This window comes from Zingiber officinale, chromosome 3A (genome assembly GCF_018446385.1).
Source record: "Zingiber officinale cultivar Zhangliang chromosome 3A, Zo_v1.1, whole genome shotgun sequence".
NCBI lineage: Eukaryota > Viridiplantae > Streptophyta > Magnoliopsida > Zingiberales > Zingiberaceae > Zingiber > Zingiber officinale.
The window spans coordinates 96,916,539-96,988,627 of record NC_055990.1 but is presented as its reverse complement, the minus strand read 5'-3'; positions in this window follow the sequence as shown (position 1 = coordinate 96,988,627).

Below are 72,089 nucleotides of genomic sequence, written 5' to 3'. Positions count from 1 at the left end.
CTCAGACAGATGGACAGACGGAGCGGGTAAATCAGGTACTCGAAGATATGCTTCGAGCATGTGCCCTAGATTTCAAGGGAAGCTGGTGCAAATATCTGAGTCTAGCAGAATTTGCATACAACAACAGCTATCAGGCCATTATCGGCATGGCACCTTACGAGGCTCTCTATGGGCGGAGGTGTAGATCTCCAATCTGCTGGTATGAGAGTGGTGAACAGAAAGAACTAGAACTTTAGACAGATCTAGTGGCAGATACCACAGCAGCTATACAGCAGATCCGCCAGAGGATAGAGATAGCTCAGAGCCACCAGAAAAGCTATGCTGATACACGGCGCAGACCTTTAGAGTTTTCAGTTGGGGATTCAGTGTTCCTCAGAGTAGCTCCCATGAAGGGAGTAATGTATTTCGGGAAGAAGGGCAAGCTAAGTCCCAGATATGTGGGACCATACCTTATCAGCAGAAGAGTGAGCAAGGTAGCATATGAGCTAGAGCTACCCCAGGAAATGTCAGCTGTCCACAATGTATTTCATGTCTCTATGCTGAAGAAGCATACCCCAGATGTCACCCAGGTGATTGAGCCCCAGTCGGTACAAATCCGCGAAGACCTCAGCTATGACAGTCGGCCTATTCAGATAATAGACCGAGCAGTTAAGAAATTGCGGAACAAGGAAGTACCATTAGTCAAAGTCATTTGGCACAGTCACACAGCAGAAGAGGCAACATGGGAGACAGAAGCCATCATAAGACAGAAGTACCCAGAATTATTCTAAGTTCGAGGACGAACTTTTTATAAGGTATGGGGGATTGTAACGCCCGAAAATTCCCAAAACTATATTAGAAATATTCTATAACTATTCTGGAATTTTTAGATATTTTTCCGGAATTTTTAGAGCAGCAGAAGTAGCAAAAATAAATAGAAAACGAAAATGGCCTAAGCAGGGATTGAACCCGAGACCTATGGTTTACGGATAATACTAGTAACCAGTTGAACCCAGCAGGGCCGTGCTGAAAGGAAAGGGAGGCAATTAAATTTATATTAGAGTTAGGCCGGAATTATCACTTAATATAAATAGAAAATAATTAAGTGAGGGTGATATTTTTGGTTTCCACCGTGAACTTCCTCTCCTTACCCTAACCTCACGCCGCCCCTCTCCTTTCCTCCTCCTTCTCTCGGCGCACCAAGCCAAGGGCCCTAGGAGCACCTCCCGGCAACATCAAAGGCACGAGGACGCTCCCCTCCGCGAGAGGAACGTATAGACGCGAGAAGATTGTTGAAGAGATCTCTCCTCCGTGAAACCTAGCGATTATAATCGTAAGAAATTACGAACAGGAGGTAAGAAACCCCTCACCTACAGTATAAGTAGCTTTCGTTTGATTGCATGCCTTTAGTTTAGCTATATGCAGATTTTTCGGCGCCCAGGGTGTGTTTAAACCCTCCTCGCAGACTAGGGATCTAGTTGAGCACCTCTAGATGGGCCAGACACGTTATTCTCCTTCGGTTGGAGGCTCTAGACGTTGTCGGGTGCCTAGAAGTGGTCTCCCTATTAGAGGGGAGAGTTGGGGCACACCAAGTGTTCGACAAAATGATTAGTGTAGCTAAATACCACCTCAGATATTTTTAACAGCTCAGTTAAATGCATTTGTAGCATTTAAATCAGTATATTAGTCTAGTTTCAGTTTACATGGGATTACAGTCCAATGGGTGGGCTCCCACAGTCGCCTCTAGGTTCAGATAACCTAGCTCTAGGTTCAGATAACCTAGAAACAGTAAAATAAGCAACTAGTAGCTATATTCAGTATTTTATTTTCAGTGGCACTGTACTGGATTAGATATCCATTGGGTTGGGCTCCCACAGTCGTCCCTAGGTTCAGACAACCTAGTAACCCTACTAAATTCGGGACTTGCAAACCCGGGTCTAGTTAGGGATGCTCGCACAGCAAAGTACAGTTGCCGGGCCCACTAGAAACATGATTATGTATTTTTACTTATTACGATAATAGCTTTCAAACTCATAATCTAGTTATGTGATCATAGTTTAAGATCAACACTAGCGCAGTTTTAGCTCAGTTTCAGTTACAGTTTCAGCTTATTTTCTCCTAGTTGATATCATGAGATAGCTCCACGCTTAGATTTTATTATGCATGCCATATTTCAGTGTTTATGCCATGTAACTCCAGTATGCCATGCTTTAACAAATTCAGTGCATGTTTTCAAATAGCATTCTTTAAAAGCATGTTTGCATCGTTGCATGTTTTAGTGAGGTAGATGGTTTCTTACTAAGCTTAAAGCTTACAGATACTATTTTTCCTTATACTGCAGATAAGGGTAAAGGAAAGATGGACTAGCAGAGGAAGTTGGAGGTCAATGCAGTGATGGTGTGTGTGGCAGGAACCTGGAATGAAGATCCTTAGGGAGTTTAGCAAATTGAGAACTTAGTTTCTTTTCTCAAGTACCTTTATGCACTTTCAGACCTTAGAATGTTTAAACCATGGAAGATTTGTTTAAGTTGTTAGTAATTATGTTGGAATGCTAGTTAATAGATGTTAGAACTTATTTCAATTACTTTTAGAACTCTTATATGAGATTTTGGCACGAACTAGTGCTGAAATCAGGGTTCTGATTCGAAATTAGAAACCCAGATCGATCTACAGATCGATTAGAGTTGGGTTGTGCCGCTGGATCGGTCAGCTGACCGATCCAGTCGCGAACAGAAAGTTTATGGATCGGTCAACCGACCGATCCAGATGCAGAAGCTCACTGATCGGTCAGCCGACCGATCAGTGAGCCACTGGATCGGTCTACCGACCGATCAGTGTGCTCCTGGATCGGTCGGTAGACCGATCCAGCCGCATACAGAAACAATGTAGCTATGGATCGGTCAGCCGATCGATTCAGGATTTTTCTCCGTGCCAGTATCAAGCTGGATCGATCACTAGATCAATCCGACAACCCAATCGATTCATGGATCGATTGAAATGCATAGATTATCTTCCCTAGCATGTGTACAACTCCTAGGTACACCTAGAGTATTAAGTTCATATTTTACAGTAATCAGTTTAGTAAAATTTTAATCAATCCAGATTTCTGCAATAGTAATTTAGCACAGCATTACGTAACGATCGGCCTCACAGCCTAGTCAGTAGGAGGTGGGACGTTACATGAAGTGTCCAAACAAGTGGTATCAAAGCAAAGTCACTCTTCACCAGACTCATCGCTAGAAGGACAATGAGCTAGAGGAAAAAGAAGTTGAAGCCAAATTTCAACAAGTCAAAGACTTCATCAAGAGGAGCTCAACTTCAAAATGGAATTATGAGATGGACTCGGATTTGACACAAGGGTGCCTTTACTATTCAGATCAACATGCTTCGATTCTTGAAAATCAAGAATTGAAAACTTCTTCATGATAGAGATAGAGAAATGGTTATCTCTAACGGAAGGATTTCAAACTCCAACAAATGACAAGGGCAAGAGCATCAAAAGGAGTAAATGAAGTCAAAAGCAAATCCAAATATGTAAGGATAATGATAAATTGACCATGCTTTTGGTCAATTTATTGCCTAGTAATATCTTGAACAAGATAGGAGAATTTGAAGATGCCAAGAAGCTTTGGAGCAAGTTGGCAAAAAATAATGAGGCCCCCTCCACTATACCAAATCAAGATAAATCAAAAGAGGGAAACTCTTTAGATCAAGAAGAAGGGGAGTCCGAAGTTGAAAGATGTTCAACATCGGAAGAATATCAAGAAGCTTCATCCTCAATGGAGTGCAACGAAGATGGTAAATATGGAGCATACTCTTTGTTTCATGTGCAAGAGGATGAAAATAAAGAGGCCTCCACCTCTAGGATTGAGGGGGAGCGTCATTCATTGACACCGGAGCAAGAAGAAGTTTCTATTTCTAGGTCAAATGGAGAAGAAGATTGTGCCAACTTCACAAGTCAAGAAAAATCAAATGAAGGAACATGTGCCACCCCTACACGAAAAGGTATAGAAATTTTAATTAGTAATAATAAAAATTATATCATTTGCTTTGAGTGTAGGGAATATGGGCACTATAAGAGCAAGTGTCCTAAATTGGCCAAGAAGAAGGGCCAAGTGGCACCAAAGGGAAAGGAGAAGCCCAAGAATGTCGACCCCATAGTATGCAAGGGCAAGGAGCACATTATGTGCTTTTTATGCAAACAAAATGGACATTACCGGAGCCAATGTCTAAAGAGGTAGAATCCAGCCAAAGTCAAAAGAGGAAGCTCAAGTCAAGGGGAAACTTCTAAGGAGAAACTCAAGGTATCATTTATTGAACCAATTCCTTTGACTCATGATAAAAAGCATGCTAGGTCTAGTTTATATCATTTTAATGCCATGTATCATTAGGAAACACAATAGAATTAAGGAAAAACACATAGCGTATCATGCTGAGACTGTCTTACCTAAGTCTAGGAAGGTAGATAAAAAATTAAGCAATAACTCTAAGGATCTTAGATACATGCCTAAGAAAAATAAAACCCAATGATTTAAAAACAATCAAAATTTGAGGACTTATGGAATAAAAATCAAGTCTTGAGGTCAAGACTTGATAAATTAGAGAGGATCCTTAGAAAAATCACAAATGAAGAATAAGGGTCCAAGAACAAAATCCTATGTTTAGGAATGCAAGAGTCATCCAATGGCTATAGAGGTTTGGGATACAAACCCAAAACCAAGAAGGATGTCCCTTCCTATCATAGGATTCCATATAGCTATAGATCTAACCCTAGGTCTAGGGGTCAATCTAAGGTTACAAGGGAGACCATCTGTAACGACCCGCCTTCTAATGACTAAGCTGTGAGGCCGATCGCTACATTATGCTGTGCTAAATTACTATTACGGAAATCTGGATTGATTAAAATTTTGCTAAACTGATTACTGTAAAATCTGAACTTAATATTCTAAGGAGTACCTAGGAGTTGTACACATGCTAGGGAAGATAATCTATGCCTCTCGGATGTCCCGCTAGCTGTAACCAGGCATTTCAATCGATCCATGAATCAATTGGGCTGTCGGATCGACCCAGTGATCGATCCAGCTTGATACTGGCACGGAGAAAACTCTGGATCGGTCGGCTGACCGATCCATAAACTATCTTGCTTCTGTATGCGGCTGGATCGGTCTACCGACCGATCCAGGAGTACACTGATCGGTCGGTAGACCAATCCAGTGGCTCACTGATCGGTTGGCTAACCGATCAGTGAGCTTTATACTTTCCTGATCGCATCTGGATCGGTCGGCTGACCGATCCATAAACTCTCTGTTCACGACTGGATCGATCAGCTGACCGATCCAGTGGCACAACCCACTTCTGATCGATCTGTAGATCGATCAGGTTTCTGATTTCGAATCAGAACCCTGGATTTCAGCACTTGTTCGTGCCAAAATCTCACACAACAATTATATAATGCATGGAAAACATTCTAATATCTATCAGCTAGCATTCTAACATGATATAGTGCGAGGTTTATTAATTTATAACATTTAAGCCACTAGAAATGCATAAAGGTATCTTAAGAAAAGAAACTAAGTTCTTAATTTGCTAAACTCCCTAAGGATCTTCGTTTCAGGTTCCTGCCACACACACCATCCCTGCATTGACCTCAAGCTTCCTCTGCTAGTCCATCTTCCCTTTACCTTTATCTGCAGTATAAGGGAAAATAGTATCTGTAAGCTTTAAGCTTAGTAAGAAACCAACTACCTCACTAAAACATGCAACGATGCAAACATGTTTTTAAAGAATGCTATTTAAAAACATGCACTGAATTTGTTAAAGCATGGCATACTGAAGTTACATGGCATAAATACTGAAACATGGCATGCATAATAAAATCTAAGCATGGAGCTATTTCATGGTATCAACTAGGAGAACTAAACTGAAACTGAAACTAAAACTGAGCTAACACTATATTCACATAACTAGATTATGAGTTTGAAAGCTATTATCATAATAAGTGAAAATAGTAATCATACTGCTGTTTGGGCCCGGCAATTGTACTTGCTGTGCGCGCATCCCTAGCTAGACCCGGGTTTGCAAGTCCTGCATTTAGTAGGGTTTACTAGGTTATCTAAACCTAGGGACGACTGTGGGAGCCCAACCCAATGGATATCGAATCCAGTACAGTGCCACTGAGAAAGTAAAATACTGAACATAAGATAATAAATTCCTGTCTTGCTTTTACTAGGTTGTCTAAACCCAGAACTAGGTTATCTAAACCTAGAGGCGACTGTGGGAGCCCACCCATTGGACATCTAGTCCTGTAAAAGCTGTAGCAAGACTACATGAGCTCTGAAATAACTAAGCTATTAAAATGCCTAAGTTGCATTTTAACTGTGCTAGTAATTTAATCGAACACGTGGTATGTGCTAATTCGCATCCTTCGTGCCGAAAAGCTATATACTACTAACTAAAACATGGAATTCACACAGAAGCTACTTATACTGCAGGTGAGGGGTTTCTTACCTCCTGTTCGTAATTTCTTACGATTCTAATCGCTAGGTTTCACGGAGGAGAGATCTCTTCGACGATCTTCTCGCGTCTATGCGTTCCTCTCGCGGAGGGGAGCGTCCTCGTGCCCTTGGAACCCTTGGGACAGAACCCTTGCTTGTTCTTGTTGTTGGTGCCGAGAGGAAGAGAGGAGAAGGGAGGGTTGCGGCGTGGCTAGGGTGAGGAAAAGAGAGGTTGCCGATTAAAAATAAAACCCTCACTTAATAATTTCTTATTTATATTAAGTGGTAATTCTGGCCCAACCTGAATATAAACTTAATTGTTTCGCTTTCCTTTCAGCACAGCCCTGCTGGGTTCACCTGGTTACTAAGGTTCACCATAAGTCAAAGAACCCAATAGGTCCCAGGTTCCATTCCCGCGTAGGCCGTTTTCGTTTTCTATTTGTTTTTGTTACTTCCGTTACTCTAAAAATTCTATAAAAATATCCTAAAATTTCAGAAAAATCATAGAATATTTCTAAAATAACTTTGAAAATTTTCAGGCGTTACAATCCCCCATACCTTATAAAAAGTTTGTCCTCGAACTTAGAATAATTTTGGGTATTTCTGTCTCATGCTGGCTTCTGTCTCCCATGTCGCCTCTTCTGCTGTGTGACTGTGCCAAATAACTTTGACTAATGGTACTTCCTTATTCCGTAATTTCTTAACTGCTCGGTCTATTATCTGAATAGGCCGACTGTCATAGCTGAGGTCGTCGCGGATCTGTACCGACTGGGGCTCAATCACCTGGGTGGCATCTGGGGTATGCTTCTTCAGCATAGAGACATGAAATACATTGTGGACAACTGACATTTCCTGGGGTAGCTCTAGCTCATATGCTACCTTACCCACTCTTCTGCTGATAAGGTATGGTCCCACATATCTGGGACTCAGCTTGCCCTTCTTCCCAAAATGCATTACTCCCTTCATGGGGGCTACTCTGAGGAATACTGAATCCCCAACTGAAAACTCTAAAGGTCTGCGCCGTGTATCAGCATAGCTTTTCTGGCGGCTCTGAGCTGTCTCTATCCTCTGGCGGATCTGCTGTATAGCTGCTGTGGTATCTGCCACTAGATCTGTCTGAAGTTCTAGTTCTTTATGTTCACCACTCTCATACCAGCAGATTGGAGATCTACACCTCCGCCCATAGAGAGCCTCATAAGGTGCCATATCGATAGTGACCTGATAGCTGTTGTTGTATGCAAATTCTACTAAACTCAGATATTTGCACCAACTTCCCTTGAAATCTAGGGCACATGCTCGGAGCATATCCTCGAGTACCTGATTTACTCGCTCCGTCTGCCCATCTGTCAGAGGGTGGAAGGTTGTGCTAAACTTTAACTTCGTGCCCAAAGCTGTCTGTACACACTCCCAGAAGTGTGACGTGAACCTACTATCTCTGTCTGAAATAATGGTTCGTGGGACTCCATGTAATCTAATGATCTCCTTGAGATACAACTGTGCTAGCTGTTCCATAGAGTAGGATATCCTGATAGCTAAGAAGTGGGCTGATTTGGTCAATCTGTCGACTATTACCCAGATGGTATCAAAACCATTCGTGGTTCTGGGTAATCCCACTATGAAATCCTTGGAAATATCCTCCCACTTCCATTCTGGTATCTGTATGGGTTGCAAAACTCCCCCTGGTCTCTGATGTTCTGCCTTAACCCTCTGACAGGTTAGGCAGGTGCTGACGTATCGAGCGATGTCTCTCTTTATCCCAAGCCATCAAAAACGTTTCTTCAAGTCCTGATACATTTTGGTGGAGCCAGGATGCATCGCATAGTGAGTCTTGTGAGACTCATCTAAAATCTTTCTTCGTAGTTCCTCCTGATCTGGGACGCATAATCTGTCACCAAAATATAATACCCCGCTATCTGATATTTTGAACTCTCCACCTTCTGATTCTGCTAAACCTTCCTTGATTCTCTGAATTTCAGGATCCTGCTCCTGAGCTGTCTGGATGTCAACGAGCAAGGTAGACTCTAATGTCATAGTAGAGAGCTGTCCGACTATGAGCTCGAGACCGAAATATGAGATCTCCTTCTGTAGGGGCGGTGACATGGCTGCTAGAGATAATAGGGTAGCGCTGGACTTTCTGCTGAGGGCGTCTGCTACCCTATTCACTTTTCCTGGGTGGTAGAGGATATCTATGTCGTAGTCTTTGACCAGTTCTAGCCATCTGCGCTGTCGCATATTCAGATCCTTCTGAGTGAAGAAGTACTTCAGACTCTGATGATCTGTATACACTCTGCACTGAGCTCCATACAAGTAATGTCTCCAAATCTTGAGAGCGAACACCACTGCTGCAAGCTCAAGGTCATGAGTAGGATAGTTCTTCTCATAATCCTTAAGTTGTCTGGAGGCATAGGCAATCACCTTGCCATCTTGCATCAGCACTGCTCCTAGTCCCAACTTCGAGGCATCACTATATATGTCAAAGCTATCTGCGTTCTCTGGTAGAGTCAGAATAGGTGCACTGGTCAATCTCCTTTTTAGCTCGTTGAAACTATTCTCACAGTCCTTTCTCCACTGAAATTTTCTGTTCTTTCTGGTAAGAGCTGTCAGTGGGGAGGCTATCCTGGAGAAGTCCTCTACGAATTTTCTGTAGTAACCTGCTAATCCCAGGAAGCTTCTGATCTCACTGGCGTTCTTGGGTCTTTTCTGTTGGAGTGTATACTGAAAGCCTAAGCTTTTGTAAACATTTGTCTTGAATAAAGAATCACATTTGGTCAAATTATCTACATTTGTTTGTAGTTGTTCAATTAATTTATATTGTAGATAACATAGCATGTGGTGTCATATGCAGAAGATAATGTTATCAATACCTTATAAATTATAAACAGTAGCTCACGACCAAAATGGAAAGGAACAAACCATTAGAAGGTCGTAGTGTAATTAGGTATCAGTTTATCTTGACTGTATAATTACACTAGTACACTTAGAGTGTATTGAGTAGGACCATTTGAGGTCGTTTCTTTTATACTGATTTTATAAAGAAACAAAAACCTCGGTTATTATGGAAGTGTGTGCTCTTAATCCTAATATAATAACAAGCACATATATTTGATATTTATTTCTTTAATTTATCAATGGGTGAGATTTAGTTCGATGAATCAATAAGCCCGATAAGTTGGGAAATGATATCACTTATAGTGTGTGTTGTTGATTATAGAAGGAAACTGTGTCCTAGAGATACTAGGTTGATAATGTCCCCAAGAGGAGCTCATAAGGATTGTCATGTTAAACCCTGCAGGTGGACTTAGTCTGACATGACGATAAGGTTGAGTGGTACTACTCTTGGACTAAGATATTAATTAAATGAGTTGTTAGTAACTCACTTAATTAGTGGACATTCGATATCTTAAACACAGGGAGACTAACACACTTATAATAAGAAGGAGCCCAAAAATGTAATTTGGGATTGGTGCGGTAGTTCAATGATAGGTCTCTAGTGGAATGAATTATCATTGATAAAAATAAGTTGTGTGTTCGGGGCGAACACGGGGTGCATAATTTTATCAGGAGACCAAAACCAATTCCTCCTCTCGGTCCCTATCGTAGCCTCTTATTTATAGAGTTCTATACCCACCTATACCCACCTTCTATACCCACCCAATAGGGGCCGACCAAGCTAGCTTGGGAACAAGCTAGGGCCGGCCTAGGTATAAGATTGGGTGGCCGACCCTAGCTTGAACCCAAGCTAGTGGGGGCCGGCCAAAATAAATTTAAAAGAATTTTAATTTTTATTTTTATTATGTGGAAGAAATAATTTATTAAAGAGAATTTAAATTAAATTATCTCTCTTGTAAAATTTACAAAAGATTAAAGAAAGAGATTAGATCTCTTTCCTTATTTGTAGATTGGTGAGATATTTTATTTTCTCTTTAAAAATTATTCACATGTTGTAAAATTAAAATTATAGAAATTTTTTTTTATTAACCATGTAGAGATTTTTAAAGAGAAATTTTAATTTTAAAATTTCCGGAAACAAATTAGGAAGTTTTAATTGTTGATTGAAACTTGTCCAATTTGTTCTCCAATGATGTGGCCGGCCAATGTAGATTTAATTGGGAAATTTTATTTTATTTTTCTCAATTAAATCATGTCAAGGAAATTGAGGAAATTTTATTGCAATTAAATTTCCTAATTTGCCTAGGCCAAGGAATATAAAAGAAGGGGTGAGGGTGCCTTCATGAGATACAACATCTATTATTTCTCTCCCTCTTTTGTTCCTTGGTGTGGCCGGCTATCCACTCCCTCTCTTCCTCTTGTGGTGGCCGAACCTCTCTCTTCCCCTTGGAGCTCTTGTGGTGGCCGGATACTACTTGGAGAAGAAGAAGAAGAAGGAGAGAAAGCTAGCATCTCTTGGAGCTTGGTTAGTATTTTGGTTTTTCTCCTTGGTGAAGTTTTTCCTTTGTGGCCGAACCTTGCTTGGAGGAGAAGAAGGTGGTTGGTGGTTTCTCATCTCGGTAGATCGTTGCCCACACAACGTCCGAGGTTAGAAGAGGAATACGGTAGAAGATCAAGAGGTTTTTCTACAAGGTATAACTAGTAATTTTTATTTCCGCATCATGCTAGTTATTTATGGAAATAATACCAAATACAAGAGGCTTACGTTCTAGAATTTCGAATATGTTTTTTCGATGTTGTGTTCTTTTGTTTTTTCTTTTCCTTGTGATTTGATTGTTCTCTTTGGTTAACCTAAAGTTATTTTAGGAAATTAAATATTAGCTTTCTATAAAAGGATTTGTCTAGTCGGTGGTGGTTGCTCCCATATCCAAGAAGGCCATGTGCCTCGCCACGTCAGTACTGGGAACCAATTATGGAAATTAATATTTAATGGAATTAATAACTTAAGGAGACTTGGGTCGAACGTGTAAAGTTCCGCAGGAGATCCAAGTCAAAACCTAAAAGAACAAATAGATTAAGTTTTGGATCAAACGTGTTAAGTTCCGTAGGCGATCCAAAATTTAATTTAAAAGAACACATGGTAGCTAGGAAAAGGTTCAGACCTTTGTACAAAATTTTTGTACAGTGAAACCTATAGGTTTTCCGAGTAGCAACCAACATTTTCCAGTTGCTCACAGCTTCTATCTTACTGGGGTCTACCATGATACCATCCTTTGAGATGATGTGACCCAGGAAGGACACCTGATCTAGCCAAAATTCACATTTGGTGAACTTGGCGTACAGCTGATTCTGCTGAAGGGTCTGCAATACTGTTTTCAGGTGCTCTGCGTGTTCTTCCTGAGTTCTGGAATAGATAAGAATGTCATCGATGAACACGATAACGAACTTATCTAAATATTCCCTGAATACCCTGTTCATGAGGTCCATGAAAGTAGCTGGAGCATTTGTCACGCCAAAGGGCATGACTACGAACTCATAATGTCCGTATCTAGTCCTGAATGTTGTCTTGGGTATGTCCCCTTCTTTAACCTTCACCTGATGATAACCTGATCTGAGGTCTATTTTAGAGAACACTGCTGCTCCCTTTAGCTGATCAAACAGGTCATCTATTCTGGGAAGAGGATACCTGTTCTTGATTGTGACTTGGTTCAGTGCCCGGTAGTCTATACACAGGCGCATGCTCCCGTCTTTCTTCTTCACGAACAATACAGGTACTCCCCATGGTGAGTGACTAGGATGTATGAAGCCCTTGTCAAGCAGCTCCTGTAATTGCTCATGAAGTTCCTTCAGTTTTGCTGGAGCCATGCGATAAGGCGCTTTGGAAATAGGATTTGTACCGGGAATGAGCTCTATCTCAAATTCTATCTCCCTGTTTGGTGCTAAGCCTGGTAACTCTTCAGGGAAGACTGCTGGGTAGTCACATACGACTCGGACCTCTGCTAGCTGTCGGTCCTTGTCCTGACCGGTACTGACTACGTGTGCTAAAAACCCCGTACATCCTGAATCCATCAACCTCTGTGCCTTCATAGCTGAGAGAAACTTCTTGGCCTTTCTCCTTCTCGAACTGTGCTTCCGTTTCAGGTTGGAATATGACTTTCTGTTTACGGCACTCGATGGAGGCACCGTATTTGATTAAGAAGTCCATCCCGAAGATGACGTCGTAGTCGGTCATATTAATCACTATCAGATCGCAAAAGAGCTCTCTGTCTGCTATAGTGACCGGCACTGCCCTGAGCCAGTGCGTAGATGCCATAACTTCTCCTGAAGGTAAGGTCGTCAGGAACTGACTACTGAGTACCTCTGGAGGTACTGCTAACTTCTCAGCAAATGCCCTGGATATATATGAATGGGTTGCCCCTGTATCGAATAAGACAGTTGTACTTTGCTGTAAAATACTAATATGACCTGTAACAACTGTCGAGGCATTTGCTACGTCCTCTCGGGTGAGTGAGTAGATCCTCGCATTGGTCGTAGCTGGAGGGGCTTCTAATCTGCCTTGGCTGATATGTGGACCTTCTAAAGTAGCCTGCATCTGATGTAACTGAGCTGGCTGGCCTCCATACTGAATTGGCTGTGGCTGAGGAAGACTGGTCTTGTTTGGACACTGCTTGTCCATATGCCCTTCCTGTCCGCATTCAAAGCATCCTCGTGTGCCCTTACGACAAACTCCAGGATGGAATTTCCCACAAGTAGCACACTTTGGATAACTGGGCTGCTGGCTGGCTGGCCCTCCTTTTGGAGTTCCCTTTCCAGTTAGAGCCATGGGAGCTGTGGCCCTGCTGTTTCTGAGTGCCTGAGCCTCCTTGGCCTTTAGCTTCTGAGAGGACTTGCTTCTGCTGCTTGATGCCATTCTGGTAATGCTCAGTGATTAGAGCACTGCTCACTAATTCTTCTGTGGTTTGTGGCCTATGAACGCCACCAGCCACATTCATTGCTATTTCCGGCCTCAGCATCTTGAGCATCAACCGGATTCGTTCCCTTTCTGTGCTGACTAGTTCAGGGCATAGACGAGCCAACCTGTTGAATTTCTTCACGGCTTCCTCTACTGATAGGTTGCCCTGACGAAACTCAGTGAACTCGTCGTAGTGGCGGTTGGTGACCCGCATGTGAAAGAACTCCTCAAAGAATTCTTTCTCGAAGTCAGCCCATGTCATCTGGTTCACTAGGCGCTTCGCTCTGATTCTCTCCCACCACATGCGTGCATCTCCTGTCAGACAGAAGGAGGCACACTTCACCTTCTCATGTTCTGGCCAGTCCAGAAGCTCCATCGTACTTTCCAGTGTTTTGAACCATGACTGAGCATCCCATGGTTCACTGCTGCTTGAGAAATTCTCTGGCTTGACTCTCTGCCACTGGATCAGATAGGCTTCTCTCTGCGCTCCTGCTGCTGGGGCTACTGGTGCCGTAGGCTGGACTGGTGGAACCTTTAAGACCACTGGTGTCGCTAAGTTAGGCTCCGGGGTGACAGTGGGAGTGTTCTGCTGACTAGCCTTTAAGGTGGCTATTTCCTGTTACTGTTCAGCTAGTTGTTGCTGTAACTGAGCCACTAGTGCTGTAAGGTCTGGGGGAGGCACTGAACTGCCTGCCTCATGCTGGGGTTCAGTAGCTGGTGCCCTTCTAGCTGGGCATCCTCGTGCCATTCTAGAGACATAGAGGACATACATGACTAACACAAGCATAATAGAGTAACTATTGTTATCATGTTAACTACTATCATAAACAAGCATGCTTTAGTTATATCTAAACATAAAAACAAGAAGCATAAAGAAAGTGAGAGATGTTCTTACTTGGAAGCTGCAGGTACAATGCTGATGTGTGTGTAGGAAGTATGGAAACTGCTCTGATACCACTCTGTAACGACCCGCCTTCTAATGACTAAGTTGTGAGGCCGATCGCTACATTATGCTGTGCTAAATTACTATTGCGGAAATTTGGATTGATTAAAATTTTGCTAAACTGATTACTGTAAAATCTGAACTTAATATTCTAAGGGGTACCTAGGAGTTGTACACACGCTAGGGAAGATAATCTATTCCTCTCGGATGTCCCGCTAGCTGTAACCAAGCATTTCAATCGATCCATGAATCGATTGGGCTGTCGGATCGACCCAGTGATCGATCCAGCTTGATACTGGCACGGAGAAAACTCTGGATCGGTCGGCTGACCGATCCATAAACTATCTTGCTTCTGTATGTGGCTGGATCGGTCTACCGACCGATCCAGGAGTACACTGATCGGTCGGTAGACCAATCCAGTGGCTCACTGATCGGTTGGCTGACCGATCAGTGAGCTTTATACTTCCCTGATCGCATCTGGATTGGTCGGCTGACCGATCCATAAACTCTCTGTTCGCGACTGGATCGATCAGCTGACCGATCCAGTGGCACAACCCACTTCTGATCGATATGTAGATCGATCAGGTTTCTGATTTCGAATCAGAACCCCGGATTTCAGCACTTGTTCGTGCCAAAATCTCACACAACAATTATATAATGCATGGAAAACATTCTAATATCTATTAGCTAGCATTCTAACATGATATAGTGCGAGGTTTATTAATTTATAACATTTAAGCCACTAGAAATGCATAAAGGTATCTTAAGAAAAGAAACTAAGTTCTTAATTTGCTAAACTCCCTAAGGATCTTCGTTCCAAGTTCCTGCCACACACACCATCCCTGCATTGACCTCCAGCTTCCTCTGCTAGTCCATCTTCCCTTTACCTTTATCTGCAGTATAAGGGAAAATAGTATTTGTAAGCCTTAAGCTTAGTAAGAAACCAACTACCTCACTAAAACATACAACGATGCAAACATGTTTTTAAAGAATGCTATTTAAAAACATGCACTGAATTTGTTAAAGCATGGCATACTGAAGTTACATGACATAAATACTGAAACATGGCATGCATAATAAAATCTAAGCATGGAGCTATTTCATGGTATCAACTAGGAGAACTAAACTGAAATTGAAACTAAAACTGAGCTAACACTATATTCACATAACTAGATTACGAGTTTGAAAGCTATTATCATAATAAGTGAAAATAGTAATCATACTTGCTGTGCGCGCATCCCTAGCTAGACCCGGGTTTGCAAGTCCTGCATTTAGTAGGGTTTACTAGGTTATCTAAACCTAGGGACGACTATGGGAGCCCAACCCAATGGATATCTAATCCAGTACAGTGCCACTGAGAAAGTAAAATACTGAACATAAGATAATAAATTCCTGTCTTGCTTTTACTAGGTTGTCTAAACCCAGAACTAGGTTATCTAAACCTAGAGGCGACTGTGGGAGCCCACCCATTGGACATCTAGTCCTGTAAAAGCTGTAGCAAGACTACTTGAGCTGTGAAATGCTCCTATTGCATTTAACTAAGCTATTAAAATGCCTAAGTTGCATTTTAACTGTGCTAGTAATTTAATCGAACACTTGGTATGTGCTAATTCGCATCCTTCGTGCCGAAAAGCTATATACTACTAACTAAAACATTGAATTCAAATAGAAGCTACTTATACTGCAGGTGAGGGGTTTCTTACCTCCTGTTCGTAATTTCTTACGATTCTAATCGCTAGGTTTCACGGAGGAGAGATCTCTTCGACGATCTTCTCGCGTCTATGCGTTCCACTCGCGGAGGGGAGCGTCCTCGTGCCCTTGGAACCCTTGGGACAGAACCCTTACTTGTTCTTGTGGTTGGCGCCGAGAGGAAGAGAGGAGAAGGGAGGGTTGCGGCGTGGCTAGGGTGAGGAAAAGAGAGGTTGCCGATTAAAAATAAAACCCTCACTTAATAATTTCTTATTTATATTAAGTGGTAATTCTGGCCCAACCTGAATATAAACTTAATTGTTTCCCTTTCCTTTCAGCACGGCCCTGCTGGGTTCACCTGGTTACTAAGGTTCACCATAAGTCATAGAACCCAATAGGTCCCGGGTTCCATTCCCACGTAGGCCGTTTTCGTTTTCTATTTGTTTTTGCTACATCCGTTACTCTAAAATTTTTGTAAAAATATCCTAAAATTCCAGAAAAATCATAGAATATTTCTAAAATAACTTTGAAAATTTTTGGGCGTTACACCATCCCTAGAACTAGCCTTGCAAAGACCAATGTGATTAAGACTTCTAAGAAGACAAAGAAAGTCACCAAGGAGGTCACAAGGGAAGCTATCCCTGGAGTTGACCTAAGACAGTCAAGTGTGGCCAAGGCTTCTAAGAAGCCTAGGAAGGTCATTAGGAAGGTGTCAAGGGAAGTCATCCCTAGTGAGTACCTAGAATATCCAAGGAGCACCAATCGATTTTGGGTTCCTAGGAGTGCGCTCTTTACACCCTAGATGGGTCCAAAGAATGTCGACTCAAATTGGTAGGGTAGTTAACCCAACCTTGATAAAGTTGACACTTGGAGGACATTTTTAAGGTAGTTGTACTCCTTGAAATGAGAAGGTCTAAGTGTTCACTCTTTGAAAGAGTAAAATGTGCCCAACTTTGAGGAATTTGACTTAATTTAAATTGACACAAATAAGGAAAAGAAAAAAAAAAATACCAAGTTGAGATTTTGGTATTTTCTTAGGAAAATGAGGGCAATCTAGGATTAATTCTAAGTTAGCAAAGATCTAGAGATACTTAGATAAATAATCTAGGTATATTTATTTATTCTAAATTACCATGATTATTTACCCATCATATTGTTAGAATGTATACTAAAAGTCTAGCTTTTTGTATAAATATTTATTTTGAAATAAGAATCACATTGGTCAAATGTCTACATTTATATGCTAAATGTAGTTGTTCATTTAATTTATATTGAAGATAACATGGTGTGTGGTGTCATACAGAAGATCATGTTATCGCTTTTTTATAAATTATAAATAGTTGCTCACAACCAAGATGGAATGGGACAAACCATTGGAATAGTTGTAATGTAATATTGATATTAGTTTATCTTGACTGTAAAATTACACTAGTATACTCTGAGTGTATTGAGCAGGACCATTTGAGGTTACTTTTTTATATTGACTATAAAAAAGAACAAGACCTCTGTTATTGTGGAAGTACATACTCTTAATCATAATATAATAACAAGCACGTATACTTAATATTTATTTCTTTAATTTATCAAAGGGTGAGATTTAGTTCGTTAAATCAATAGACCCGATAAGTTGAGAAATGATATTATTTATATGATGTGCTGTTGATTATAGAATGAAACTGTGTCATAGTGATCTAGGTTGATGATGCCCCCAAGAGGAACTCATAAGGATTGGCATGTAAACCCTGTACGTGGACTTTATCTGACATGACAATGAAGTTGAGTGGTACTACTCTTGGAGCTAGATATTAATTAAGTGAGTTGTCAATAACTCATTTAATTAATGGACATTTGATATCTTAAGCACAGGGAGATTAGAGCACTCATGATAAGAAGGAGCCCATATTGTAATATGGAATTGTGCGGTAGTGCAATAATGTAACAACTCAATTTTCCCTATTTCGAGTTCTAAATGTCCTCAAAAATATCTGGAAATACTTTTAAAATATTCTAGAGATTTTTAGAAATTTTTAGAGTATTTTTACATAATTTTTGGAGGTCGTTTGGTATTTTTACAAAATGAAGAAGTTTAGACAAAAATTATGTAAGCCGAGATTCAACCCGTAGACCTCGGACAAGTCATAAGCCTTAAGCAAAGCGAGGCAACCAAGTGAGCCGCGAGTCTTTTGTGAATATATATGGAACGAAATGTATATATATACAGTAGTTGGAACATTTAAAATAAATCGAAATAAAAGGGGGTGGCTGAGGGATTGAAGCCGAGACCCTGGACTCGGTTAAAACCCAGCCAACAAACTGTGCTAGCGGGCATTTCTTATTAAAAAAGGAGAAATATTCTAGTTAAGCAGTAGTTAATGATTAGGGAATAAATAGGAAGAAATATGGTTGCAGCCGAGACTCGAACCCGTGAGCTGCGCCTTAAGCAAAACGCAGCCAACCAACTGTGCCAGTGGCTGTTGTTAATTAAGGAAAGAACGGATTATATTTAAGGTATAGTTAGTAGTCGAATATCCTAGATATAAAGGGAGTTTTATTTTCTCCCGTGACCTAACTTTCTTCTCTTCTCTTCTCACGCGACGGCGCCGACTCCTGCTCGGGCGAAAACGCAGCACCTCCTAGGGCTCTCTCTCCGGCGCCGGCGAAGGGCTTTTCCGGCGAGTCCTCAACCGTGTGCGACCACCATTGTCAAGGAGGATCTGTGGGCACAAGAAGAAACCGAAAACTCAAGTTATCCGAACCCTAGAATCCTTCATCTTCTTCGGTTGTAAGTTAAAGAAGCAAGGTGAGTTGCTACTCACCTGCAGTAGGAGTAGTTCCGCGATTTCGTTGTTCTTCTTTGCTTTCTCGCCGAGCAGGAACAACCCTAGATTTGTCGGTTGTTAATTAAGCATGATCAGTTTTATTTGCATTTTTGTAACCACGAACAGCTTTACAAGAGCTTAGAACAACCCCTATTAGTTAGGATTTCAATTTAGACGTCCTTGCTACCTTGATGGGTTTGTTCGGTTTTCAGTTAGCCTTTAGTTTTAAAGTTTTGTACTGGGCAGGGAGTATGAAACGGGGCAGACTTTTGGAACAAAATACAATACAGAATATTTAAAATCTGATGGGCAATAAGTAATAACAATCCGTGTGTTGTTTTATTTGTAAACCCATTTACAAAGTGCAGATTTGTAAACCATGTATAGGTCTACAAAGTATTCCACAAGTCAGATAAGATTAAGATCTGTACTTTGTAAACCAATTAGGTGTCTAAAAATTCCAACAAGTTTTAGATTTAGTTTAAGCTTGTATGATATGCAAATTTTAGTTTATATAGATATACATGAGCAGATCTTTTAACTTTCATTTGCTAGGCAGTAAGCATGAAGAACATATTCGAATCTAGGTTATCAATGATAATTCTCTTTTGTTGGTTAATTTCCTTTTTGCTGCCCTAGCTTGGTTAATCTACCTTTGCTGTCATGAGTTTGTTAAAGAAGAGGAGAAGGAATTTGAATGGGTTTAGCATGTTGTTTAGATTTTTCCTATGTTGTTTAGATTATTCCCTTGCTATTTAGTTTTCGTTTGCGGATAGTAAAGCATGAGCAATTATCCATTTGCTAATAATTAAGCAAGATCGGTTTAACATGAGTAGTGTTGATTTCTATTTTTAATCTTTTGCTATTAGACTAACATGAGTAGTTTTATTTTAGAGTATGCTTAAGGAAATTAAATTCAGTTTTTCTTGATTCATATCTGATGTAGCATGCTTAAAGAGTACAGTTCTGCTTTTCTTTGATTTATGTTTATTGTAGCATGCTAAAAGAAGTTTGATTTGCTTTCCTTTACTTGAGTCTGTCAATACATGATTAAAGAATTCTGTTGCTCTATAAAAACTTTAGAATATGCCTGTAGGTGGAAAAATGAAAAAGAGTTCTAATAAATTCTTTAGAGGGTTATAAGAAGTTATAAGAAAGAGAGACCAAGGTCTTAATAGAATCCCTAAGTTTAAGAATTGGGATCAGTGGCACATCAAGTGCTCAAAGAAATGCCAAGACATTTTTTATTATAAGAGAATTAAAGAATAACAAGTATAAGGAAGTAATAGTTAAAAAGAAAATAAGTATTTTACTTTTAAATGACATGTACTGTTAGTTAGAGCCCTAAAGCCAATCATTTGATGATTGTATGGACTCATTGTATCATATTCTTGTATGTTAATAAAGGCATTTGTTTGGTTATTATACTTATTTGTATTAGTGCCAAATAGACTAAGTATAATAGCGTCCTTGAGTAGAAGGTTCATACCTATATCAATCGATTAGTTGAATCGATAGTGAGATGATATAGGGAACACTACTCTAAATCATTCCTAGTCGAGTATTAACATTCAGGGACAATGTTAATGCAATAAGACTAGCATGTAGGTCAACTCGATGACTTGATCTCACAAGTCATGGATATGGAGATATCAAGTTGACACATGGGTATGCATTAGAGAATGTATACTGAATGACCCGCCATGAGAAAGTATCATGGATCGTTATATGAGTGTCATATACTTTCTCATGTGGCTATTAGTATGACTATTAGTCCTTGGACCTGAAGTCACCATGGATCCCTACATAAGGAGTTATGTACATTGGTTTCGTCAACCGTCACCCGTAACTGGGTGGACTATAAAGGCGATTATTGGGTATATAACGAATTATGTAGAGGGATGTGAGTGATGTAGATGGGATCTATCCCTCCCATATGATGGGAGCGACATCGGTATTCTTTATAGAGTGAGACCACTAAGTGCATGGCCATGCCCAAATGAGTCAACATTAGATGTTGAGCTCATTTGATCGAGTGAGTCTACTTGGAGTTCAAGATTTAGATTGATTAGAGGATGACACGGTCTATGCCTCATATTGATCAATCTAGATGTCTAGGATAGAAGGACAATGTCACATATTGTGAGGAGTCACAATTAGTAGTCACAAGGTGATGTCGGATCTCGACATTCTTGTAACTTGGGTAGTAATGATGTGTTGCTAGATACCGCTCATTACTTATGCTCCTAAATGGGTTTAGGGCATTGCCAACGTTACAAGAACCTATAGGGTCACACACTTAGGACAATTAGATGGAGATTAGGTTCATATGATGAACCAAGAGGATTAGATTCATTTGATGAATCAAATTGGATTAAGAGTAATCCTAATTGGGCTAACTTGAGTTCGACTCAAGTTGATTCATGTGTTCAATGAGTCTAATTTAGATTTTGGCTCATTGAATCAATTTAATTAAATGAATTAGATTCATTATATTAAGTTTGCTTGAATCAAATGGTTGGATTCGATCAACCATGGAAGAGATTTGGTCAAGTTTGACTTGACTTGAGAGGAAGATTAAAAGTCAAGTTTGACTTGACTTTATGCCACCTCATTGGTGAGTTGGCATTGAAGTGGACCAATGATGTTACTCCACATCATCATGGGTGTCACCTCAAGGAAGTTACAAAGCCATTTTCTTAATAACTTCACATTAATTGCATTTAATGGGGAGTTACACAAAGGAGAAGTGGCCGGCCACTTTTGAAAGTGAATTGAATTTTTCATTCAATTTTTTATTCAAGTGATTATTCTTCCTTCTTCCTCTCAAGCTCTCCCTCTCCCTCTCCTCCTTGCCTTGGCCGAATCTTACCAAGGTGCTAGCACACCTTTGTGTAAGGTTTTCTCCACCTACGTGTCCGTGTGGATACTTCTAGAGGACCGATGCTTGACGGTCTAGAGATCCGACAACTCCTTGGACGAGCGGGAACGCGAAAGGCACGCAACAAGGGTAAAGTTCTTAACATGTAGATCTAGGAGTAGATCTAAAAGGTTTTTCAAACTCGTACTCGTATTTATCGTTCGGTTTTCCTTGCACGGATCCGTTGGCCTTGGGTGATTCGGGGTTTCCGCGACACGAAAAGCGGTTTTCGCGGCCCGAAAAACCTAACATGTACCGGACACAAGGTCCATTGGGTGGGCTCCTAGATCGCCCCTAGGCACAAGATCGCCTAGAAGTACCTTAGTAGTTTCGGGATTAGCTACCTCGACTCTTATTAAGGATGCGCGCAAATTGGTACAATGCCGGGCCCAAGAGAAGTTTATTATTATTTTGAAGTATAAAAGTATTAAAGTATAAGTATTAAACAAGTGAAACAAGCTTCACATATGTTTAGAATCAGTAAGTTTAGTTCTTCTTATTTCCAGCATGCAGTATTAGTTTGTATGTTTCCTTTATTGGTTTATGAGCATGATTAGCTATACATGTTTAGTATTTCAGTTAGTATGATTCCTTTATTGGTTTATGAGCATGATTAGCTATACATGTTTAGTATTTCAGTTAGTATGATTCCTTTGCTATTTATGAGCATGAGTAGCTTTACATGTTAGCATTCAGTTTTAGCATGCTTTTATTTATATACATGCATATCGAGTTTTTGTGAGTTAGATAGCGTTCACTAAGCTTTATGCTTATAGTTTGCATTTTCTCCTACTGCAGATAAAGGAAAAACTAAAGTATGAAAGGAAGGCGACAAGGTGGTGGTGATGAAGGTGTGTGATGTTTGGACTATGTGGAGATCAAGAGTTTGCTAAGGAATTGTTAAGACCTTTCAGTTTAGAGTTCTTTTTGGTTTTCCTTAAACGCTATTATGAAGTTGGGACTGTAATTGAGTTTATTCCGTACTTGTAAGCTGATATGTCCTATCGTTGGAGTTATATACTTGTTTACCATTGCTAGAATAGTTTCCTTTGAGTTATTGTGTTATTATTACTGCGTGGTTGTGAAAAAAATGTGTTCCAGCCGCCTGTGGCTGAGTATATATTATTTGTATTGTTGATTTGGTCACCGGTACAGGGGAGACTCTGTCGAAATTTTTCGGTCGGGATTCCTCGTAGTTAAGTAGCGTACCAGTTAAGTAGAGTTAGTAGTTAGGTAACGTCCACCTTTAGAGTAGTAGTAGTAGTGTAGAAGGTGGGTCGTTACAAATAATAACTCTTTAGTGGTATGAGTTATTATTGATGAACTTGAGTTGGGTGTTTGGGGTGAACACGGGAAGCTCAAGGTCATCGGGAGACCAAAACCAATTCCTCCTCTCGGTCCTTGTTGTAGCCTCTTATTTATAAAGTCTTATATCTACACAAACCCCAGCTTCTTAGCCAAGCTTAGGGGTCAACCACATCCTTGCTTGGAGCCCAAGCAAGGGGCCGGCCAAGACAAGCTTGGAGCTCAAGCTAGGGTCAGCCAAGCCTTGCTTGGTGCCCAAGCAAGGGGTCGACCATCTGTTGGTGCGGGAAGCATCCGACGATCGAACCGTTGTTTTGATAATGGCAAAGGAGTTCAAAGTTAAGCTTAATAGAGATCTAACAACTTGATTGAGTGTTTCAGGAAAGACCTAGCTGCGGTTAGGCAAGTAGAAAACCCTAGGGGGTGGTAACCCTAGGTCATAGGGGGTGGTAACCCTATGCGGAAAGTCTTGGCAGGTCGAGTGCTTCAGGCAAAAGTCCTAGGGGTGGTAACCCTAGGTGAAAAGTCCTGGTGTAACGAACTAGGTGAAATACTGGATGGGTCAGGAGCGGGCATCCAGCAGAAAGTCCGGAAGCTTCGAGTGCTGAGTAAAAGTCTCGTCGATCTGGAGGATCGAACTGGAAATAGGTAAATCTCTTGAGTGGAGTAGGTGAGAACGCGTTCCCCGTAGAGGGAACAGTAGGCGTCGGGTCGACCTAGGGTTTCCGGTCGGAAATCTAAAGTCAGACCCGGACAGTCGGGGGACTGTCAAATTTAGTTATATATATATTATCTTTTGTGTTCTAACTCTATTTTGTAGGAAACTAATATTTTTGTGTAGGGTTAAAACTGACCGGGATCGTTCGACCAAACCCCCAAGCTAGCAGATCAGGTTTCCAGAAGTTGGACCGGGCTCGACCAAGGATCGATCGACCGGACCTTGGGTGTAACGCCCAAAATTTCTCAAAATAATTATTAGAAATATCCTAGTATTTTTCTGGAATTTTAGGATATTTTTATGGAATTTTTAGAGTAGCGGAAGTAGCAAAAATAAATAGAAAACGAAAATAGCTTACGCGGGAATTGAACCCGAGACCTATTGGGTTCTATGACTTATGGTGAACCTTAGTAACCAGGTGAACCCAGCAGGGCCGTGCTGAAAGGAAAGGGAATCAATTATATTTATGTTAGAGTTGGGCGAATTAATTCCTTAATATAAATAGGGAAATAATTTAGTGAAGAGTTATTTTGATTGTAACTTTCCTTCACCCTAACCCCACTGCCGCCCACCTCTCTTTTTCCCTCCCTCTCTCGGCGCACCAAACCAAGGGTTCTACGAACACCTCCCGGCAACACAAAGGATACGAGGACGCTCCTCTCCGCGAGAAGAACGCGTAGACGCGAGAAGATCGTTGAGAGGATCGTCTCCACCGGAAAACTAGTGACTAGATTCGTAAGAAAACTAGCGCACGAGGTAAGAAACCCCTCACCTGCGGTATAAGTAGCTATTCGTATGATTTTTATGCATTAGTTTGGTCTTATGCAAATTTTAGCACATAGGGTGTGCACTAGCGTACACCAAGTGCTCGGTAGAATGTTTAGCACAGTCAAAATGCAATTTAGGCATTTTATTAGCTTAGACGAATGCCATAGAAGCATTTTTACAGCTTATATAGTCTTGCTACAGCTTTTATGGACTAGACGTCCAATGGGTGGCCTCCCACAGTCGCCTCTAGGTTCAGACAACCTAGTTCTGGGTTTAGACAACCTAGTAAAAGCAAGACAAAAATTATTAGCTTATGTTCAGTATTTTACTTTCTCAGTAGCACTATACTGGATTAGATATCCATTGGGTTGGGCTCCCATAGTCGTCCCTAGGTTTAGATAACCTGGTAAACTCTACTAAATTCGGGACTTGCAAACCCGGGTCTAGTTAGGGATGCGCGCATAGCAAGTACAGTTGTCGAGCCCAAACAGCAGCTTGATTATTATTTTAATCTACTTATGAATATAGTTTTCAAACATCACAAAATAGTTATGTGAATCAGTACAGCTTTAGTATCAGTTTAGTATTAGCTTAGCTCAGCTTTTGTATCGGTTTAGTTTCAATTGATACAACATGATATATTATGATTAGCATTTATTGCCACGATCAATTTCGATTTCCATGTGTTGTATGCCATGCCATGTTTAACATATTCAGTATGTTCTTTTCAAATAGCATGTTTTCAAAGCATAAATAGCATCGTATGCATGTTTTTGTGAGGTAGATGGTTTCTTACTAAGCTCTTAAGCTTACAGATACTATTTTCCTTATACTGCAGATAAAGGTAAAGGGAAGATGGACTAGTGGAGGCTGGAGGTCAATGCAGTGATGAAGATGTGTGTGGATGGAACTTGGAACAAAGATCTTAGGGAGTTTAGCAAGTTTAATTATTAGAACTTTGTTATTTTAGTTTTTTGCCGTTCAGTTTGCTTAAATGTTATGAATTAGTGGATTATGCACCATGACATGTGTAGAATGCTAGATAATTGATGTTAGGAGGCATTTCATTTAGTTTGGAATTGATATGAGTGATTTTGGCACAAAACAGTGCTGAAATCAGGCTTCTGGTGAAATCAGAAACCCCAATCGATCGGCCGATAGATTGGGGCTTCTCAATCGATCAACCGATTGATCGAGAAGTTCGCACCGCGAATAGTAAGCTCCTGGATCGATCAGCTGATCGATCCGGATGCCTTCTGTCGCGAACAAAAAGCCCTGGGATCGATCACTGGATCGATTGGCCAGTCTGGATCGATTAGCCGATCGATCCAGAATATTGCCCGGAGCACAGTAGCGGGTTGAATCGATCACTGGATCGATCCAACCTAAGTTCCGTATACAGTAGCCACCTGGATCGATCCGGCCATTCCAATCGATCCGTGGATCGATTGGGAGGCCTGATATCAGTAAGAAACTCTTAGTTAAGTTCCTTGACCATTGGGGGATGTAATATATGTCATGAATAGTTTAGATTACACCCCTTAGCACATGTAGAACCAAGAAATGATAATAGTTTAGCAAAATTTTAATTAGTACAGCTTCCGCACTTAGATTTAATGATGGTCATGGAATAGTTAGCACAGCATAATGTGACGGTCCGGCCTTACAGCCTAGTCAGAAGAAGGCGGGTCGTTACAGAGTGGTATCAGAGCAGAAAGTTCCATACTTCCTACACACACATTAGCATTGAACCTGCAGCTTCCAAGTAAGAACATCTCTCACTCTCTTTATGTTTCTTGTTTTCATGTTTAGATATAACTAAAGCATGCTTGTTTATGATAGTAGTTAACATGATAACAATAGTTACTCCCTTATGATTGTGTTAGTCATGTATGTCCTCCATGTCTTTAGAAATGGCACGAGGATGCCCAGCTAGAAGGGCACCAGCTACTGAGCCCCAGCATGAGGCAGGCAGCTCAGTGCCTCCCCCAGACCTTACAGCATTAGTGTAACGCCCGAAAATTCTCGAAACTGCATTATAAATATTCTACGATTTTTCTGGAATTTTTAGATATTTTTCTGGAATTTTCCGAGTAGCGGAAGCAGCAAAAATAAATAGAACCGCAAAATAGCTTAGGCGGGAATCGAACCCGAGACCTATGGTTTAGGGATAATGTTAGTAACCGGTTGAACCCAGCAGGGCCGTGCTGAAAGGAAAGGGAACCAATAAAATTTATATTGGAGTTGGGCGAATTAAGTCTTTAATATAAATAGGAAAATTAATCAAGTGAGGAGGTTATTTTTTTTTTTCACCGTGACCTATCCTCTTCCAAAACCTCACCGCCGCCCACACCTCTTCCTCCTCCTCTCTCGGCGCCCAAGCCCCAAGGACTCTCGGATCATCCTCCGGTGACGACTCCAACACGAAAGAGGTTCTTCTCCGCGAGAGGAACGTGAAGACGTGAGCGGATCGTCGAGAAGGTCATCTCCACCGGATTCTAGCGAATAGAATCGTAAGAAATTACGAACCGGAGGTAAGAAACCCCTCACCTGCAGTATAATAGCTACCGTGTGATTTTTCTATGCATTAGTTTAGTTATATGCGTATGTTTTCGACACATAGGGTGTATTTAACCCTCCTCGCAGGTTTAGGGATTTAGTGAGTACCTTTAGATGGCCCGGACACATCTTTTCTCCTTCAGTTGGAGGTTTAGATGCTGTTGGGTGCCTAAAGGTAGTCTCCCTAATAGAGAGGGGAGTTAAAGCGCATTAGGTGTTCGATTAAATAACCAGCTTAGAAAAGAATGCAACTTAGGCATTTTTATTAGCACGGTTGAATGCATTAGAAGCATCTAAATTAGTAAATCAGTTTATTCTAGCGTATAAGGGACTACGGTCCAATGGGTGGGCTCCCACAGTCGCCTCTAGGTTCAGACAACCTAGCTCTAGGTTCAGATAACCTAGAAAGAGCAATTTAGAACAGTTTAGCTATACTCAGTATTTTACTTTTCAGTTGGCACTGTACTGGATTAGATATCCATTGGGCTGGGCTCCCATAGTCGGTCCCTAGGTTTAGATAACCTAGTAGCTCTACTAAATTCTGGACTTGCAACCCCGGGTCTAGTTAGAGATGCGCGCATAGCACGTACAGTTGCCGGGCCCCTCAGTAGCATGTTTAGTATTTTCACTTATTATATGTATACGGTTTTCAACCTTTCACAAATTAGTTCGTGAATTCAGTACAGTTCTAGCAGTAGCTCAGTATTAGCGTAGCTCAGTTCTTAGTATCAGCTTAGTTTTTCCCTGTGAATATGCATGATGACTTTATGTTCAGCTTTAGATATGCCATGATTGTATGCTTATATGTCATGCCATGCTTAATTTATTCAGTATATCCAGCATATGTTTTATACAGCATGATTTAAAATCATATTTGCATCGTTGCATGTTTTGTGAGGTAGATGGTTTCTTACTAAGCTTTTTAGCTTATAGATACTACTTTTCTTATACTACAGATAAAGGTAAAGGAAAAGTGGATCAGTAGCGGAGGCTGGAGGGCAATGCTATCAAGATGTGTGTGGGCAGGAGTTGGAATAAAGATCTTTGGGATCTAAACAGTTTTACTTCAGTATTAGCACTTTGCGTTTTTAGTTTTCATTATTCAGTTTTGATTGTTAAGTGTTATGAGATAGTAAACCATGCACTATGTAGTATGCCAGGTTTAGAATGTTAGTAGTTTTATATTAGTGTGATTTGCATTGGTTTAGAGTTGTTGTGTGAGGTTTTGGCACGCCAAAGTGCTGAAATCAGATTCCCGAGCGAACTCGATCGGTCTCCGACCGATCAGTGTACTCCTGGATCGGTCGGTAGGCCGATCCAGCCGATACAGATGCGATACAGCTTCTGGATCGGTCAGCCGACCCAGACCCCAAGCGTTCGGGAGCAAGTTTCCAGACACGGATCGGTCGACCGATCCAGACATACCTGGATCGGTCTGCCGACCGATCCAGTTGGGAACAGAACGACCGCAGCTCCGATCGATCTGTGGATCGATCGGCAGGTCTATAGGTAGTTGGGAAGTTTAGTTTCTAGTCCCTAGCTCAGTTGGGATGTTCAGTTTCCCCTCCTTAGCATGTGTACACCAGCAAAGAAGGTCTTTAGACCTTTCTTATCAGTTGTATCCATCCTTAGTAGAGTAAAATTTTAATTAGCCCAGCTTTCCGCACAGTATAGTTTAGCATAAATTGTAGCGACCGGCCTTACAGCCAGTACCCAGAAGGTGGGTCGTTACAATTAGTGGCTCAGTTAAAGCAGCAGTTAGCTGAATAGCAACAGGAGATAGCCACCCTAAAGGCTAATCAGTAGAACACTCTCACAGTCACCCCGGAACCAAACTTAGCGACACCAGTAGTTTTAGAGGTTCCACCAGTCCAGCCTACAGCACCAGTAGCCCCAGCAGCAGAGGCAAAGAGAGAAGCCTATCTGATCCAGTGGCAGAGAGTCAAGCCCGAGAACTTCTCAGGCACCAGTGAACCATAGGATGCTCAAGCCTGGTTCAAAACACTGGAGAATACGATGGAGCTTCTGGACTGGCCAGAACATGAGAAGGTGAAGTGCGCCTCCTTCTGCTTGACAGGAGATGCACGTATGTGGTGGGAGAGAATTAGAGCGAAGCGCCCAGTAAACCAGATGACATGGGCTGACTTCGAGAAATAATTCTTTGAGGAGTTCTTTCACATGCGGGTCACGAACCGCCACTACGACGAGTTCACAGAGTTTCGCCAGGGCAACCTTTCAGTGGAGGAAACCGTGAAGAAATTCAATAGATTGGCTCGTTTATGCCCTGAACTAGTCAGCACAGAAAAAGAACGGGTCCGGTTGATGGTTAAGATGCTGAGGCCGGAAATAGCAATGAACGTGGCTGGTGGCGTTCATAGGCCGCAAACCACCGAGGAACTAGTCAGCAGTGCTCTGACCACCGAGCACTACTAGAATAATATCAAGCAGCAGAAGCAAGTTCTCTCAGAGATCAAAGGGCAAGGAGGCTCAGGTACTCAGAAACAACAGGGCCACAGCTCTAACTGGAAAGGGAACTCCAGCAACAAGCGCAAACCAGGGAGTTACCCAAAGGGAGGACCAGCCAGCAAACAGCCTAGTTATCCCAAGTGTGCTACTTGTGGGAAATTTCACCCAGGAGTTTGTCGCAAGGGCACACGAGGATGCTTTGAATGTAGACAAGAAGGGCATATGGCTAAGCAATGCCCGAACAAGACAAGTCTTCCTCAACCACAGCCGATACAGTATGGAGGCCAACCAGCACAGCTACATCAGATGCAGGCCGTTTTAGATGGTCCACACATCAGCCAGGGCAGACTAGAAGCCCCTCCAGCTACGACCAATGCGAGGATTTACTCACTCACCAGAGAGGACGTAGCGAATGCCACGACAGTTGTTACAGGTCAGATTAGTATACTACAGCAAAGTACAACTGTCTTATTCAATACTGGGGCAACTCATTCTTATATATCCAGGACATTTGCCGAGAAGTTAGCAATACCTCCAGAGGTACTCCGTAGTCAGTTTCTGACGACGTTACCTTCAGGAGAAATTATGGCGTCCACGCACTGGCTCAGAGCAGTGCCAGTCATTATAGCAGATAGAGAACTCTTTTGTGATCTGATAGTGCTAGACATGACTGATTACGATGTCATTTTTGGGATGGACTTCCTGATCAGATACGGTGCCTCTATAGAGTGCCGTAAACAGAAAGTCGTATTCCAACCTGAAGCAGAAGCACAGTTCGAGTTCATCGGGGAACCCAAGAGAAAGACCAGGAAGTTTCTCTCAGCTATGAAGGCATCGAAATTAATGGATTCAGGATGTACGGGATTTTTAGCATATGTTGTCAGTACCAGTCAGGACAAGGACCAACAGCTAGTAGAGGTCCGAGTCGTATGTGACTACCCAGCAGTCTTCCCTGAAGAGTTACCAGGCTTAACACCAGATAGGGAGATTGAATTCGAGATAGAGCTCATTCCCGGTACGAATCCTATTTCCAAAGCGCCTTACCGCATGGCTCCAGCAGAATTGAAGGAACTTCATGAGCAACTACAGGAGCTGCTTGACAAAGGCTTCATACGCCCTAGTCACTAACTATGGGGAGCGCCTGTATTGTTCGTGAAGAAGAAGGACAGGAGCATGCGCCTGTGTATAGATTACCGGGCACTGAACCAAGTTACCATCAAGAACAGGTATCCTCTCCCCAGAATAGATGACCTGTTTGATCAGCTAAAGGGAGCAGCAGTGTTCTCTAAGATAGACCTTAGATCAGGATATCATCAGGTGAAGGTTAAAGAAGGGGATATACCCAAGACAGCGTTCAGGACTAGATACGGACACTACGAGTTCGTAGTCATGCCCTTTGGCGTGACGAATGCTCCAGCTACTTTTATGGACCTCATGAACAGAGTATTCAGGGACTACCTAGATAGATTTGTTATTATTTTTATCGATGACATTCTTATCTATTCAGGAACTCAGGAAGAACACGTAGAGCACCTGAGAATAGTATTGCAGACCCTTCAGCAGAACCAGCTATACGCCAAGTTCACGAAATGTGAATTTTGGTTAGATCAGGTGTCCTTCCTGGGTCACATCATCTCAAAGGATGGTATCATGGTAGATCCCAGTAAGATAGAAGCTGTGAGTAGTTGGGAAAGACCCAAGAATGCTAGTGAGATCAGAAGCTTTCTGGGATTAGCAGGTTATTACAGAAAGTTCGTAGAGGATTTCTCCAGGATAGCCTCCCCACTGACAGCTCTTACCAGAAAGAACAGAAAATTTCAGTGGACAGAGGACTGTGAGAACAGCTTCAGTGAGCTGAAATGAAGACTGACCAGTGCACCCATTTTAGCTCTACCAGAAAATACAGACAACTTTGATATATATAGTGATGCCTCTAAGTTGGGACTAGGAGCAGTGTTGATGCAAAATGGCAAGGTGATTGCCTATGCCTCCAGACAACTCAAGGATTATGAGAGGAATTACCCTACTCATGACCTTGAGCTTGCAGCAGTGGTGTTCGCCCTCAAGATTTGGAGACATTACTTGTATGGAGCTCAGTGCAGAGTGTATATAGATCATCAGAGTCTGAAGTACTTCTTCACTCAGAAGGATCTGAATATGCGACAGCGCAGATGGTTAGAGCAGGTCAAAGACTACGACATAGACATCCTCTACCACCCAGGAAAAGTAAATAGGGTAGCAGACGCACTTAGCAGAAAATCCAGTGCTGCCTTATTATCTCTAGCAGCCATGTCACCACCCCTACAGAAAGAGATCACAGATTTTGGTCTCGAACTCATAGTTGGACAGCTCTCTGCTATGACATTAGAGTCTACATTGCTTGGTGACATCCAGACAGCTCAGGAGCAGGATCCTGAAATTCAGAAAATCAAGCAAGGATTAGCAGAATCAGAAAGCGGAGAATTCAGAGTGTTCGCTAGCGGGGTGTTGTGTTTTGGTGACAGGCTATGTGTTCCAGATCAGGAGGAACTGCGAAGAAAGATTTTAGATGAGGCTCACAAGACTCCCTATGCGATGCATCCTAGCTCCACAAAAATGTATCAGGACTTGAAGAAACATTTTTGGTGGCCTGGGATGAAGAGAGACATCGCTCGATATGTCAGCACCTGCCTAACCTGTCAGAGGGTTAAGGCAGAACATCAGAGACCAAGAGGAGTTTTGCAGCCCATTCAGATACCAGTATGGAAGTGGGAAGATATTTCTATGGATTTCATAGAGGGATTGCCCAGAACCACGAATGGTTTTGATACCATCTGGGTAATAGTCGACAGGTTGACAAAATCAGCCCACTTCTTAGCTATCAGGATATCCTACTCCATGGAACAGCTAGCTCTGTTGTATCTCAAGGAGATCGTTAAATTACATGGAGTCCCACGAACCATTATATCAGACAGAGACAGTAGGTTCACATCACACTTCTGGGAGTGTGTACAGTCAGCTTTGGGTACGAAGTTAAAGTTCAGCACAGCCTTCCATCCTCAGACCGATGGACAAACGGAGCGAGTAAATCAGGTACTCGAAGATATGCTCCGAGCATGTGCCCTAGACTTCAAGGGAAGTTGGTGCAAATATCTGAGTTTAGCAGAATTTGCATACAACAACAGCTATCAGACCACCATCAGCATGGTACCTTACGAGGCTCTCTATGGGCGGAGGTGTAGATCTCCAATCTGCTGGTATGAGAGTGGTGAACAGAAAGAACTATAACTCCAGACAGAGCTAGTGGCAGCCACCACAGCAGCTATACAGCAGATCCGCCAGAGGATAGAGACAACTCAGAGCCGCCAGAAAAGCTATGCTGATACACGGCGCAGACCTTTAGAGTTTTCAGTTGGGGATACAGTGTTCCTCAGAGTGGCTCCCATGAAGGGAGTAATGCGTTTTGGGAAGAAGGGCAAACTATGTAACGACCCGGCCCTCTTGGCCCATTTGGCGGCCCATTTGGCGACCCTCGGGTCGTCGACCGTCGGCCATTATGTCGTAGGCCCATTTGGCGACCTCTCATGTCGTCGACCAACGACCCTTTGGCCGTGTCGTTACTCACTAGGACTTTCCACCCCTGGCAGTGGATTTTTTCCTCCTCCAGGCTTAAGTATTAGAGTTTAGGAATCCTAGTAACCAAGTGAGATGAATAAAAAGGCGCTTTTTTATTGTAACGACCCGGCCCTCTTGGCCCATTTGACAACCCATTTGGCGACCCTCGGGTCGTCGACCGTCGGCCCTTATGTCGTCGGCCCATTTGGCGACCTCTCATGTCGTCGACCGACGACCCTTGGCCGTGCCGTTACTCACTAGGACTTTCCACCCCTGGTCAGTGGATTTTTGCCTCCCCCAAGATTCGAACTCTAAACCTCCAAGCTTAAGTATTAGAGTTTATGAATCCTGGTAACCAAGTGAGATGATCTGTAACGACCCGACCCTCATGGCCCATTTGGAGGCCCAATTGGCGACCTCTGGTCGACGACCCGAGGGTCGCCAAATGGGCCGTCAAATGGGCCAAGAGGGTCGGGTCGTTACAATAAAAGACGCCTTTTTATTGTAACGACCCGACCCTTCGACCTCTTGGGCAGCCCTTGTGGCGGCCCAACTGGTGGCCCTTATTTTATTGTAACGACCCGACCCTCTTGGCCCATTTGGCGGCCCATTTGGCGACCTCTCATGTCGTCGACCGTCGACCCTTGGCCGTGTCGTTACTCACTCGGACTTTCCACCCCTGGCAGTGGATTTTTGCCTCCCCCAGGATTCGAACTCTAAACCTCCAGGCTTAAGTATTAGAGTTTATGAATCCTGGTAACCAAGTGAGATGATCTCACTTGGTTACCAGGATTATGCACCATGACATGTGTAGAATGCTAGATAATTGATGTTAGGAGTCATTTAATTTAGTTTGGAATTGATATGAGTGATTTTGGCACGAAACAGTGTTGAAATCAGGCTTCTGGTGTGAAATCAGAAACCCCAATCGATCGGCCAATCGATTGGGGCTTCTCAATCGATCAACCGATCGATCGAGAAGTTCGCACCGCGAACAGTAAGCTCCTGGATCGATCAGCCGATCGATCTGGATACCTTCTGTCACGAACAGAAAGCCCTGGGATCGATCACTAGATCGATTGGCCAGTCTGGATCGATCAGCCGATCGATCCAGAATATTGCCCGGAGCACAGTAGCGGGCTGAATCGATCACTGGATCGATCCAACCTAAGTTCCGTATACAGTAGCCACCTGGATCGATCAATGGATCGATCTGGTCATTCTAATCGATCCGTGGATCGATTGGGAGGCCTGATATCAGCAAGAAACTCTTAGTTAAGTTCCTTGACCATTGGGGGATGTAATATATGTCATGAATAGTTTAGATTACACCCCTTAGCACATGTAGAACCAAGAAATGATAATAGTTTAGCAAAATTTTAATTAGTACAGCTTCCGCACTTAGATTTAATAATGGTCATGGAATAGTTAGCACAACATAATGTGACAGTCCGGCCTTACAGCCTAGTCAGTAGAAGGCAGGTCGTTACATTGGGATCGGTCGACCGAACCTGGGATAAGTGTCTACTGGATCAGGCCGAGGTGAGCGGGTCAGAGGAGATTGATCGGTCGACCGGTCCTTGGGGTCGGTCAACCGAACCCGGGGATAGAGCTTGACCAGATCGAAGCGGAGCGAAGCGATGGATCGACGGATCAGATGCGGTGGAGATCATCTGATCGGTCGACCGAACATGAGGATCGGTCGACCGATCCGCTTCGGGTCAAAGCTGATCCTGAGACTTGGGGATCTGGATCAGACTTGCAGAGGCTATAAAAGGAGGCTTAGAGTGCAGCTTCAAAATCACTCTCGAACAGAAGATCTCTTGCGCTCTAGTGTGCTGCTCTGTACACTTCAACAACGACCTATTGCTCCGACAATCAGCGACCACTCTTAATATATTGTATTTTGTCGGTATAATCTTTCTTTTAAGCTCATACTTGTACTCATCTACTTATAAAGATTTACGCTATATAGTTATTACCCACCAAAAGCGGTCAGTGACCGCGGGCCTTCGAGTAGGAGTCGAGATAGGCTCCGAACCAAGTAACTTCTCGTGTCTTCTGTGTGTTTGTGCATTTTACTATTTCCGCTGCTTTAGTACTCGTGTTTTACGAAATCGATTGTGAAAGCCACGAGCACTATTCACCCACCCTCTAGCGCTTTCGATCCAACAATTGGTATCAGAGCGGGGTCGCGTTGATCTGGTGCAACCACCAATCACGCAATTTTTCATGGTATTTTCAGTTCTACGGAGTCAATTAGAATTAGCTTAATAGCTATATTCTAATTATTTTTCGAATTGTTTTTTTTGGTGCAACACCTCTCAAGTTCGTTATTTCTCAACTTTATTTCCTGCACTACTAATCCAAGACATAGTCTTGGGACATTTCTGCTATTTTTGTTTTGCATATTTAACAAATGGCCCAACAAGAGCGTTTCAACACTGTTCGTCCCCCACTTTTCTCCGGAGAAGACTTCGGGTATTGGAAAGGGCGAATGGAAACGTACCTGAAGATCCAGTTTGATACCTGGATGACTATCAAAACTAGAATACAACTGCCAACCGACGACGACGGCAAGCCAACGCCCTACGAAAAATGGGAACCAACCCTAATCAAGAAAGTGGAAGCTGATGCCAAAGTGTAATGCCCGAAAATTCTTAAAGTTATTTTAGAAATATTCTATGATTTTTCTGGAATTTTAGAATATTTTTATGGAATTTTTAGAGTAGCGGAAGTAGCAAAAATAAATAGAATCGTAAAATAGCCTACGTGGGAATTGAACCCGAGACCTATTGGGTTCTATGACTTAAGATGAATTCTAGTAACCAAGTGAACCCAGCAGGGCCGTGCTGAAAGGAAAGGGAATCAGTTATATTTAAGTTAGAGTTGGGTGAATTAATTCCTTAATATAAATAGGAAATTGAGAGAGAAGTTATTTATTTTATTTGTAACTTTTCCTCTCCAAAAACCCTTACACGCCGACCCCTTCTCCTCTTCTTCTCTCGGCGCCAACCACAAGCACGCCTAGGGTTCCATCCCTAGGGCCATAGGAGTACCTTCTGGCGACGACTCCGACACGAGGACGCTCCTCTCCGCAAGAGGAACACGTAGACGCAAAGAGATCGTCGAGAAGATCGTCTCCACCGGAAAATTAGCGACTAGATTCGTAAGAAAACTAGCGCAGGAGGTAAGAAACCCCTCACCTGCAGTATAAGTAGCTCTCGTGTGAATTTCTGCTTTGTTTAGTAGCATACGAATTTTGACACATAGGTTGTGCAATAGTGCACACTAGGTGTTCGATAATATGTGCAGCACAGGAAAAGAATGCAACTCAGGCATTTTACTAGCTTAGTAAATGCAATAGAAGCATTTATTCAGTATGTATAGTTTTACTATAGTCATAAGGGACTACGGTCCAATGGCTGGGCTCCCACAGTCGCCTCTAAGTTCTGACAACCTAGCTCTAGGTTCAAATAACCTAGAAATAGCAAAATAAGAAGAATTTAGCTATAACTAGTATTTTATTTTAGCAGTGGCACTGTACTGGATTAGATATCCATTGGGTTGGGCTCTCACAGTCGTCCCTAGGTTTAGATAACCTAGTAAACCCTACTAAATTCGGGACTTGCAAACCCGGGTCTAGTTAGGGATGCGCGCATAGCAAGTACAGTTGCCGGGCCCATCAGCAACATGATTATTATTTTAATCTATCTATGATAAATAGTTTTCAAAACTCACAAATCAGTTGTGTACACAGTTTAATTTTAGCTCTAGCTTAGTTTTAGTGTAGCTCAGTTCATGCTTTAGCTTAGCTCTTTCCTATTGATACATGTGATAGTTCTATGATCAGTTTTGATTCTATATTTTTGTATGATAGTATGCCATGCCATACTTTAACATGTTCAGCATAGATTTCAATAGCATGTTTTAAAAAGCATACATTGCATCGTATGCATGTTTTTGTGAGGTAGATGGTTTCTTACTAAGCGTAAAGCTTACAGATACTTCTTTCCTTATACTGCTGATAAAGATAAAGGAAAGGTGGATTAGCGGAGGCTGGAGGTTAATGCGATGAAGATGTGTGTGGAAGGAACTTGGAATGAAGATCTTGGAGAAATTAGCAAACTAAGACTTTAGATTTGATATAATGTTATTTCCGCACTTTAGTATGTTTAAATACCATGAACTAGTGAACTATGCATTAGGCTATGCTTAGAATATTAAATATTTGTTGTTAGAATGTTTCCCAGCCATTTTAGAACTTGTATGTGTGATTTAGGCACGAAACAGTGCTGAAATCAGGGCTTTGCTGCGAAATCAGAAACCCCAATCGATCAGCGGATCGATTGGGGCCCTCAATCGATCAGCGTTTCGATTGGGAGCCTGGTTCCGTGAACAGTAAGCTTTTGGATCGATCAGCCGATCGATCCAGTCGCATTATGTCGCGAACAGTAAGCTTCTGGATCGATCAGCCGATCGATCCATTAGTTTTCTGCCGCGAACAGAGAGTTTGGGAATCGATCGTTCGATCGATCGGGAAATCGCTTCGAGAACAGAGAGCTCTGGAATCGATCACTGGATCGATTGGCCAGTCTGGATCGATCAGCCGATCGATCCAGATTATTACCCGAAGCACAGTAGCGGTCTGAATCGACCCATGGATCGATCCAACAGCTTGTAATCGATCGAGTTCAATCTGGATCGATTGGGAAGTTGGGTCTCGACCAAGAGACCTTGTAGTTCAGCTCCTTGACCATAGAGGATGTAGGGTATGCCATGAATACCTTAGATTGCATCCCTTAGCACATATAGGACCAAGAACTTGTATTAGCTTAGCAAAGTTTTAAATTGGTACAACTTTCCGCACCTAGACTTAGTAGAGGTCATGGATATAGCTTAGCACAGCATAATGTGACGGTCCGGCCTTACACCCTAGCAGTAGAAGGCGGGTCGTTACACAAAGCAACCTGCACCCTCCAGTGTGGACTAACCAAGGAAGAGCTCAACAGGGCTGGACCGTTCTCCAGCGCGAAAGAGCTTTGGGAGAAGCTGATTGAACTCCACGAGAGCACCTCCGACACCAAGGTTAATAAGAGAGATTTGTTATTTAATAAATTATACAATCTAAAGATGCAGGAAGGAGAGACAGCAAGTCAACTCCACGCGCGCATACAAGACGTTCTCAACTCCCTCCATGCAATCGGACAGAAAGTCGAGAATCGGGACATCATAAGGTATACACTAAACTCGTTTCCAAGGAGTACATTGTGGGCATCAATGGTAGATGCCTACAAAGTCTCCAATGATCTATCTTCTATAAAATTAGATGAGTTATTTTGTGAGTTTGAACTATATGAACAGACTAATACACAGCCAACCGAGAAGGGGGTTGCTTTGGTTGCAGGTACCAGTCGCACACGCGAACCAAAATCACGATGAAGAACTGAACCGGAGTCAGAAGAAGAACCCAACTTAGACGATGAGTTGACATCCGAACTCATCAATCTTGTAAAGAAACTATACAAGAAGAAGAAAGGGTTCAACAAGAAGGACCTGAAGAAGGCAGTGCAATCCAAGGAGGGACAACCAAGTTCGAAGGGTAAGTTCGAGATAATCTGCTACGGGTGCAACCAGAAGGGGCACATCAAGGCCAATTGCCCAAATCAGAAGGATGCAAAGAAGCGAAGGAAGAAGGCCCTGAAGGCCACATGGGACGAGTCTTCCTTAGAAGATGACGATGATGAACTCGATCAGACGAGCCTACTTGCACTAATGGCCCGAGACTAGATCAATCAGTCCGAATGCGAGAGCGAGTCAGAAGTTGAGTCCGAGCGAAGCCACGGATCCGTATCCGTTTTCGAAGGGCCTGACTCCGCTGTAAGTATTCCTCGATTAAATAATTTAGTCAATTATTTATTACATAAATTAGCAAAATCAAACCTTAAGGTAAAGTCACTTCTAAAGGAAGTAGCAGTCCTTAAAGAAGTGACTAATTCCAAAACCTTACTTGACCCAGTTCAGACTGAAATACAACTCAAGTTCAAAAACTTGAGCAAGAAAATGTAAGTCTGAAAACTCAGGTTAAGGATTTGAAAAATACACTAGAACGGTTCTCTTTGGGTTCCAAGAACTTAGACCTAATTCTTGGAACACAAAGAGCTATTTACAATAAAACTGGGCTAGGTTATAAAACTAAAAGAAAATATAAATCATACTTATCCTTAGTAAATAGACAAAATAATAAATCAGCCTAAGCATGGGTACCCAAGTCCAACCTGATTAATCAAGTTGGACTTGGTCAATATTGGGTCCCTAACACTACAAGAATTTCTGGATTTAACCACACCTAATAGACAATAATTTTTCAAGAAATTATTGTCTTTTTTCTATTTAACAACAATTTTATTGAAAACTGTTGTTGTTCATTATAATATTTTCTAAATAACAACAGTTTTTCAAAAAACTGTTGTCTAATGTGTGTCAAAGACAACAGTTTTAAAAAATTATTGTCTTTTAGTGTTGCTTATGTGATAATATACAACAGTTTTATTAAACTATTTTCTATTGAATGTTGTTGAATCCTAAAAACACAATAATTTTTTTAACTTCATGAAAAAAACCTAAAACCCACTTCTCAACTCTTTCCACCCGAGCCCTAGGTTTTTCTGTCGCCGAATCCTCCCTCTCCTCTCTCACGCGACGCCGACACTGCCGAGCTCTCCCTTCCTTCGCAAAGCCATCATCACCTTGGCTTGAGGTCAGATCGACAACGCCGTTGATCGAGGGAGTGCGTAGGTTCCCTGTGCTCCGATTTCCCCTGGATTGTCGCCGGCGTCTAAGGTATAGTCGTACCCTAATTTTTGTTCTAGTGCCGTGGGATCAAGCTAGAGCCATCCGATCGCCGGCCATCCCTTCGACACTGTCAAGGTTGGTCCCTTCGCTGCTTCCGCTTTATGTATTCTTTTCTTAAATTCTTCTTTAGGGTTTCCCCTCCAGTTTTGCTCCTTTTCCCTCTTTCCATTGGATCTATGAGGTGCTGGGTGATTCTTACAAGGAGCCGTCTATTTAATCCTGGATGCTTGTACTATTAATAGGGTGTTAGGATGTATACTAAAAGTCTAGCTTTTGGTATAAACATTTATCTAGAAATAAGAATCACATTGGTCAAATGTCTACATTTATGATAAATGTAGTTGTTCAATTAATTTATATTATAGATAACATAGTGTGTGGTGTCACACGCAGAGGATCATGTTATCAGTACCTTATAAATTATAAATAGTAGCTCACGACTAAGATGCAAAAGAACAAACCATTGGAATGTCGTAGTGTAATTAGGTATTAGTTTATCTTAACTATATAATTACACTAGTACACTTAGAGTGTATTGAGTAGGACCATTAGAGGTCGTTTCTTTTTATACTGACTTTATAAAGGAACAAGGACCTCAGTTATTATGGAAGTGTGTGCTCTTAATCCTAATATAATAACAAGCACATATATTTGATATTTATTTCTTTAATTTATCAATGGGTGAGATTTAGTTCGATAAATCAATAAGCCCGATAAGTTGGGAAATGATATCACTTATAGTGTGTGCTGTTGATTATAGAAGGAAACTGTGTCCTAGTGATCTAGGTTGAGAATGTCCCCAAGAGGAGCTCATAAGGATTGTCATGTTAAACCCTGCAGGTGAACTTAGTCTGACATGATAATAATGTTGAGTGGTACTACTCTTGGACTAAAATATTAATTAAATGAGTTATCAGTAATTCATTTAATTAGTGGACATTCATTATCTTAAACACAGGGAGACTAACACACTCATAATAAGAAGGAACCCAAAAATGTAATTTGGGATTGATGAGGTAGTTCAATAATAGTTCTCTAGTGGAATGAATTATTATTGATAAAATTAAGTTGTGTGTTCGGGGCGAACACGGGATGCTTAATTTTATCGGGAGACCAAAACCAATTCCTCCTCTCGGTCCCTATCGTAGCCTCTTAATTATAGAGTACTATACCCACCTTCTTACCCATCCTATAGGGGCCGACCAAGATAGCTTGGAGACCAAGCTAGGGCCGACCATGGCTTGGTTCATGGGTGAATTCATGTGGCCAGCCCTAGCTTGAACTCAAGCTTAGGTGGCCGACCCTATTAAAATAAAAAGAAATTTTAATTTAAAATTTTTTTTATGTGGATAACATGATTTAAAAGAGAGTTTAAAAATTTAAATCTTTCCTTTTATAACATTCTACAAAAGATTAAGAGAAGAGCTAAATCTCTTTCCTTATTTGTAGATTAAAAGGTTGATTTTAATTTTGGTAAAAACTTTCATTTTAATCATGTTCATGATTTAAAAGAAAGTTTAAAAATTAAAAATTCTCTTTTATTAGTTTCTACAAAAGATTAAGAAAAGATTTAATATCTTTCCTTATTTGTAGATTGAAAGGAGATTTTAATTTTTAGAGATAACTTTCCTTTTTGGAAATTATCCACATGTTTAAAAGAAAGATTTTAATTTATAAAATTTCCTTTTTATTAACCAATCATGAAGGGATAAAAATTATTGGAGAAATTTTTATAAATTTTCGAAAACAAATTAGGAAGTTTTAATTCTTGTTTTAATTAAAACTTTCCTTGTTTTGGGGAGAAAGTGGCCGGCCAAATAAGTTACAAAAAGAAAATTGATTTTTAATTAATTAATTTTTCTTTTTCATGGTAAAGGAATTAAGGAAGTTTTTATTTAAATTTCCTTATTTGCTAAGGCCAAGGATTATAAAAGAGGGGGTAGAGGTGCCTTCAAAAATAGACAATAACCTCTATTCTTTTTCTCCCTCTTTTCCTTGGTGGTGTGGCCGGCCCTTCCTTCTTCTCTTCTTCTTCTCTTTGTGGCCGAACCTCTTCATGCTCATGGAGTTTTAATTGGTGGCCGGATTCTAGCTTGGAGAAGAAGGAGAGAAAGTTTGCATCCCTTGGAGCTTGATTGGTGGAAAAAGTTCTTCATCCTTAGGAGGTTTTGTGCTTGGCCGAAACTTGAAGGAAGAAGAAGAAAGTGCTAGGTGGTTATCATCTCGGAAGATTGTTGCCCACACAACGTCCGAGATTAGAAGAGGAATACGGTAGAAGATCAAGAGGTTATTATTCACAAAGAAAGGTATAACTAATAATTGTTTTCCGCATCATGTTAGTTTTGTTTCTTTGTAAAAAATACCAAATACAAGAGGCATGCGATTCTAGTTTTTCGAATTAGTTTTCGAAGTTGTGTTCTTTTGTTTTTTTTTCTTTTCCTTGTGATTTGATTGTTCTTAGTGGTTAACCTAGGGTTACTATGGGAAGGTTAAATATTTAATTTCCTTAAAAGGCTTTGTCTAGTCGGTGGTGGTTGCTCCCATATCCAAGAAGGTCAAGTGCCTCGCCATGTAGTACTAGAAGCCGATTTTGAAAATAGATATTTAATTGTCTTCGTGACCTAGGTGATTTGGATCGAACGTGTTAAGTTCTGCAGGAGATCCAATTCTAAACCTAAAAGAACAAATAAATTAAACTTAGGATCAAACGTGTTAAGTTCCGCAGGCGATCCAAGTTTAATTTAAAAGAACACATGGTAGCTAGGAAAAGGTTTAGACCTTTGTACAAAATTTTTGTACAGTGGAACCGTTAGGTTTTCCGAGTAGCAACCAACACAGGGAAGCGTTTAAATTGTTTGATTGGACGTGTTTATGCCCTTTTTGCTTGATGATCTGAACTAATAGACTGATTTGAGCAACAGATGAGGTTGTTGACTAGTTATGATGAAGGCCGTCATCATTTCTGGCCTGAGTGGAGCAATGTGTTTGCCTTTGATAAACTTTGTACAATCTTTGCTCCAGGAATATGCGTGACTTGACAGTGTATTTTTTTTATAAAGTTGTCGAAGTCATATGGATATTTTGTTTCTTTGATTTTGTTGTTTGCATATGTAAGGAAATAGTTTCCTTCAACATGTGGAGCATGGTAAAGATTGAACTGTGTAGCAAAATTATTGAAGAAGATAGGCACTCTTAACATTATCATTGTGTTTGAAAAACTTGCAGCATCATCTTGTGCGGTAAAAACTTGTGCAACTAAGTGCACCAGATCCCATGTGATTTAAACATGGGGAATAGTTCTTTGACAGAAAGTGACACTGAACGCTCAATCATTGGGAATTAATAGGTTGTGTGAGTTCTTATATATTTCCTGTTTCACATTAGTTTCATTCTATTAATGAAGGACCAACCATTTCCTGAAATTGATGGAAGTGGAATTTTAGTTTAGAAAAATCTATTCATGTTTTTGAGATGAGTTTGCCTTAAGTTATAGTAAAGCATCTAATTGGTGCTCTGTAATTTTCAATAATAACTGAAGAGCTTAGAAGACATTCATACATAGAATGAATTACATGAGGTCTATTTATAATATCCATTACAATAATTTTTCTGTATGAGGTTGTTCAAAATCGTGCATTGGAAAGAGGTATACTACAATAATTTTTCTATGAGTTAGTTGTGTTGATACAGTCTGACCTGGATGTTGTTTTGCTGTTGACACTGATTTAAGTTTGTATCAGATAATTAACTCAGATTAATTACTAATCAGGTTGACTAGGTTGACCTGAGTGAAGCTAGGTGCAAGTCCTGGTTAGTGAAGCCAGGTGAAAACCCTAGTGAGTGAAGCTAGGTGCAAGTCCTGGTGAGTGAAGCCAGGTGAAAACCCTAGTGAGTGAAGCTAGGTGCAAGTCCTGGTGAGTGAAGCCGGGCAAGGGAAAATCCAGATGGATCAAGGGTGATCGGACATCTGGTGTTGAAAAGTCCAAGAAGGAAACTTGGCATGCGGAGTCAGAGAGGGTTCGGTAGCTCGTTCTCTAGGACCAGATGAAGTCGGAGAGGGCTAGGGAGCACGTTTCTCCGGACTAGGTCAGAGAGGGCTCGACCCGATCGAGTCAAGGCTGGATCGGTGCGGACCGATCCGGAAATTTTATACCTGATCGGTGCCGGCCGATCGAGGTGTCGATGGCTCGAACGCCATCGATGCGGGCACCGATCGAAATCGATCGATAGCTCATCGATATTCTTGATCGATGCGGAGACCGATCGAAGCTATAGCGTTTGGGAAGAACGCTATCTGGATCGGTCTCGGGACCGATCAGATTAGTTCATGCCGCAGACCGATCAGGAGCTGCGCGTATTTTCAAACAGCGCTATCTGATCGGTCTGGGGACCGATCAGATTAGTTCCTGATCGGTCCGCAGACCGATCAGCGATGATCCAGAAAGCGTGGATCGGTCTGCAGACCGATCCACAGTATTGTTTGTTTTGCATGCACTTTTTCTGATTGTCGTATTTGTCTTCACCATCTGTTTTTAACCATCTGCTGTGAGTCTTTTGAGCTTGCAGGTTGCAGGTCACAATCTCATGGTTAATTTCAAATTGAGCTTCATTAGGAGAAGAAGACAAGTGCTCTTTACACTGTGATTTGCTGCAACAGATGCATTTGAGGCATCAACGTTCACTGGGTTTCTGATTGCGATTGGGCTGCGATCTGCTTGACTCCAGCTCAGAAGACGCCAGTGATGACTGTGATATCATTGGTGTGAGTTCAGAGAACCAGGTAAGGAGGAAGAGGGATTGGCTGCAGCGCTGATTTGCGCAGTTTTGACCAGATCTGTGACAGCAGAGATCAGATTTGAGAAGCAGTAAAAACAGCGAGAGGGGAATAAGAAAAAAGACAACGAAGAAAGCTTGAAAGAAAAGTCTGTGCTGTTGTGCGAAGTTTTTGAGCTCTCGAGTGAACTGCGATCTCTGTTTTCTGCTACTGATACTCGCGTGGTTGTAAGCATTTCTATTCTCCTTTTCCACCGAGTTTCTGTAAGTCTCGTGCTTTAATTTAGATCTTTCTTGAGACTCTGTTGAGAGGTTGCTCCACCGAGAAGGAGACATCTTTAGCCGGAAGTTATCCGGGGTGCGATCTACCGAAGATCAAGGAGTCGTCCACCTTACGGACACGCCGAGGAGTAGGGGCAAGTTATCCCCGAACCTCGTATATCTTTGTGTCTGCTGTGTGTGTGTTTTTCTTCCTTCGTTTTAGTTTTCCACTTCCGCTGTGCTAACTAGTTTTTGTGTAGAACTCTCTGTCTAAGTTTTTAAAGGGGTTATTCACCCCCCTCTAGCCATCTAAGATCCCAACAAGTGGTATCAGAGCCTGGTGCTCTTCATCTGGACTAACATTCCAAGGAGCAACAAGATGGCCATGAAGGAAGGATTCAGCACCAACAGACCACCGTTCTTCGATGGAGCAGATTTCCAGTATTGGAAGAGCCGCATGGAGTATTACCTCAAGACTGATATCTCCATGTGGTTCTCGGTCAAGGAAGGCTTCACACCACCGAAGGACGAAGAAGGTAAGGAACTCGATTCATCAAGGTGGTCTACTGAACAAACTCGTAAAGGGCAAGCCGATGCCAAGGCGGTTGTCACCTTACAATGTGGGATTGCCAAGGACCAACTCGTCAAGGTAGGTCCATTCTCGAGTGCAAAAGATTTATGGAACAAGCTTATCGAGCTCCAAGAAGGAACTCGAGATTCTCGGATAGCCAAGAGGGACCTATTCTTGAATCAACTACAAAATCTCACCATGAAGGAAAATGAAACGATAAGTGAACTACATGGGAGGTTCAAGGAAATCATCAATGGTTTACATTCCGTGGATGAACGCGTGGAGAATCGCGACCTAGTAAGGTACGCTCTTAAATCCTTTCCAAGGAATGCCTTGTGGTCATCTATGGTAGATGCCTACAAGGTTTCCAAGGATCTTTCCATTGTTAAATTAGACGAATTCTTTTGTGAAATGGAACTTCATGAACTTGCTAACAAAGGTCAAAAGGAGAAAGGTATAGCTTTGGTTGCAGGAGAAAAGAGCAAGGATGGGAGAAGAAGGAGAGAAAAGAAGAAGGAGAAAGAGATTCCTTCATCTTCATCCTCCTCCGAGTCCGATGATGAAGGTGGATCATCATCAAGTGAGATGGCAAATTTTGTGAGGAGGATCATGAGAAGAAGCAGGAGATATAAAGGAAAAGGTAAATCTAATGATCAAAATATCGATAAGACTAATGTTACATGTTATGAGTGTAGCAAGAAAGGTCACTACCGGAGTGAGTGTCCAAAACTCAAGAAGGAGGAACGGGCCAAAAAGAAGGAGGAAAGAGCCAAGAAGAAGAAAGCTCTCAAGGCCACTTGGGATGAATCCTCCTCAAGCTCATCGGAGGAGGAAGAGAAGAAGGAGAAGAGTACTCGGCAATTGGCACTCATGGCAAGGGAGGAGTCCGAATCCGAGAGTGATGACTCAAGCACATCAGCCGCGGCTTCATCATCTTCGGATGATGAAGAGGTAACCTCTTCTCACTTAGAAAAATGCTATAAGACTATTACACATTTGTCTACCTTGCTTAAAAAATCAAAAACAGAAAATAAATCATTAAAAGAAGAAGTAGAGAACTTGAGAGCTCTTAGGGAAGATGAGGTTGATGACCTACATCTAGAGCTCCTTGAAGATGAAAACAAAGCCTTGAAGGGCGAGGTTGAGAAACTCAAGAAAATGCTTGAGAAATTCTCAACTAGCTCCAAGACATTAGACATGATTCTAAATGCCCAAAGGGCGGTCTACAACAAGGCTGGATTAGGATACCAACCTAAGGAGTCTAGCTTTATTTCTTTAGTGTCAAGAACCCAATTTCATAGATCGCATGTTTCTAGGGTTCATGAGACTAGGAAGAAGGTAACAAAGGCATGGCTGCCTAAGTCTTTCATTGTAGATGCATTAGGTCCCAAGACTTGGGTACCTAAAACATCTATCTTTCGTGTCTTGTAGGCATTGGTAAAGGGGGAGCGTCTATCAACTTGGTTTGTTGATAGTGGATGCTCCAAGCACATGACCGGGGACAAGTCACTATTTTCTACCATTCAAAACAAAAATAGAGGTAATGTGTCATTTGGTAACAGTGGTAGTCTGAAGGTTGTAGGAGTTGGAGACATTCATATATCCAAATGTCTCCATATCAAGAATGTCCTTCTAGTCAAGGGGATGACTTTTAATCTCCTAAGTGTCAGTCAATTGTGTGATACGGGTTACACAATTGAATTTCATTCAAGTTAATGTTTGGTTAAACACATTGACACACTTGACACGGTACTAGTAGGCACAAGGGTTGATAATATTTATCAAGTATCGTTTAAAAGTGCTACTAATGCTTTGATTAAGTGTTTTATGTCAAAAGAAGAAGAGTCTTGGCTATGGCATAGAAGGTTGGCACATGTAAACATGAAGAACATCCGGAAGTTGGCCAACCAAGGATTAGTGCGAGACTTACCCAGCATCAAGTACCACAAGACCAAACTATGTGATGCATGTCAAAAGGGTAAGCAAACAAAAGGTGTTCATAAAGGTAAAAGCACTGTAAGTACATCTACTGCTTTAGATTTATTGCACATGGACCTAATTGATTGCAGTAGTGTAATATCATTGAATGGAAGTAGATATTGCTTGGTAATCGTTGATGATTTTACTAGATACACATGAACTTTCTTTTTGAAACATAAGGACCAAACTATAGATATTTTTATTTCCTTTTGTAGAAGAACTGAAAATGAAAAATCGACAACAATTAAAACCATTAGAAGTGATCATGGTGGGGAATTTCAAAATCATAGGTTTTTAGAGTTTTGTCAAGAGAAGGGATATAGGCATGAGTTCTCTACTCCAAGGACCCCACAGCAAAATGGGGTTGTGGAGAGAAAGAACCGAGTCTTACAAGAGGCTGCACGAAGCATGCTCAATGAGTACTCACTACCGAGCTACTTATGGGCTGAAGCTGTGAATACAGCTTGCTATGTGCAAAATCGAGTTTTAATACATAGGTTTTTAGGAAAGACTCCCCATGAACTTTGGTTTGGGAAACCACCTACAATTAAACATCTTAGGGTGTTTGGTTGTAAGGTGTTTATTTTGAACACCAAGGACCATCTTGGGAAGTTCACGGCTAAGGCTGATCAAGGGATACTGGTCGGGTATTCTCTTACCAGCAAAGCCTATCGAGTCTACAACAATAGGACCAAATTGATTGAAGAGTCCTCTGATGTAGCCTTTGAAGAAATCCCTAACTTAAATGATCAACCAAGGGATGTAGGAGAAATTCAATTTGAACTTAGAAATCTAAGTTTGAATGATCAAAATGAAGAACGAGTCGAAGTTGACTCTGATGGTGATGAGCAAAGGCAACAAAGAACTCAATTTGATCCTTTGCCTGATATTGAGTCCTCGCCTGTGCCGAGTGAGACCATTCATGAGGCACCACCAACACCAAGACAATCTAGGATAGCCACTAGTCATCCCCAAGACCAAATTGTGGGAGACATTCAACAAGGGGTTAGGACTAGATCATTCTTTAGAAATGAGTCTAATGAAGTCGCATTGATTTCAGAGATTGAACCAAAATTAGTTGATGAGGCATTGCGCGATCCTGATTGGATCATAGCTATGCAAGACGAATTAGGTCAATTTGAAAGGAGCCAAGTGTGGGACTTGGTTCCTAGACCGAAAAAGACCACCATTATTGGAACTAAATGGGTCTTCAAAAATAAGTTAAATCAAAAGGGAGAAGTTGTAAGAAACAAGGCAAGACTTGTAGCCAAGGGCTATAGTCAAGTCGAAGGTCTCGATTATGATGAGACTTATGCTCCCGTGGCACGATTAGAGTCCATTCGGTTGATGCTAGCTTTTGCTGCACATAGAGGTTTCAAACTCTATCAAATGGATGTTAAATCTGCCTTCCTAAATGGTTTTATTAAAGAAGAAGTCTATGTTGAACAACCACCGGGGTTTGTGAATACCGAAGCTCCAAACCACGTGTACAAGCTCAAGAAAGCACTTTATGGGCTTAAACAAGCACCACGAGCTTGGTACGAAAGGTTGTCAACATATTTACTAGAAAAGGGTTTTGTGAGAGGCCAAATAGACCCAACACTATTTCTGCGTAGAGATGGTGAAAATATTTTTGTAGCCCAAGTATATGTCGATGACATAATTTGTGGCTCAAATAACAAGGGCTATTTGAATGAATTTATTTCTCACATGGAAAGTGAGTTTGAGATGAGTCTAGTAGGAGAATTGACATTCTTCCTTGGACTTGAAATCAAACAAACTCGAGATGGCATTTATGTCCATCAGACGAAATACACTCAAGAGATGCTTAGAAAATTCAATATGAGTGACTCTAAGGAAGTGTCCACTCCAATGGCGACAAACACTCGCCTTGACAATGATGAGAGTGGAAACCAATTGATCTAACGCAATATAGAAGCATGATTGGTAGTCTTCTATATCTCACAGCTAGTCGACCGGACATACTTTTCGCTGTGGGCATGTGCGCTAGATATCAAGTCTGTGCCAAGGAATCTCATTTAATTGCAGTTAAGAGAATATTGAGATACCTTAAGGGCACAATTCGAGTAGGTCTATGGTACCCTCGTACAGAGTCTTTTGACTTGATAGGCTATACCGATTCCGATTATGCTGGGTGCAAATTGGATCGGAAAAGCACTAGTGGGGGTTGCCAATTTTTAGGTTCATCTTTAGTTAGTTGGTCAAGTCGGAAGCAACATTGTGTTGCTCTCTCCACGACCGAGGCCGAATATATTGCTATGGGAGAGAGTGTATCACAATTGTTGTGGATGATACACACCCTAGAGGATTATGAACTTTCTTATAAGGGTGTACAAGTGCTATGTGACAACATTAGCACGATCAACCTAACTAAAAAACCAGTCCATCATTCAAGGACCAAGCACATTGAAGTGCGTCATCACTTCATTAGAGATCACGTAGCTAGGGGTGACATTGTGCTCACATATGTGGAGTCAAAGTCAAACCTAGCCGACATTTTCACCAAACCCCTTCCGGAGAATGAATTTAGTCATTTAAGGAGGGAGTTGGGAATGTGTTTGGCTCCTTAGGTCATTAGAACTTCACCATGATCAATAAGGACTATTAAAATGACAAGAGTAATTGGGACAATAATTTGGGCAACTTGGGAACATCTCACACAAACAATAAGGTTTAACAAAATATTTTTGTTTGCTAGAAATGGGGTGAGATGCTAGGATCAACCCAATTATTCAAAATGTATCATGCATCCCTTGAATAATTAGGTTGAAGAGACATTAATTGAGTATGGGGAAGGCTATTACATAATTCATGTGTATTTGGCTCCTAGATCTTACTCATAAATTCCAACCAAGGAATCTTGGTTGGACTTTTGCCTAGAAATTTTCTAATCATGGTTGATGGTTGATGTGTTGATTGGTATTGTTGCTTGGTTCATGTCATGACTTTGATTGATAAAACGATAGGTTATTAAAGGGAATAATAACAACCTGGATATATTTTGACAAACTTGGAACTAAACATAACATGGATCAAGAATTTCAGCTTTCATGCCTTGTTTGAAAATTAGGACAAGTTGTTTATATTTTGACAAACTTGAACCTGATCATAGAGATGAGTTTAGCAAAAAATATGTTTTGAACTCTTAAGGATCAAGAAGACAGAATTCCATATGGTTGGAGTTAGTGTGAGGTTTTGTTTGATAAGAAACTGAAACTTTAGGGCTTTAAAACAAGTTCAGACCATAACTTTTAGGTAAGAGTTATGCTTGTAGATCCTCCAGGTTCTAGGTTCTGAACTTGGAAGTTTTCCTAGAGAAACTTCCACGAATTCTCGAAACAAGTTACTGAAATTAGAACTTTCAGTTACTGGAATTACAAATTTCAGTTACTGAAATTACGGGAGAAATCAGACACTGATCGGTCTACGGACCGATCAAGTCAGCCTGGCAAGCTCGAGCCCGCTACTGATCCCTTTCTGACCGCTACTGATCCCCGATCGGTCCGGAGACCGATCAGATCAATTCGGCACAAAAGCCACTGATCAATCTCTGATCGGTCTACCGACCGATCAGGAAGCTCTCTGATCGGTCCGTGGACCGATCAGGATGTTCCTGGATCGGTCCAGGGACCAATCAGGAGGCGTCTGATACCTTTAGATCAGACAACCGTCAGATCATTTCTTCACTGTACACCCATCTAAACCTTTAAAACCTCCCGATCCCTTCTTTTCTTCGTTCACGCGAAACCCTAGCCGACTCTTCCCACCAGCCCACCCTTTCTCTTCTCTTTGCACGCCAAACCTAGCCAAAGCTCTAGCCCTCGGAAGCCCTAGTCTAAAGTTCAAATGGCACCAAGGTAACTTCTTACCTCTCTAAGAACTTGGCATTGTGTTTTCATTTCTCACTGAATCTTCTGTTGTTTTGTTGTCTCGGTTCTTAATTGTTGGTGGCTCCGGTGCTCACTTATTGCCCCATTTTACCCCATTGTGTCCCCTTAGGAAGAAATCAGTAGGTGAGGGTACTTCCAAGTCCAAAGATAAATCCAAAGCTCCTGCTGCTCCTTCCCGACCTCAACCATCCAGTTCGGGAAGATTTCCCAACCAACAGTTTGAACAATCCTTTAAGGAAAGGACCTTCAAATTGCTCCCATGTAGATCAGTCGATAGAAAATACATGAATGAGTTTTGTCCAGCCATTACGGAGACCATAGCCTACTATAAACTTGATTCCTTGGTCTATTTAGAGAGAGATATCAATTTTGACCTAGTCTCTGAATTCTATAACAACCTTCATCAGACTATTGATGGTAGTTATAGATCAAGAGTGGCTAAGCAAAACATTGATTTCAGCTTAATTGCCTTCTTTGGTTATTTAGGCTGTCGTATGTGTTCGGGGACGGTGTTCTCATTCTATCCTTCTTTGCCTGAACCCGTGCCTCATCCTCTTGATGTCTCATCTGACTCGATTTATGAGTACTTCTTTGGACATCCGAGACCAGATGGATTAGATGAGTTAGATGTCGACTTTCCTACATTTGCAGCCCTTGGCCTTTCTGCTCCTGATTACATTCTTTTCAAAATTGTTACAAACTGTCTTCTCCCTATTACTTCTAAACCATTGGCAGAGATTCGACCGTATCATTGTCTGATGCTTTACGGGTTGCGTAGGCGTCTTGACTTTGATGTCATGTCGAGTGTCTATACTTCTATCATATCCCATAGCGAGCCAAGCGGTTACACCATCTATATGCCTTTTGGGCATGTAATTACTGACTGGCTTGAGACCCTGGGTATTGATGTCTCTAAGGGGAGGATAGTAAAGATGGTTACGCAGGATTGTCGACTTGGGAAACGTGCGTTTTCCAAGTCTGGAATCTTAGGACAGGATGGGACAGTTAGGTGGAAGGATGGGAGGGCACTTGGTGAGTTACCTCGACGACAGGTTGCTCCTGTTGCTGCTCCTCCTGCTGCTGACGATGGGGAGGCCGATCCTGATCTGCGCTGGCAGATCGCCGAGCTGGAGAGTCGCTTTGATCGACACGAGGAGATGGTGGCTGCTGAGTTCGATGGACTACGTATTCGGATAGACCAGCGCTACGATGACCTGCGCGGGCATATTGACCAGCGCTTCGATGATATGCGCAGTCATCAGGTGGTGACACAGCAGTTGCTACTCGGATGGATGGCACGCTACCCGCCTCCGCAGTCTTACCCAGGCTATTCATCCTCCAGCGTGCCGCCTCAGGATTTCACCCCTCCTGCCGATGATGGCGGTGTTCCTCAGTGTGAGGATGTTGATTGATACAGTTTGTTTGTTGGCTGTCTGTATTTTGGATGTTATTTGTTAGTCTTTATGTCGGACCTGGATGTTTGCACTTCTGATGCTACTCATATATTTATGCTACTCGGTTTTATATTTGCTTGCTCCTTATTATGCTTCATTTTCTATGTTTTTTTTTATTATGCTGTTCCTATGCCATGATTTGATTGTATCTTTTGTCTTTCTTACTGTCGTATTGTGACCTTAGAGGGAACTCTAGGTCAGTTAAGAGAAGGCAGTATGGATTAAGGGGGAGCCTTTTGAGTTTTTGTCACCTCATTTGCACCTTTTCGGTGTTTGACAAAGGGGGACAGGATACCTAAGTTTAGAAATGTATGAAAGCTTGATTTTAGGGGAGAGGATAACGGGAAGGATCTTGATTCCCGTCATTGACTTGGTGGTGTATCCGTCTTAGGGGAGGATCCTGATTTCCCTAAAATTATGGGTATATGAGCATTTCTAATCTAAACTTAAATCGTGTTGTCAAACAACAGAAAGGGGGAGATTGTTGATACAGTCTGACCTGGATGTTGTTTTGCTGTTGACACTGATTTAAATTTGTATCAGATAATTAACTCAGATTAATTACTAATCCAGGTTGACTAGGTTGACCTGAGTGAAGCTAGGTGCAAGTCCTGGTGAGTGAAGCCAGGTGAAAACCCTAGTGAGTGAAGCTAGGTGCAAGTCCTGGTGAGTGAAGCCAGGTGAAAACCCTAGTGAGTGAAGCTAGGTGCAAGTCCTGGCGAGTGAAGCCGGGCAAGGGAAAATCCAGATGGATCAAGGGTGATCAGACATCTGGTGTTGAAAAGTCCAAGAAGGAAACTTGGCATGCGGAGTCAGAGAGGGTTCGGTAGCTCGTTCTCTAGGACCAGATGAAGTCGGAGAGGGCTAGGGAGCACGTTTCTCCGGACTAGGTCAGAGAGGGCTCGACCCGAGTCAAGCTGGATCGGTCCGCGACCGATCCGGTGGCTTTATACTGATCGGTGCCGACCGATCGAATTCGATGGCTACCGAACGCCATCGATCGGGCACCGATCGAAATCGATCGATAGCCTCATATTCGATCGTCCGGAGACCGATCGAAGCTAAGCGTTGGGAAGAACGCTATCTGATCGGTCTCGGGACCGATCAGATGCCCGATCGGTCCGCGATCGTATTTTCAAGCGGCGCTATCTCGATCGGGTCCGGGACCGATCAGATAGTTCTGATCGGTCCGCACCGATCGGCGATGATCGAAGCGTGGATCGGTCTGCAGACCGATCCACAGTATTGTTTGTTTTGCATGTACTTTTTCTGATTGCCGTATTTGTCTTCACCATCTGTTTTTAACCATCTGCTGTGAGTCTTTTGAGCTTGCAGGTTGCAGGTCACATTCTCATGGTTAATTTCAAATTGAGCTTCATTAGGAGAAGAAGACAAGTGCTCTTTACACTGTTATTTGCTGCAACAGATGCATTTGAGGCATCAACATTCACTGGGTTTCTGATTGCGATTGGGCTGCGATCTGCTTGACTCCTGGGGATTGGTTCGAGCTCAGAAGACGCCAGTGATGACTGTGATATCATTGGTGTGAGTTCAGAGAACCAGGTAAGGAGGCAGAGGGATTTGCGCAGTTTTGACCAGATCTGTGACAGCAGAGATCAGATTTGAGAAGCAGTAAAAACAGCGAGAGGGGAATAAGAAAAAAGACAACGAAGAAAGCTTGAAAGAAAAGTCTGTGCTGTTGTGCGAAGTTTTTGAGCTCTCGGGTGAACTGCGATCTCTGTTTTCTGCTACTGATACTCGCGTGGTTGTAAGCATTTCTATTCTCCTTTGCCACCGAGTTTCTGTAAGTCTCGTGCTTTAATTTAGATCTTTCTTGAGACTCTGTTGAGAGGTTGCTCCACCGAGAAGGAGACATCTTTAGCCGGAAGTTATCCAGGGTGCGATCTACCGAAGATCAAGGAGTCGTCCACCTTATGGACACGCCGAGGAGTAGGGGCAAGTTATCCCCGAACCTCGTATATCTTTGTGTCTGCTGTGTGTGTGTTTTTCTTCCTTCGTTTTAGTTTTCCACTTCCGCTGTGCTAACTAGTTTTTGTGTAGAACTCTCTGTCTAAGTTTTTTAAGGGGCTATTCACCCCCCTCTAGCCATCTAAGATCCCAACAAGTTGCACTCTTTTGTTCTGGTGCCCTAAGAGCTCCCACCTCCCTGCACCAGCCAGTGGGGACGCCACCTAAGACCGAGCAATCAAAGTCAACCCCTGGCCACCGTGCCACTGCTAGGGACCTTTGGACGTCATCGCATTGTCAAAGAAGAAGAGTTAGGTAATGAATTTCCTTACTCTTATACTATTGACCTATTCTCTTAGATTTGGAGATGTAATCTATGTGTGATTGATTATGTTAATTAGAGTCAGATGGTAAGGATATGTTGATTAACTTTCAAGTATTGAATAGGTTGGGTGGAGCTAATTAGAGTTTTCTAATTAGATTAAGATTAGGTTTTGTTAGGTCTCTAAATCATTTTATGCATTTTTTAACTTACTTTTGGACAGCGAGTTAGTTCTTTTTGATGGAATTATACATCTATGATGCTTAATTTGGGATTGTAGCCTACTTTTTGACCAAAGAAGTCTAGATCAATGATAGATTGCTCACCTTACAGGTTAGGAAAACTTTACAATTGCGCGCTTCTTGTTATTTTTATTTCTCCATCCTTTTTATGACTTGTGCTATTTACAATTATACTGAATATGCAATTTCCTATATAATGTTTCAAGTAAATTTGGTTTGGATCATGTTTTCAACCTAACGATGTATAAATATGTTTGAAGAAACATAAGATATACAACAATATGAATGAATCTGTCTGTTGGTTTATATATTTAGTATTATATATTAATTTAGATGCATGACCCTTTTGTTTCTGAATGTATTTATCATATTCTCTTACTGTTTCTTTACTCTATTGAGTGATGAATCGATATATTCTAGCTTCATATGTTTACATATTTTCATGGTTCCTACATATTTCCTTTTCTTATTCTTAAATTCCTGTCGATGTTGTTTTTCATACTTTTATTTCTTAATTTGTATTTTTTCTACTGATCAATATTTACTGTGGGCGATGGCCCTATAACAAGAATCCTTTTAAATTTGTTACATCTCAGCTTAATATTTTTTGTTTGTGTGGAAATCCATGCTTTATTGACAAATCGTGCAGCTTCCTTGTCTGTGGTATTGATTGACGTTTATTGTGTCAATTGAGATAGTTTAGTTACTTCTTGATGCTGAAATTATGGCCTATGTTGAGATTTTGAGATTGCACCTATATCTGTTGCATCTATTCTCAATCACCACGAATTCATAGTTTCATTTGTTGCTTGGTGTTCAATTATTATAATTTATTAGCACATTATTATCTTTCGTTAACTATATAATAAGTTATCTTTTTCATTATTCAATTTTCTTTTCTCTATTGTTATACGATTCATTGTGACCAGGAACCTGTTCTGTCATTTGTGCATTCATAGGGTCATTTAGAGGATTGTCTAATTTCTAAAACCGGTCGAGATGGTGAAGTTCACAGCCGAAGAACTCCGTCGCATCATGGACATGAAGCATAACATCCGCAACATGTCTGTCATTGCACATGTCAATCATGGTTAGTTATTCCCTAGGTCATACTTTCTTGATACCATGTGAAGTAACAAATACATCAAGTGTTGTTTCTTATATTTGCAGGTAAATCAACCCTCACTGATTCTCTTGTTGCTGCTGCCGGAATCATCGCACAAGAAGTCGCTGGAGATGTTAGGATGACTGATACTCGCCAAGACGAGGCTGAACGTGGTATTACAATCAAATCCACTAGGATTTCCCTGTACTATGAAATGACAGAGGAATCCCTAAAAAACTACAAGGGCGAAAGGAGCGGAAATGAATATCTAATCAACCTCATAGATTCACCTGGCCACGTTGACTTTTCTTATTTGGAAGAAAAGTCACTCAAATTGACAACTCTTATTTGGAAGCTTACACTCAAATTGACAACAAGTTAAAGTATATACTTGTATGTTTTACACTACCAATCCCATTGCTTGTGTTTGCATATCACCTTTGTTTTAATAGTGTTATCAGTTTGTTGGTTGCTTATGAAATTTTGTTGGTTGCTTATGAAATTTCTTCAGAATGTTATAGATATTATTTTTGGATGTTAAAAAATTGTATATTAAATTTTATTTTGAAATTTAGTATTTTGAATGATTTATAATATTAGAAAATTGTGTATTAATTTTTTTTATTTTTTATCTAAAGAAGACAACGGTTTTTCACCGTTGTCGTAGATAGTTTAAAACTGTTGTTGAAGATCCTGTTATTAAAGGTAGATGCTCAAAGACAACAGTGGAAAACTGTTGTCTTTGAAGGAAAAGACAACAGTTTTTCACCGTTGTAAAAATGTTGACTTTGCCTTTAAAGACAATGGTTAAAAACTGTTGTCTTTGGGCACCCCTTTTAACAACACGGCATTTAACAACATCTCTAAAGGGGCTACGACAACGGTGAAAAACTGTTGTTGTTAGGTTTTTTTCTTGTAGTGTAAGGATCAAATACATTACCTCGTTAGACCATATCGAGGCTATAATCCAGGGGAAGTTAGAAGAAAAATAATAAAAATAAAACTAAATTAAATAAAATTAAATAAAATTAAAATTCAAAATAAATCAAATTAAATTCAAATTAAATCAAATTAAAATCCAAAGGAAGGTTCCAGAATAGCTGGCACCTCTGAACTTAATCCACCCAATAGGGGTAACAAAGAGTAGACTACCCGGCAGGGTAATTAAGGATAGATTAAAATTGGATAGGTTTAACTTGACCCACGGTACTTGTTGTAACGACCACCCTTCTTACTACCTAAGAGTGACCGTTACTTAACTACTAACTCTACTACTAACTCTACTTAACCGGTATGATTAAAAATCACATGGAAACCCTATCGAAAAATTTCGACAGAGTCTCCCCTGTACCGGTGACCATATTCAACAATACATGCAATATATACTCAGCCACAAGCGGCTGGAACACATATCAATCAACCACGCAGTATAATAAATCCAAAATAAAGGAAACAATACCACAACTCATCACACCATATCACAATTCATCTACTATGTCCAAATCACATCAAAATATCATGTACTATCTCAACTACTTCTAACATAGCAAAAGACAATAGAAACTAAAAGAAAACTTCTTCCTAGTCCCAAGGCTTCCATAGTCCTGGCATCACACATCCTTCAACCACCTCCTTGTCGCCTTCCTTTCTATATCTTTTCCTTTCCTGTATCTGCAGTAAGAGGAAGTGCAATCTATAAGCAAAATTTGCTTAGTAAGCGCTATCTAACTCACAAAAACACGAATATGCATGTATACAAGAAAACTAGAAACTGAATGCTCTAAAAGGAAAACTACTCATGCTCATCTACTAGTAAAAGAAAACATACTGAAGGCTAAACATGTAAAGCAAATCTATACAATCATACTAGTATAGAGAACTAAACTTATTAAATTTTAAACATTTTCTGATTCTTATTACACTTGCTTAAAAACTTATTCTTTTATTTCACTTGTTTAAAACTTATTCTTTAATACTTGTAAACTTTCGTAAGAACTTGTTTTACTAGTTCAAAAGCTTATACTTATAATACTTCAAAATAATAATCAACTTTCTTCTTGGGCCCGAGAACTGTACTTGCTATGCGCGCATCCCTAACTAAACCCGAGATAACTGGTCCCGAATCTAGTAGGATTTACTAGGTTATTTAAACCTAGGGACCGACTATGGGAGCTCAGCCCAAAGACTACTGAGAGTCCTGCATACTAGGTTATCTAAACCTAGGGACGACTATGGGAGCCCAACCCAAGGACAACTGAGAGTCCAGTACAGTGCCACTGATAAAAGTAAAATACTTGTTATCTTTTAATACTTCTAATATATAATGCCTCGGCATTTTAATAAGCACCTTGTGTGTCAAAAATCCCTAAAGTCTTGACTTTGGGATCTAGTTAATGCCTTGGCCTTTTCTTTCTTTTCTTTATCTGTCTTATACTTGTTAATAATTTTAAAAGAATTTAATAGAGCTCTTATTCTTCCACTAGAATACATGGCTGTTCATGCTTGTTAAAATACTAATCTTAAAGCCAATCATGCTCATGGAGTTAACAAGTAAAAACTATGCTACATATTACACCATGCATATTAAGCTTAACTAAAATCTGCATATTAAGCTTATCTAAAATCTGTATACTAAGCTTATCTAAGATCTGCATACTAAGCTTAACAAAATCTGCATCTTAATACTTTATAAAATCTACATTGATCAACATGTAAATCTCTTTTCTCATCTTCTAAACTAAACTTCTATTCTGAACTTATTACTTGCATAACTAAATCACCCACATACTTCTCACCTTTAGACTAAACTAACCTCAATAATCGGTACAGGAATTATCTTCCTAAATATAAAACCCAAACTTACATCAAACTAAATTTATCCAAACCTTTCTAAAATCCCAGAATTATAACTATTCTTGCCCATCTAAACAATTCTTTACAGCAGCCAAAGCATGAGGAAAAACACACAAGGATAACTCATTTAGAACACTACAATTCTGTCTAGAAATAGATCAGTCAAAACCTCTAGTAACCCCATTAATCTGTACAGCATGTTCTAAAAGCAAGGAAGAGGACTAAATCCCAACAATACTTCAACTTAGCCTTTCTTAGAGCACAACTACTTAAATAATCATGACTTTCCAACATGAATAATACAACTTGAATCCTCAAATCGCAGTTTAATAAAACTCATCAACCCCATAACATTCCAACTAACGATCCCCTTCTATCGCTTAACCTCACTATCCGAATCTGAACAACTTTACTATGAAGTAGAACCAAAATTAGCAAATTTGCTATGAAGTAGGACAACAACTGAGCAACTTTTGTTGTGGCGTTGGGCAATGAAGTGGGGATTGAACTAAAGGGGTTTAAGGAAGGTACAGAATGGTAGCCACGACTGAACTTGCTAACCTCTATAGTGTCAACACAAGTCATGAAAAAGACACATTGGCCTGGTCAACGTTGAAGCTACAATTTAATCCAGTCTTGATTCCTCAACTGATAATAAGTTGTTAATGAAGTGCCAAACAATATTTGCAACCCCATTTACTCAAAGAAAGGTAAAGGTTTTGTTGATAAGGAATCAAAGTCGGGAAGTAACTCTAAAGATCATCAAAACTGGAAAAATAATCAATAGGCATTATTCTCTTCTCCTGGAATAAAAATAGGATCTGTACATCCTATCATTGTAATATAAAGGGTAAATTCAAGTCGAGCAAGTTCAACACAACATGCTGGATCTACAAAAATGCTTGATCTACCAAAAATGGCAGCATGCTTCAAGAAGAAAACTTCTTTACAGAATTCTTCGAAAACCAAAGAAAGAATCAACAAACAGGAATTAAAATCCCTAGCAGCAAGCTTCAAAAATCGACACAGCAGCAAACTTTGGAAATCATGAACACAAAGATCCGAAACCTCAATTCACAGCAACAAGGGCAGAAAATCTCGGAACTACTCTTACCGCAGGTGAGTGAGCAACTTACCCTTGCGTTTGGGACTTACAACCGGAACAGGAAGGCTCTAGGGTTCGGAGAAGCTTCAAATTTCGGCTCTTCTTCGTGCTCAAAGCTTCTCCTTGACGAGAAGTGAAGAAAACCCCTCGGAGAACAACCTCGCCGGCCGCCGGAGATGTGATCGCTCGCTGCCACGATTTCGCCCGAGAAGAAGAGGCGCCGTCGAACACGAGAGAAGGGAAGAAATTAGGGCCGAGGAAATACCTAATTCTTTTCTTATAACTCGGGTTTTTATTAACCGCTATACCTTAAATATATTTCTCTCCTTCTTAAATTAACAAAGCTCGCTGGCCCAGTTGGTTGGCTGCGTTCTGCTTAGGGCGCGGCTCGCGGGTTCGAATCCCAGCTGCAACCATTTTATTTCCTATTATTCTCTGTTTCCTAACTACTGCTTAAATAGAATTTTTCTCCTTCATTAATAACAAACGATCGCTAGCACACTTGGTCAGCCCGGCTTTAAACAAATCCCAGGTCAAAACTTAGATTCCTCGGCCGCGCACTTTTATTTCCAATTTATTTTAAACGTTCCAACTATAGCTTAAATATATTTTACTCCATACTTGATTAACAAAACTCATGCAGACCGGTTGGTTGGCTGAGTTCTGTTAAAACCTGGTTCGGGTCCGAGGTCTTGGGTTCAAAACCCGACTTCAACATTTTTTTTTTAAAACTTCTTCCTCTTGGTAAAAATACAAAAAGAACTCCAAAAATTACATAAAAATACTCTAAAAATTTCTAAAAATCTCTAGAATTTTTCTATAGCATTTCTAAATATTTTTGAATTATTTTTGGGGCTCAAAATGAGAAAATTTGGGTCGTTACAATTCCCCATACCTTATAAAAAGTTCATCCTCGAACTTAGAATAATTCTAGATCTCTCTGTCTCATACTGTCCTTACGCTCCTAAATAATTTCCTCGTGCTTCTGGTTCCAAATAACTTTCACTAATGGTACTCTTTGTTCCTTAGTCTCTTAACTTCTCGGTCCTCTATCATTCATATCGAATCGTACACATTAGTGGTCCTTGGAAGGCTTATTATAAGGTCTCTGAAGACCATAGGTGCATTAGTCGCATCAAATGGCATGACTACAAATTTGTAGTGTCCATTTCTGGTCCTGTAACTGTTCTGGGTGCATCACTTCCTTTCACTTTCAACTGATGGTTCCCCAAAACGCAGGTCTATTTTAGAGAACACTATTGCCCTCTTTAGCAGATCAAATAGATCACCCATTCTGGAATGAGGGTACTTGTCCTTAACTGTTTCTTTGCTCAGCGCTCTAAAATCTATGTACATCCACATAGATCTGTCTTTTTTCTTAACGAACAACACTGGAGATCCCCGGAGTGAATGACTAGGGTGAATGAAACCCTTGTCAAGCAGCTCCTGAAATTGTTCTTGTAACTCGTTTAGCCCTGCTAGAGAAATTCGGTACGGGGCTTTTGAAATTGGGCTGGTGTCAGGAACCAATTCAATTTCAAACTCCACTCCTATATGGGGAGGTAGTTCAAGTAACTCTTCTGGAAATACTACTGGATATTCCCAAACTACCCGAACGTCTTCCTGCTTGGGTCTTTCTTGTTATCATTGTCTTTCTAGTTCTAATTACTTAATTGGGATTTCTGACTCCCCACTGTCTTGTCCTCTATCTTGGCATCTAGTTATGCCAAGGAAAAGACTTGACATCTTCTCTATCCTTTCTAATCATACATATTTGTATATGAATAAAGAAAACAGCAAAAAATCTTATCTGACTTAAGCGCTTATAAACAATTACTCAATACTGCAAATAATAATAAAGGAAAGCAATAAAGAACGAACTTAAATACTTTCTTACTTGAAGACGGCAAGGATGGTGCTGATGTGTAATGCTGGAGAATGGGAACTGTGCAGATACCAACTGTAACGACCACCCTTCTTACTACTACTACTACCTAAGAGTGACCGTTACTTAACTACTAACTCTACTTAACCGGTATGATTAAAAATCACATGGAAACCCTATCGAAAAATTTCGACAGAGTCTCCCCTGTACCGGTGACCATATTCAACAATACATGCAATATATACTCAGCCACAAGCGGCTGGAACACATATCAATCAACCACGCAGTATAATAAATCCAAAATAAAGGAAACAATACCACAACTCATCACACCATATCACAATTCATCTACTATGTCCTAATCACATCAAAATATCATGTACTATCTCAACTACTTCTAACATAGCAACAGACAATAGAAACTAAAAGAAAACTTGTTCCTAGTCCCAAGGCTTCCATAGTCGTGGCATCACACATCCTTCAACCACCTCCTTGTCGCCTTCCTTTCTATATCTTTTCCTTTCCTGTATCTGTAGTAAGAGGAAGTGCAATCTATAAGCAAAATTTGCTTAGTAAGCGCTATCTAACTCACAAAAACACGAATATGCATGTATACAAGAAAACTAGAAACTGAATGGTCTAAAAGGAAAACTACACATGCTGATCTACTAGTAAAAGAAAACATACTGAAGGCTAAACATGTAAAGCAAATCTATTTAATCACACTAGCATAGAGAACTAAACTTACTGAATTTAAAACTTTTTCTGATTCTTATTACACTTGCTTAAAAACTTATTCTTTTATTTCACTTGTTTAAAACTTATTCTTTAATACTTGTAAACTTTTGTAAGAACTTGTTTTACTGGTTCAAAAGCTTATACTTATAATAATTCAAAATAATAATCAACTTTCTTCTTGGGCCCGACAATTGTACTTGCTATGCGCGCATCCCTAACTAAACCCGAGATAGCTGGTCCCGAATCTAGTAGGATTTACTAGGTTATCTAAACCTAGGGACCGAGTATGGGAGCCCAGCCCAAGGACTACTGAGAGTCCTGCATACTAGGTTATCTAAACCTAGGGACGACTATGGGAGCCCAACCCAAGGACAACTGAGAGTCCAGTACAGTGCCACTGATAAAAGTAAAATACTTGTTATCTTTTAATACTTCTAATATATAATGCCTCGACATTTTAATAAGCACCTTGTGTGTCAAAAATCCCTAAAGTCTTGACTTTGGGATCTACTTAAGGCCTTGGCCTTTTCTTTCTTTTCTTTATCTATCTTATACTTGTTAATAATTCTAAAAGAATTTAATAGAGCTCTTATTCTTCCACTAGAATACATGGTTGTTCATGCTTGTTAAAATACTAATCTTAAAGCCAATCACGCTCATGGAGTTAACAAGTAAAAACTAAGCTACAAATTACACCATGCATATTAAGCTTAACTAAAATCTGCATATTAAGCTTATCTAAAATCTGCATACTAAACTTATCTAAGATCTGCATACTAAGCTTAACAAAATCTGCATCTTAATACTTTATAAAATCTACATTGATCAACATGTAAATCTCTTTTCTCATATTCTAAACTAAATTTCTATTCTGAACTTATTACTTGCATAACTAAATCACCCACATACTTATCACCTTTAGACTAAACTAACCTCAATAATCGGTACAGGAATTATCTTCCTAAATATTAAACCCAAACTTACATCAAACCAAATTTATCCAAACCTTTCTAAAATCCCGGAATTATAACTATTCTTGCCCATCTAAACAATTCTTTACAGCAGCCAAAGCATGAGGAAAAACACACAAGGATAACTCATTTAGAACACTACAATTCTGTCTAGAAATAGATCAGTCAAAACCTATAGTAACCCCATTAATCTGTACAGCATGTTCTGAAAGCAAGGAAGAGGACTAAATCCCAACAATACTTCAACTTAGCCTTTCTTAGAGCACAACTACTTAAACAATCATGACTTTCCAACATGAATAATACAACTTGAATCCTCAAATCGCAGTTTAATAAAACTCATCAACCCCATAACATTCCAACTAACGATCCCCTTCTATCGCTTAACCTCACTATCCGAATCTGAACAACTTTACTATGAAGTAGAACCAAAATTAGCAAATTTGCTATGAAGTAGGACAACAACTGAGCAACTTTTGTTGTGGCATTGGGCAATGAAGTGGGGATTGAACTAAAGGGGTTTATGGAAGGTACAGAATGGTAGCCAGGACTGAACTTGCTAACCTCTATAGTGTCAACACAAGTCATGAAAAAGACACATTGGCCTGGTCAACGTTGAAGCTACAATTTAATCCAGTCTTGATTCCTCAACTGATAATAAGTTGTTAATGAAGTGCCAAACAATATTTGCAACCCCATTTACTCAAAGAAAGGTAAAGGTTTTGTTGATAAGGAATCAAAGTCGGGAAGTAACTCTAAAGATCATCAAAACTGGAAAAATAATCAATAGGCATTATTCTCTTCTCCTGGAATAAAAATAGGATCTGTACATCCTATCATTGTAATATAAAGGGTAAATTCAAGTCGAGCAAGTTCAACACAACATGCTGGATCTACAAAAATGCTTGATCTACCAAAAATGGCAGCATGCTTCAAGAAGAAAACTTCTTTACAGAATTCTTCGAAAACCAAAGAAAGAATCAACAAACAGGAATTAAAATCCCTAGCAGCAAGCTTCAAAAATCAACACAGCAGCAAACTTTGGAAATCATGAACACAAAGATCCGAAACCTCAATTCACAGCAACAAGGGCAGAAAATCTCGGAACTACTCTTACCGCAGGTGAGTGAGCAACTTACCCTTGCGTTTGGGACTTACAACCGGAACAGGAAGGCTCTAGGGTTCGGAGAAGCTTCAAATTTAGGCTCTTCTTCGTGCTCAAAGCTTCTCCTTGACGAGAAGTGAAGAAAACCCCTCGGAGAACAACCTCGCCGGCCGCCGGAGACGTGATCGCTCGCTGCCATGATTTCGCCCGAGAAGAAGAGGCGCCGTCGAACACGAGAGAAGGGAAGAAATTAGGGCTAGGGAAATACCTAATTCTTTTCTTATAACTAGGGTTTTTATTAACCGCTATACCTTAAATATATTTCTCTCCTTCTTAATTTAACAAAGCCCGCTGGCCTAGTTGGTTGGCTGCGTTCTGTTTAGGGTGCGGCTCGCGGGTTCGAATCCCAGCTACAACCATTTTATTTCCTATTATTCTCTGTTTCCTAACTACTGCTTAAATTGAATTTTTCTCCTTCTTTAATAACAAACGATCGCTAGCACACTTGGTCAGCCCGGCTTTAACCAAATCCCAGGTCAAAGCTTCGATTCCTCAGCCGCACACTTTTATTTCCAATTTATTTTAAACGTTCCAACTATAGCTTAAATATATTTTACTCCATACTTGATTAACAAAACTCTTCCAGACCAGTTGGTTGGTTGAGTTCGGTTAAAACCTGTTTCGGGTCCGAGGTCTTGGGTTCAAAACCCTGCTTCAATACTTTTTTTTTTAAACTTCTTCCTCTTGGTAAAAATACCAAACGAATTCCAAAAATTACATAAAAATACTCTAAAAATTTCTAAAAATCTCTAGAATTTTTCTATAGCATTTCTAAATATTTTTGAATTAATTTTGGGGCTCAAAATGAGGAAATTTGGGTCGTTACAATTCCCCATACCTTATAAAAAGTTCATCCTCGAACTTAGAATAATTCTAGATCTCTCTGTCTCATACTGTCCTTACGCTCCTAAATAATTTCCTCGTGCTTCTGGTTCCAAATAACTTTCACTAATGGTACTCTTTGTTCCTTAGTCTCTTAACTTCTCGGTCCTCTATCATTCATATCGAATCGTACCCATTAGTGGTCCTTGAAAGGCTTATTATAAGGTCTCTGAAGACCATAGGTGCATTAGTCGCATCAAATGGCATGACTACAAATTCGTAGTGTCCATTTCTGGTCCTGTAACTGTTCTTGGTGCATCACTTCCTTTCACTTTCAACTGATGGTTCCCCAAAACGCAGGTCTATTTTAGAGAACACTATTGCCCTCTTTAGCTGATCAAATAGATCACCCATTCTGGAATGAGGGTACTTGTCCTTAACTGTTACTTTGCTCAGCGCTATAAAATCTATGTACATCCGCATAGATTTGTCTTTCTTCTTAACGAACAACATTGGAGCTCCCCGGAGTGAACGACTAGGGCGAATGAAACTCTTATCAAGCAGCTCCTGAAATTGTTCTTGTAACTCTTTTAACCCTGCTAGAGAAATTCGGTACGGGGCTTTTGAAATTGGGCTGGTGTTAGGAACCAATTCAATTTAAAACTCCACTCCTCTGTTGGGAGGTAGTTCAAGTAACTCTTCTGGAAATACTACAGGATATTCCCAAACAACCCGAACGTCTTCCTGCTTGGGTCTTTCTTGTTATCATTGTCTTTCTAATTCTAATTACTTAACTGGGATTTCTGACTCTCCACTGTCTTGTTCTCTATCTTGACATCTAGTTATGCCAAGGAAAAGACTTGACATCTTCTCTATCCTTTCTAATCATACATATTTGTATATGAATAAAGAAAACAGCAAAAACTCTTATCTGACTTAAGCGCTTATAAACAATTACTCTATACTGCAAATAATAATAAAGGAAAGCAATAAAGAACGAACTTAAATACTTTCTTACTTGAAGACGGCAAGGATGGTGCTGATGTGTAATGCTGGAGAATGGGAACTGCTCTGATACCAACTGTAACGACCTCCCTTCTTACTACTACTACTACCTAAGAGTGACCGTTACTTAACTACTAACTCTACTTAACCGGTATGATTAAAAATCACATGGAAACCCTATCGAAAAATTTCGACAGAGTCTCCCCTGTACCGGTGACCATATTCAACAATACATGTAATATATACTCAGCCACAAGCGGCTGGAACACATATCAATCAACCACGCAGTATAATAAATCCAAAATAAAGGAAACAATACCACAACTCATCACACCATATCACAATTCATCTACTATGTCCTAATCACATCAAAATATCATGTACTATCTCAACTACTTCTAACATAGCAAAAGACAATAGAAACTAAAAGAAAACTTCTTCCTAGTACCAAGGCTTCCATTGTCCTGGCATCACACATCCTTCAACCACCTCCTTGTCGCCTTCCTTTCTATATCTTTTCCTTTCCTGTATCTGCAGTAAGAGGAAGTGCAATCTATAAGCAAAATTTGCTTAGTAAGCGCTATCTAACTCACAAAACACGAATATGCATGTATACAAGAAAACTAGAAACTGAATTCTCTAAAAGGAAAACTACTCATGCTCATCTACTAGTAAAAGAAAACATACTAAAGGCTAAACATGTAAAGCAAATCTATACAATCATACTAGCATAGAGAACTAAACTTACTGAATTTTAAACATTTTCTGATTCTTATTACACTTGCTTAAAAACTTATTCTTTTATTTCACTTGTTTAAAACTTATTCTTTAATACTTGTAAACTTTTGTAAGAACTTGTTTTACTGGTTCAAAAGCTTATACTTATAATAATTCAAAATAATAATCAACTTTCTTCTTGGGCCCGACAATTGTACTTGCTATGCGCGCATCCCTAACTAAACCCGAGATAGCTGGTCCCGAATCTAGTAGGATTTACTAGGTTATCTAAACCTAGGGACCGACTATGGGAGCCCAGCCCAAGGACTACTGAGAGTCCTGCATACTAGGTTATCTAAACCTAGGGACGACTATGGGAGCCCAACCCAAGGACAACTGAGAGTCCAGTACAGTGTCACTGATAAAAGTAAAATACTTGTTATCTTTTAATACTTCTAATATATAATGCCTCGGCATTTTAATAAGCACCTTGTGTGCCAAAACTCCCTAAAGTCTTGACTTTGGGATCTACTTAAGGCCTTGACCTTTTCTTTCTTTTCTTTATCTGTCTTATACTTGTTAATAATTCTAAAAGAATTTAATAGAGCTCTTATTCTTCCACTAGAATACATGACTGTTCATGCTTGTTAAAATACTAATCTTAAAGCCAATCATGCTCATGGAGTTAACAAGTAAAAACTAAGCTACAAATTACACCATGCATATTAAGCTTAACTAAAATCTGTATATTAAGCTTATCTAAAATTTGCATACTAAGCTTATCTAAGATCTGCATACTAAGCTTAACAAAATCTGCATCTTAATACTTTATAAATCTACATTGATCAACATGTAAATCTCTTTTCTCATCTTCTAAACTTAACTTCTATTCTGAACTTCTTACTTGCATAACTAAATCACCCACATACTTCTCACCTTTAGACTAAACTAACCTCAATAATCGGTACAGGAATTATCTTCCTAAATATAAAACCCAAACTTACATCATACCAAATTCATCCAAACCTTTCTAAAATCCCAGAATTATAACTATTCTTGCCCATCTAAACAATTCTTTACAGCAGCCAAAGCATGAGGAAAAACACACAAGGATAACTCATTTAGAACACTACAATTCTGTCTAGAAATAGCTCAGTCAAAACCTCTAGTAACCCCATTAATCTGTACAGCATGTTCTGAAAGCAAGGAAGAGGACTAAATCCCAACAATACTTCAACTTAGCCTTTCTTAGAGCACAACTACTTAAACAATCATGACATTCCAACATGAATAATACAACTTGAATCCTCAAATCGTAGTTTAATAAAACTCATCAACCCCATAACATTCCAACTAACGATCCCCTTCTATCGCTTAACCTCACTATCCGAATCTGAACAACTTTACTATGAAGTAGAACCAAAATTAGCAAATTTGCTATGAAGTAGGACAACAACTGAGCAACTTTTGTTGTGGCGTTGGGCAATGAAGTGGGGATTGAACTAAAGGGGTTTAAGGAAGGTACAGAATGGTAGCCAGGACTGAACTTGCTAACCTCTATAGTGTCAACACAAGTCATGAAAAAGACACATTGGCCTGGTCAACGTTGAAGCTACAATTTAATCCAGTCTTGATTCCTCAACTGATAATAAGTTGTTAATGAAGTGCCAAACAATATTTGCAACCCCATTTACTCAAAGAAAGGTAAAGGTTTTGTTGATAAGGAATCAAAGTCGGGAAGTAACTCTAAAGATCATCAAAACTGGAAAAATAATCAATATGCATGATTCTCTTCTCCTGGAATAAAAATAGGATCTGTACATCCTATCACTGTAATATAAAGGGTAAATTCAAGTCGAGCAAGTTCTACACAACATGCTGGATCTACAAAAATGCTTTATCTACCAAAAATGGCAGCATGCTTCAAGAAGAAAACTTCTTTATAGAATTCTTCGAAAACCAAAGAAAGAATCAACAAACAGGAATTAAAATCCCTAGCAGCAAGCTTCAAAAATCGACACAGCAGCAAACTTTGGAAATCATGAACACAAAGATCCGAAACCTCAATTCACAGCAACAAGGGGAGAAAATCTCGGAACTACTCTTACCGCAGGTGAGTGAGCAACTTACCCTTGCGTTTGGGACTTACAACCGGAAGAGGAAGGCTCTAGGGTTCGGAGAAGCTTCAAATTTCGGCTCTTCTTCGTGCTCAAAGCTTCTCCTTGACGAGAAGTGAAGAAAACCCCTCGGAGAACAACCTCGCCGGCCGCCGGAGACGTGATCGCTCGCTGCCACGATTTCGCCCGAGAAGAAGAGGCGCCGTCGAACACAAGAGAAGGGAAGAAATTAGGGCTGGGGAAATACCTAATTCTTTTCTTATAACTAGGGTTTTTATTAACCGCTATACCTTAAATATATTTCTCTCCTTCTTAATTTAACAAAGCCCGCTGGCCTAGTTGGTTGGCAGCGTTCTGCTTAGGGCGCAGCTTGCGGGTTCGAAGCCCAGCTACAACCATTTTATTTCCTATTATTCTCTGTTTCCTAACTACTGCTTAAAGTGAATTTTTTTTCCTTCTTTAATAACAAACGATCGCTAGCACACTTGGTCAGCCCGGCTTTTACCAAATCCCAGGTCAAAGCTTCGATTCCTCAGCCGCACACTTTTATTTCCAATTTATTTTAAACGTTCCAACTATAGCTTAAATATATTTTACTCCATACTTGATTAACAAAACTCTTACAGATCGGTTGGTTGGCTGAGTTCGGTTAAAACCTAGTTTAGGTCCGAGGTCTTGGGTTCAAAACCCGGCTTCAACACTTTTTTTTTTAACTTCTTTCTCTTGGTAAAAATACCAAACGAACTCCAAAAATTACATAAAAATACTCTAAAAATTTTTAAAAATCTCTAGAATTTTTCTATAGCATTTCTAAATATTTTTGAATTATTTTTGGGGCTCTAAATGAGGAAATTTGGGTCGTTACACTGGTGAAGTATCGGATGATAGTCCGTTGGGGAAGCTTAGTCATCGCATGTCTAGGAATATATGACTTCGTGCATTTAGCTAAGTGGAACTGACCGAAACTACCCTTTATGGATCCTAACCAGTTAGACCATGGTTTTGTACTATGTTCAATGGGTAGGACTATTTGGAAAATCTCAAAGGCATGGTTACTTTAATGATGTCCTTGTGACTCACCATACCCCAGAAGTTTATCCAAAAAACGTCTACTTGTTGAACCCAAAGCTGAACCTGAATCTAACACAAAGTTAAACAAAACCTTTAAATTGAACCATAATTCATCTCACAAAAATTATAAGATTCCCTGATTGAAAATTTAGATCGGGTGAGATGACTAAGAAAATTAAATTCAAAATTAAAACTAATTCAAAAATTAAAAATTAAAACTAATTCAAAAATTAAATTTGAAATTAAAACTAATTCAAAAATTAAATTCGAAATTAAAATTAACATTTCAAATTTAAATTAACTAAAATTATTTTTCAAAATTAAATTACTTTTCAAAATTAATTAACTAAAATTATTTTTCAAAATTAAATTAACTAAAATTACTTTTCAAAATTAATTAACTAAAATTATTTTTCAAAATTAAATTAACTTAAATTATTTTGTCAAAATTTAATTAACTTAAATTATTTTTTGAAATTAATTAACCTAAATTACTTTTCAAAATTAATTAACTTAAATTACGTTTCAAAATTAATTAACTTAAATTATTTTTCTGAAATTAATTAACTTAAAATTTTTTTGAAATTCAACTTAAATGTCTCATTTATCCTAACTTATCTAACAATCTCCCAAGAGACTAACTGATTGCTAACTTAGATTGGGTGAGATGAGAAATTAGGGAGCTTACCTCAATTAAACTGTCTTTTATCCATCAAAAAGAATCCAATTTAACTACTTTATGTGTAGGAATTGGATCAATGGATGTTGGATAATGGATGCTCCAAACATATGACTGGAGATAGGTTGAAATTTACTAAGCTCAAACTAAAGACCCTAGGGTTAGTTGCATTTGGCAACGACGGTAAACTTAAGGTAATCGGAAAAGGTAATATCAAACTTAACTCCGATTTTATTATTCAAAAAGTTTTATTAGTTGAAAATCTCAATTTTAATTTATTAAGTATAAGTCAATTATGTGATAGTGGTTACTCAATTAATTTTACCAAATCCGAATGTGTAGTCAAAAATATTGATAATCCAGAAATTATACTTAAGGGCGCTAGGAAAGATAATATCTACACCGTAAATCTACCAACATCCTC